The sequence below is a fragment of the Vigna umbellata genome, chromosome 1, assembly GCF_029865625.1.
Source record: "Vigna umbellata cultivar VRB3 chromosome 1, Vumbellata_1.0, whole genome shotgun sequence".
Taxonomy (NCBI): domain Eukaryota; kingdom Viridiplantae; phylum Streptophyta; class Magnoliopsida; order Fabales; family Fabaceae; genus Vigna; species Vigna umbellata.
The window spans coordinates 9,413,021-9,477,853 of NC_142165.1; the positions used below are offsets into that span (position 1 = coordinate 9,413,021).

The following is a 64,833-nucleotide window of genomic DNA, read 5'->3' on the forward strand; positions in this document are numbered from 1 at the left end:
AAACCTGAATTCAATCAGAAAAAAAGATTAACAATATTCTTAATCCAAGACTTTAAGACAATGAATTAATGAGTTTTCATTTTTATAGTTCCCAACAAATTGGAGAAGCAAGGGAAGTGAAGAAAAGTGAAAATTAAAGACGAAGGAAAATTTACTTTCCCTGAAATCTAATTCTAGAAACCATGTTTCCCGTGTTTAATTTATATTTAAAAATTAAATGATAGACAGTTTGACACATTTGAAGAGAACGAAAGAGTTGCAAATATCTTGATTCGCCTAATGAACTGAATTGAAATTAACTGATACACAAAAAACTGCTTCTCAGTGCAATTCCATAAACTACAATAAAAAGCTGCACCGAAAGAAAATCACTGCACATTTTTGGTCTCCCATAAGTCATTTGCGACCATGTTCTACAACATAAAAATAGATTCTTTTTAACAACTCTTTATGGAAAAAGGATCACAACGTTAAAAGCCTTTGGAACTTAACTACAATCTGCTTCACTGGTTTCAACGCACTTCTGTAGAAGCAATCTCAAGCTCTGCCCACCAAAGTGGAGAAAGTTTTGGAACTGCTGATTCGGGTGTTATCTTTGTTATCTCTCTTAGCTTCTCACTGACATCTTTCATTATTGGTCTCTGCTTTGGATCTGGATGCACACAAGATTTGATCAATGCAGCAACTTGTTCAAGCTGATCCTCTTGGTAAGATTCAAGAATTGGATCCACCATATCCTTGAGAGGTTGGTCTCCTTGTAAATAGTGTGATGCCCAGTTTTCAAGGGAGTCCCTTTGTTCCACTGAATAAGGGAGACGACCAGTAACCATCTCAAATAACAAAGCACCAAAGCTATAAACGTTAGTTTCTAGACTTGCTTTTGGCATGTCAATGGCTTTTGTCTCAGCTGAGGTTATTTCATAGGAGAAACTAAAATCTGAGAGTTTGGCAGCATAATCATCAGTCAAGTAAACAGTTTGAGAATTCAGGTTGATAAGCGCCATAGGAGGGTCCAATTGGTGCATATGCTGCAAGCAATAAGCCATACCCGTTGCAACTCTAAGCCTTGTTACCCAATCCAAGTGCTCAGCCTCTTTTACTGGCACTCAAAAGAACAAATTTACCAACTCAAACACAACAATAACTAGTTTTATGGTTTTCAACAAGTTTAACCAATAATTTAGAACGTGTTAAAGAATGCATGTTGCTATACTTGGTGTGCTAATTACTCTAAAAATGGTAAAACACTTACTGTGTAAATGCTCAAATAGTGTTCCATTTGGGGCATATTCAAAAACCAACATTCTGGTGAAAGGCTCCTCCTCTTCACAGTATCCAATAAGATTTACAAAATTCTTGTGGTTCACTTTCGATAATGTATCTATCTGAAACCATAACGGTTAAAAAGTTAGTTATAATTACAATGGTTAGATTGCAATTCTAGTGTTAAGTTTGTTTGGTCTTCTTCTGTTATGATAATTGATACCTTGTTTCTAAATTGAACTTCTAAAGTCTTTGACCAATTCTTGGATGATGTCACCGGAACAGAAGTTACAGCAATTTCAACGCCACTAGACAAAGTTCCTTTGTACACTGTGCCAATAGGTGAAGTACCGATTACATTACTAAAATCTTCACATGCTACTTCAAGATTCAATCTCCTTAGCTTTTGAGCACCTGAAAATGTAGAACTCTGTCATTCAAAGCAAGATCATTAAATGACCGAAGAACCCTGAAAATAAGTTAAGTTCCTGTTCTTTGTCGCGTTTCAGAAATCCTGAGTTGCTATGCATTATGGGATTTAGACCTTCTATTTTTTTATTAAAAAGACACGATCCTTCTTGGAAACAGAAAAACATTTTTTTTTATTATAAGCAGTAGATCTTGTGCCTAATAATGTAGGTCCTAGCATGATAGACAAAATTTAAAGGCAATTCCTCGGGGACTTTTGTGATATTCTATTTTTAGATTTGAAGTCAAATTCACTTGAGATCATGTAATATCAAGTAAAACTTCAAATTTGATTTGAGAAGAACATTAAAACACTTAAAAATTGTATATAAGCTTTATCATGATAAAAATTGTGTGCTGCTTAGATTTACCAGTTACAAATGCCTTCTCCAGCTGTCCACTTAGTCCCGTGGCCCAAGGTCTGACATTAACCACCTTTGTTTTACAAATATATAAGCCAATGGTTGAAAAAAGAAGAAACACTGCACCACCTATAACTCCAACCAAAATATGAACCTTTGGTGAAGTGCTTTTTTCAGTTTTAGGTAGTGCTCCAGAACCTGGTGTAGAATGTGGAGTAGAAGAATTAGAAGCACTTTTCTCAGGGGGAGATAGCTTTGGCACTGGTGAAGGAGGAGAAGGAAGTGAAGGCTTCTCTTGTGGTGGATTAGCCGCACGATTACGAGGATCTTCATGAGTACGATGAAATGGTTTTTGAAGTTGCAGTAGGCCACGAGTAATACCTTTACCTTGACCAATATGCCTTTAAAAAGAAAATTGTGTGAACTTGGTTTTTTAGAAAAAAGAAATAGGATGACCCTATCGTATAATAAAATATATATACATTGGACACGACTAAGAATACAAAATACAAGTACATAATTCCAGAGATGGACCACATTTCAATTAATTAGTAACATACCATGTGGTGGCTCTTTCTATACACGCTGGCATTTTAGCAGCATTAGTTAGCTGATTTTCACCCACTTGGCACTCAGAAAGCAGCCTCAGTTCATTAATTTCCGGTGAGAAACCAACAAGAAATTCATTGTTATCCAACAAGCTACAATTAGAAGAAACCGAGTGAGCATATGTGCAAAAAGTTTCTTAAAAGAAAAAGTGAAATTGAACTATTCAAAGAGGGTCATCACCCTACAGGATTGCTAGTGAGATATTGCTCCCAAGATCAGCAGGTAGATGTCCACTGAAGTTGTTGTATCCCAAATCCAAAACCTCCAATTCTTTTAACTCCACAAATCCTTCGGGGATGGTCCCAGAGAAAGAGTTGTTCCGTAAAATACTGCAGCATATTCACCCTCCAATTATTCGATCAAAGGCCAAAATAGAATTAATGAAGGAAAGGAACCGAGATAGGAAATGAAACCAGGTAAGAAAAATTACATGGAATTTATGTGGATAAGTTTCGCAAGCTCAGGTGCCAGAGTTCCTTCAAGGCAGAGATCCTTCAAATTCCTGAGCACAAAATCACTCAAGTCAATTTCAAAACAGAGGAAACTATAGTTCAAAACCTGTTGTGATAACAGCCTGTTTCTGTGGACTTTTCAAATTCCTGACCAAACAAATCTTTCATGCTTAACACTATGAACACTGGGGAATACTTTTAACATGAGAGACTAATGAAGAAAAATTGTTAAAAAAAACATAAATATTCCTCTCTTTTTCTTGTGTGGCCATGAATTATACCACAGCATTGGCTACAAATAAGCAGTTTCTGAGAAAAAGGGTTAAAAAAATAAGCACTTACAAGGCGACAACTCTTCCATCTGAGCACTCAACTCCAAACCAATTACAAGGGTCAAAAGATGAATCATCATCCACCCAATTTGACAAAGCACCAAAAGGGTCACTCACTATTCTCTGCCTGAACTTCAAAAGAGCATTACCTGCACACAGAAACCACGTTTCAGCATCATCCAAGCAGCCACCAGATTCCTCAAACCCAAAAATCCCACCACTAGTGAGGTACCTTCTTCATTCAAAGAACAACACAAACCCAAACTCTGAAACAAGAAAAAAACCGCCACAAGGCGCGAAGCTATACAAAGATCCTGCAAGCGGCTGAGTTTCCTGTTCTTTTCCATTCTTGCTGCAAGAAAAGCGTGTTTCTTGCAAGAATTTAAGGTTAATATCCAAAGGAAGCAAATTTGGAAAGAGCAAACGTATTAAGAAAATAAAAAAAATGTAGTTGAAGAAGATGTAGAAGGAAGAAGCAAAAGGGTGAAAGTAAAGTAAAGCATGGACTGACTGGTTCCAAAGTTCTAATAAATTCTAAGGTAACATGTAATGACAGCTTCAGTTGGGATTGGTGTGTGTCTGTGTTTTTATCAGTGAATGGACCCAAGAGACTTGAAAGCGCGTTCGCTGTCACTGAGCTAACAAGTCATAATAGTAGTAACGGTGCAAGGAGTGAGCGAAGGACAGAACATGTTCATATAACCTTTTGTAATACGTTATTATTAATTTCACGGAAATATATAAAGAAAATCTTGTGATGCTATTAACTCTTTCAACATTTTAATAATTCAATTCTTTTTTAAATATTTTTATTGTCTGATTGTATATTTTAAAATTCTTACTTTAGGACGAAACTCCACATTTCCACCACAAAATATAAAATATCAGGCTGTTTTTTCCACACTCTATAAATATGATTCTGTTTGATTTTAGTTTTTATTAATAATTTAATATAAATATAGTCATTACAAAAATGTTAATTTTAATGGAATTATATTTAATATTTCTGTTGGTTTTTGATATTGTTAAATGTGTTATCCGCGGTTTATTATTTTTATTATAGAGTCGGTCCACGCTAACATATTAACGGAATATTTGATAATTTCTGAAAAAGCGAAACTCACCGCAGTTTGTAAAAGCTTGAGTAATTCAGAGGGTTTGTAAAACTCTTATTATGTCAACATTCAACTTTCAGTATTTTCCGTGGAGTTTACTTTGTTGTGTTTTTTTTAAATGTAAACCAATGTTTCCTTTTCCTCTAGTACGATCAGTGGGAGAACAAAGAAAATGAATAATGAAAAAAATAACATTACGATAAAAATAAATAAGGTGTGAAATGTTAAACAACCGAATTTTACTGACTTTTTTAAAAAAAAATTGATAATCCGGATGAAAAAATTTTGAAATTTTAATATAGTCTAATTTTGAATTTGGTTCACTTACAAACAGGTACATTCATGTTGAACTCGCAGTCGGATTGACTCACAATTCACCTAATTTTTTAATAAGTATTTTTTGTTAAATTAATCATTTTATAAAATATTGAGATAGAAGCTAGAATGAAATTATTTATATAAAAATAATTATCCACAAATATTGTATAAACAAATTTGAATATTTATGAAGTTATTCAAAATATTTGTTGAGAAAATTTGTTAATACATGAATCAAATATTATCATAAATCTAATTTAAACTTCACTTTGGTTAAATTTAAATTAAAATATATATTATTTTTTAATAGTAAAAAAATTGTAATTAAGTAAGCAAGTAAATTAACTGATTTAACTCACGGATTAGATTCAAATATTTTTTAATTTAAATAAGTTGGATTGAGTTGATTGAATAATGCTATATATGTCTGCTTTAAATCTTAACATTTATCAACAATTTTAAAAATCTTCAGTAGTTTTGTTTTATAATAGAATAAATCCCTTAAAATTAAACATATTTGAATATGGGTATTCCCTTTTTTATCTTTATGCTATTAAAAAATAATATAAAAAGTAATTATGTTTATGGTATATTCTTTTACTAATATTTTTTTTTACGTGGAAAGTTATAAACACATATTATGTAATATAAAATAAGAAGTATACGTAACTACCTTCTTTAAATTATATTTATTAAGAAATAATGATTATATAATACAAGTAATATAAAAGAACAAAATTCATATAATATCTCTTACTAAAATGTATTAAAAAAATGCGTGTAAGTATATTATTTATAAAAAAAACAATAAATATATTATTTAATGGAATTATATACATAAAAATAATATAACTATTTTAATTTGAAATATTTTTTATCATCTTAATTATTGTACCTAAAATTTCTATTTTAATGTTAAACCAATTAATGGTAGAAACTTCTAAAAAGGTCAAGATATAAAAACATTTCTTAAAAAAAACAAAGTTAGATAAAATTATATTTACATAGAAATAAAAGTTGTTTAAATCTAGGTTTAATGACTCATGCATATATTTGTTTACATGTATATAGTCAAACACAAGTCTTAGTCAAGTCTTAAGAGCCAACGAAAGAGAAAAATAAATAATTAAATGGACATAATAAAATAATAAATGAATGGCCGTGTTTTTGATAAGGATGATATGATTTGAGAAAGATGTTTTGGTGCCATTTATGTTTATGCTTCCATGACTTGACTTAGCTATATCTATATAGGTGGTGATCATAGAAAGACATGCCTTTCTCTAAGTCTTTTTCATTAACAAATTATACAAATATTACTTTAGTAACCAATTTATCGATTCATCATATATAAATTAAGTTTTAAGTATGATTTAATCCAATAAATATAGTAAGTTTAATTTTAAATCTTTAATAAAAAATATTAATGATGATTGTCATAAACTTGTTTTTAAATTATTACTATTATAATTTCGTAATGAAATGATATTTATATAAATATTATTTATTTTAAAATCATTAGTGTAGGTTTAACGTTTTAACTAGCGCAATATATTATAGTTTTAAAATTAAAGTATATAATGATCCAACGGTATTTTTGAAAAATTTATAGGTTTCAGTTGCAAAAGAATTTTTTCATATACTCCTTTTAACATGTTAATAAAGAACCAAGACTGAAAGGCATCAAACTTTTCAAAAATTTTCAAAAATCACATTTCTCTTTTGTTTATTTATATTAACGGTACAAATGGTCTCAATTGCAAAAGAAGTGAAGTCATATAACCCTTCTTGGTATCGGCTAATAGAAAACTAAAATCGAAAGATGCGCCAAAATTTAGAAATCTTTTTCAAAATCCTGTTATTTTTTATTTATTTTTTCTAAAGAGGTATATATGGTCTCAGGTTTCATGTAATCGAAATCATATGTTTTTTTTTGTTCTATGAAACGTTGAGGCTCAAAAGTAATTAAAATTTCAAAATTAGCACTATGATATATCTAGGTAAGGATGAGTTTGATGTAGCTCGGCTAAAATCAGATACAGCTCAACTAAGATTAAATACAACTTGATCAAAGTCAGATACAACTTAGCCAATGTTAGATACAACTTGACCAAGGTTGGATACAACTCTTTTTTTTATTTGTGTTTTTATGAACAATACATATGGCATAGGTTATTTCAAATACTAATTTCATGCACTTTTGTCATCATACATTTTGTTCTTTACCGTGTTGCTCAGTGCGTGTTTCACCTTGTTGCTTTCATCATTTGTTGTCTTTGTCGTAATGGTAGCGTGATTCTCTTTGTTTCTTCTTTCTAATTTTATGTTTGCATTTTTATGCTTTGCTCGTGTCTTGCTCTTTTCTTTTTGCTTTCCTCTGTTTGTTGTTGCTCTGCTGAGTTCATTGTTGCTTTGCTTTTTTGTTTTGTTTTGCATTATTGATGGTTTAGGAACAAAGATTAATATGATGTCTGAGATGAGTATGACATTTAGGAGCAAAGATAAATATGATGTCTGGGATGAATATGTTGTTAACTTTTGTTAAGATGTAAAGATAAAAAAAATAATTGTATGTGGTGGCCTATCTCACTTGGAATGTTGTATTGATGTTGAAAGAATTGTCTAAACCATCTGAATAACTTTTAATTGATTGTCTTGTAAAAGTAGCTCTCCGAAACGTGGGTTCTATTGCATCATTCTCTATTGTTTCTTGTCTTTCACGCTCTAAGGTTCCTATTATTATCTTAAAATATTATTTTTAATATGAGTCTATTATTTTAAAGTATGCTGTTTATTTTTTTTTCTATGTTGGATATGTGATTAATTAGATGCTTAAATATATTGTTGTATTGAGTTAGCCTTAGTTTCTCGTTTGAGATTTAATACACAAATTATTTACTATCTCCAACTTCTTTTTGAAGTAATATATTTTTTTAAAATTAATATAAGAAGAAACAATACTAATAATTTATGAGTATTGAATCATGAATAAACAAGACGTAAGAGAACCTGCGTCAGGGATAAAATAATTAAATATTATCCTTATTCACTTATAAATGATGTAAGTTTTTTAACTTTTTTTTTATATAAAATAACTAGTTACTTATTTCAAATAAATATTTTATTTTCTGGTATATGTTTAGTGTAAGTAACCATAAATGATTGAATGATGTATACGAATTATTACACGAGGGTAGAAAGTTGAAAGTTTTTCATACTTTTTTAAGAAATTATTATATGTTTTTCATATGTTTTTAAGAAATTATTATATGTTAAGTTAGTTAATTAAACTTTTATTGATGAAGAATAATATAAGTACTTTATTTTTTATGTATTTATTTAGATTTTTTTTTTCTAATAAATATAGTTGTTTATATTTAATAAAATATTTTTATTATAAGTTTGGTGTGGCCTCCATACTTTATACAATTTATTTTATTTTAATAAACTTTTATGTAACAAAAATTATTGATAAATTTAAAGTGTGTTTGTTTGAGAGTAACATGAAAAAAATGCAAAGACTGATTTGCGTTTACAATTGTATTCGTTTTGAGGAATTTAAAAGCGACGCAAGACTATTAGAGAAATTTGTAATTTTTTTTATTCTGTATATGAGTGATATTTAAGGGTATATGAAAGAAAAAACCCTTTATGTAGAAGAAATATAAGTAAGGTATATGGTTTAAAAACTAGTTTTATCAAATTCCATGTGTTTTGTTTTGGTGAACTTCAATTAACGGTGAAAGTAATTATTAAAATAAATAAGTTATAATAATAATTATTATATTAAATAATATTAGTAATATTAACGTTACAAAGAATATACCATATTATGAATACATTACTAAAAAATTATTTTATTTCTATTATTTTCAAAAAATACATTATTTAAAAATATTATTTTATATTACTAATATGATAATTTAATAATCTTTATTTTCTATCGATTGTCAATATTTAAAATAGTGAATGTCATTAAAACAATTGATAAAATATTACGTCACGACTTTATTTTTCAATAATGATTAATACAACAACTATTTTCATTTATATTTCAAATTTAACTTATTAAGTTTAACATTTTAAGATTTTTTGTAAGTTTTTTTGTTTTACTTCATGAACCTTATATTCACACGAAGATCAATATCATAAGGCCTTTTCAAAATGGAAATTGATGAAAAAGTTAAGTTATTGATAATTTTTAAATAATCATTGTGATAAACGGAATGGTGGAAAATTTAGACTGCTTCCAGAGGTAATTAAGCAATGAAATGCATAAATTTGTAGGATAAATGCTTTTTTTTATCACCCAGTAATATACGAACATTTAAAAGAGTTTAATACGAAATTTCATTTTTACCCTCTAGTAATTTGATAATTTCCAATTTTATATATATGAAAACATAACCTTCTGAAATCCATTCTAAATAGAGATATTCGATTCCAAAAAGCAGTGTTTGATGAATTTTAAGAATCCAATGAACAAAAATGAAAAGAACAACTCCCTTTCTACGCAACAAAAATACATTCACTAAATTATATTATTAAAAAATTAAAGTTTAAACAAAATAATTTGATCTTACTTAAATAAAATATTATTTTAATATTTTTTAAATTTCTATTTTTTTTCTATTAATTAAAATATTTATTAAATATATTATTAATAAATATCATTTTATATTATTTTTACAATTAAAAGATAATCTTCAATTTTACTAATTAAATATTTTTCTTATATTATTAAATCTTATATTAATTTCCTCTAATTTTACTTCAAATTCACTCAAACTCACTTTCAACTTTTTTAAAACAAAAACGAAAATCAATACTTGCTTTCAACTCTTTTAAAACAAAAACGAAAATCAACTTACTTTTAAATTCCTCAAATTCATTTACACATTCTTTCTCAAATTCATCTTCCAATAAGAACACTCTTAAGGAAAAAAAAAGTAATATATTGAAAATGGGATGTACACCACCAAATTAAAATCAATATTAATTACAATAGAATATCAACTAAATATTTATCATATTTTAATATTTTGGTCCATTAAAAAAAGACACTTAAGATATTTAATTCTATGTATATGGTACATAGATTAGTAAAATCATTTTTTAATAGGCATTTTGCTGTCCAAGTTTCCTTATTTTCATAGGTGATTTGTGCTGAAAAATTTCCTTTATTGTTATATTTAATAATCCAGTAAATTTTTTATATTGATTTGCTGCATTTAATTCCTTTGAATATTCAAAGACTCTCCATTGATATTGGCAATATTTGAGGTGTGTCATCGTATTCTTTGCACATACATTGAGTTTCCTTATTCGCTCTATAATAAGCAGATTAGGGGGAAATATCACATAACGATAATCCAATTCACCGTGGTTATTGCGGAGGAAAAACTAGACTAATGCACATGGACAATGACATTGAGGAAGAGATAAATGAAACACAAAGATCTTCAAATTGCAATTTCATCTGTGTTGCGTTAATTAAGAACATATATTTAAGTTTGGCACTGGAGCAACCCACAAATGGCCTCCGCTTGCAATTAACACTTAGCTAAGGATAGGAATGTCTAGTTGTGACTTGGGACAGATGAAAGTCATAAGTTACTGAGAGTATTTCAGTTCCCAAGAACTAGTGAAGAGACTAAGTTGGCAAATTCAGACTTAGGTATTGAATGAATTAAAAAACTTGAGAGGTCATGAATCATGTGACAAGAATGTATCGACTACAGAAAGGATATGCATATTAAGGTGCAAAGAACAAGTTTGAACTTTAAGATCTAGACACCCACCAATTTTAACATTTTATCTGAAAACATATTTAAAGATCCAGGCATGCCTGTTAAGGGTGCAAGAAGCAAGTTTCCAAGCGTTATTTTTAAGTAATGTGAAAAATTGGCATGAGGTGTGGAGATTTTTTGGGCTTTCCAATTCCACGTTGTGATAGAGTGTATACAGATTTGGAAAGAGAATAATTCAATTGCGTTAAATACTCTCGTAAGCTTCATATCCACCGCTAAGCTGACAAGGCACATTACAAAAGTTTAGGATTTCAAAAAAGTTAACCCAAAATATAGCGTTGAGATCAAGCTAAAGTTTAGGATTTCAAAAAAGTTAACCCAAAATATAGCGTTGAGATCGTGTTAGTTAGAGAAGCAGTAAGAGTTAAATTTTCAATGTAACGGTAGATATCTTGTGGTTCCTGACTTCATTGTGAAAAACAAAATCTAAAAGTTCTTCATCGAATGTAAGTCAATTGCTCGATCCAACTTTGTATTTTCATGGGTAGCATGTTGGAGAGAATATAGAACACTGAATAAAATAAACATATGACAATTTCCGGAGAACGGCCATGGCACCAAACGTACTTTTCTTCTAAGGAGGGTTTTGAATTAACATAGTCAATGGTCATCCTAGTTCCTAACTTCCCACCCACTTTCATTCTGATGTAAGGTCACAATGTATCCCACAAGTCACGAATACGCTTCAAAATATAATTTCAGTTCTTAAAAAAAACGTTTTTTTGCTCATAGTTCGTCCTTACATTATAAAGACAAAAAAATATAGATCATGAGATAAGCTGGGGTCATGTTAACGTGATAAAAGATGAGAATTGAGCATTTTGCACTATAAAAGAAGTGGGCCAAGCAATCAAAATCAGTACTCAAAAAAACAGGGAAATGGAGAATGGGCCAGACCCTAAACGAGTTCCAACACACGCGGTTCCCACCTCCCAAGACAATTGTCCACGACCTACCTAATGATAATTGTGTATGAACAAGAACAAAAACTGAATCGAAAACTTCGTTAACAGTTTCGACCCTTTGAAGCAAATTTGGCATCATCCACCACCAGACACAAACAATTTCAAACAAACAATTTCAGATTATTTGGTGTCATGCTAAACGAAACTTCTCATAGATACTATTGTGTGCTGTCACTCAGTACATGACTCGGCATGTCAAGCACCATGTGGACAATTAGTGTTTCATTAGTGTTGAAGTGTGGCATTACAACAAATCAAACCCATATCATAAGCTTTAAAACCATATAATAATATCAAAATATTATTAATAATTAATTAACAGTTAATAATGCCGTAACCCTATTCAGATTTGTAGATCCTCAGAGTACACGATTTCCATTAATATATGTAATGTAGTCGCATTGATGAAATGCAAGTGAGAAAGTCATTATTTATAAACATAAATTATTAATTTAATTTCTTCCGTGAGTTGTCTGTGAACTGTGAGCAGTGACTAACCGATAAAGTAAGTTATTTGGTGTGGCGCGGGTGCACGAAGAAGCAAGCAGGGCACCGAATCAAGCCGTTGAGATTGCAAGACGGACAGCTTCGAAATCCGTTTTTTTCGGTGAAGATTTTGTGGCTTCCGTTGCACTCATCGCACACTATGAATCTGAAACCTCCGCAGCAGTCGCAAGCGTTCTGATTCGAGCGCGGGAGCCGTTCAATGAGGCGGTGGAGCTCGCCGCTCTCGTGAAGTTGACGAACGTCGTCGGCGCCGCCGATGTATACACCGCCGACGAAGACGCGTGGCAGAGCGAGGCTGCGGCGGCCGAGAACGGCGTGAAGTTCGTCGCGGAAGCGGTCATCGATGGAGACGTCGCGCTCGTCGACGGCGACGCGGAGGCCACGGAGGATGGATCGGACAGCTCGGCAGTCGTCGAAAGTGCGGCGGACGACGCGGAGACTGGTGAAGTATACTACGACGCCTTGGTCAAGGCCGGGCGGAAGAGCAGCGGGGACGGTAGCGCGCGAGGCACCCCAGGCGCGAAGTACAGCGGTGGAGATCCGGACGCGGCGGAAGAGCGACGGAGATTTGGGAGCGGCGGGGCCGGATTCCGGCTTTTCTTGGAGGAGGCTCTGAATGTCTTTGAAAGATGAACAGGAGAAGCTTAATGAGCGAGATCGAGAATGCGAGGGCGATGACGAGGGTGACGGAGACGGCGGTGGAGCGTTGCGGAACCGGTTGGGCGAATTAAGCCACGGTGGCCACATGAGAAGTTATTAGGGAAAGGGAAAAGGGTTTTGGAGGTAGTGAAGAGGAGTGAGAGGGTAATGCGCAAAGGAGAAGAAACGTTGAGAGTGTGGGGGTTATAAATGGAAAAAGGCTTATTAATGGTTGCTGTTATCCATGATGCATCATCATTGTTCCCCATAATCATAACCCTACCTACAGCTGCATGTGCCTTCTTTCTTTTTTATTATGCCTTTCTACAAATATTTTATTCTCAAGCTTTTTAAATCTTCAGTTTTCACAATGCTTTCACACGTGACGTGAAACCTCAAATATTAGGAAAATTTAAAAAATCTTCAAACACTACCGTAGGTTATAGTATAAGTTGAAAAGAGAAGCAAAAAAATAATTGTGGCGTATATGTTTTTAAAATCTCTATCATGCGTATTGCTGTCAAAAAGTATTATACTCATTGATATATATTTCTTTTATATAATTTATGATTCAGATTATGGTTTTATTTGAATTTATATTTAGAAAATTCGTTATAAATACTTTGAATGATTTTATTCTTTTTTAAAATATGGTAAATCTTATATATATTTTGTAAATATCTGCCATCCGACTAGTTTCACCCATAGATTCTTCAGAAGTGACTTAGTCTAACCCAACTCATTTTTTCCCAACTTCTAATGGAAATACAGAAGCGACTCCATTAAAATAATTTAACATTTAATGTAAAGTTTTTAACTAATAACGTAACGTTTTTTGTAATTGTGAAGAGTGATTGCAGAATCATTAAGGATGAAATATATGGTGTGACATATTTAAAATCTATATATTTTGTAAATAAATCAAATTCGCCTTACCAATTATAACACAATAAAATAGAATATTGTACATTTTGATAATTTTATTTCTAATATAACATACGTTTTAAATTATTTAATTTTTCAAATATTTAAAAGAAATTATTAACTCAAGTCAATACAATCTGATGAATCTGATAAAGATATTAGGTAACCGCTCCGGTACATCCTCCTATAAATAACAAGTATATAAAAATTGTCTCAATCTATCAATATCCTGTTTCATCAAAAAAACGTATTTTGTGTATTTTGTTTAAACAATATTCTAACTGATAAAATAATTATCAAATAACTTGGAAGTGATGATAACCGCACTCGCAATCATGAGAAAATTTAGAAAAAAGTGAGAATAGGAATGAAGAACCTGTTTGTAATCCTAGCAAAAGAACAGCAATGTCGTAACTAATGATTGTAAACTAAATTAAACTTCAATACAGCTTGCTGATAAAGAGCACAAACTGCAATAGTAATAAGACATCAAAGGAGAAGAAGCAAATTACAAGAACATAGATAACTGAGGGGAACCAAAACTTCATCACATTTTTAATCCTCTAGAGAAGAGAATCTCTCCATAGGGCACCTTTTGCTCCACTTTCAGGGCATCGCGGGAAGCAAGAACTATGCATGAAAGAATTAATTAGGCACTATAACTTGAATGTCTATTCTAGGAAAAAAGAGTTTAAACCTCTAGTCTTTTTAATAAATAGAAACCTTAACATTAATTTTATCTTAACTTATACTTAAACTTTGTTTTATTAAGAAATAAATGTATTGAAAATTAATTTTATTATAACGTATTCTTTTAAACTTTACTATTTTTAAATAGACAAATGAAGTTTGAATATTATCATAGTTAATCTTTAAACCTTTTCAACTTTTTTATAAATAATTTTTTCTAAGATGTTGAAGTTAATTCTTTTAAGATTAAAATAAACTATTTAATTTTTTTAAGAAAAAATATCCATAACATAATAAGTTTTTAATAAAATTAAAAATTTAGGTGTCTATTTATTAAAACAATAAACTGTAAGGATAATTTAGAAAAACTTAAATTCAATATGCCTTGTAAAAGATAATTTTTTTTATAACAAATTAAAAAAAATTAAAGTTCAGAATATTTATTTGAAAAAAAAGAAAATAAAGTTTAGGAGTTATAATGTTTTCCGTTGTTTAAAGAGGAAAAGAAAAATGTGTATTAACATTTTAAATATATCTATACTATTATCCAATCATAAATAGTTATATTATATTTTTTTAAAGTTTACGATTATTATTTTAAATGACCTACTTTATTATTGAATGATGGTGTTAAGTAGTGAATATAACATTAAACTATTAATTTGAAGATTTAAATTAATATATGACCATTTTTTATTTCAAACATTTCATTAATTTTTTCTTCATATGATAATCTAAAAAATTATAAGATTTTGATGAAATCTATAAATTATATTTATTTTGTATTTTTGCCCCAACTCAATTATTAACTTTTATAATTAATTATTAAAATATTTTTAAATTTCCCTTATAATCCCTTTAATCATGACAGTCAAAGATTATCCTTATACATTATTAATAAACATAAAAGTCGCAATGTATATTATATCTCTACAGTATAAAGATCACATTTCTCTATTTTAATTCAAGATAATAATCCTTTCAAACATTTTAACACTTTATCTGTAGTGTTTATGATTATTATTATTATTATTATTGATTATAGAGTAATTTTGGACCATAACAAAATGACACATAAATAATGTTAAAATATTATCAATTATTAAAATATCATTGTCCTTTAATTTAATTTAAAAGGACATACAAACATATGTGAAACAGAATTAACGGAGATAATATCGACTACACAAATCAACTTTTATTTATTTATTAGATAAATAATTTTAAAAAAGGATTAAATGCTTAAAATAAAAACTGAGAATTTGAATGTATTTAAACCTATTTTAAATTTAGGATAGATAAAGGAACTAAAGAATAATACCACAAATTTGATAGAAAAGTTGTGCTGCTGATGTCCGTGTCATTCCAGCAGCTAGATTATGGAGGGATTCGACGGGAGGAGCTCCAGGAGTGTCAAAGTGTGCCTTCATATGTCTGTTCAAATACAAGGAATATGCATTATTATTATTATTATTATCCAAAATTACATCTGTAATTATGGTTAATAATTAATTAAAGAGATTCATACGCTTGGATGGAATCGGTTATCTTGTCACTGGGTTGATTGATGTTTACTTGAGTTTGAGTGGGTCCTGTTTCCACGAGGAGTTCTGAAAAGGAACTTGTGAGACTGATGTGTGTGATAAGTGAATAAAGAATATACCATTGCAAGTGGTCCTCTTCCAATGTTAGAAAAAGCCTTAACAAGTAATATACCTTGATCAGGTGTGGGACCATCTTCATACAGCCTAGCTAACTTGAAATTTACGTCTTCCACTAGTGGTTCAAGGCCTCCACTGCTGTTTGCTGATGAAGAATACCTTTTATTTTTGAATCTGTTAATATTTCTGAAGCATCAGACTACAACAAATTTTACTCAACATGTGCAAAACTATAATATTTTTTTGTCCTTTAGATATCAAGGTGAAATGGACATTTGAAACTATAATGAGTTATCGAACAATATTCGGTAGGTTATAAATTGAACCAACTACCTCCCCGAATCAAAGTCTGAATGTGAGGCAGGACCATGTTCAGACGCTGGTCTTGGAAAGGAATGCGCACTGTCTCCTAGAAAAACATATCCAAGAACAATTATGTCGTATTTCCTTACACAGGGACGTCCATTAGAGAATTGAAAGATCCAATAAACAGATCAATAAAAATTACCGGCTTTCACAGATGAGACATGAGGAGTAGATTCATGCCCTCTCAAAAGGCTAGCCGTCAGTTCATCCATGAGGACATTTTTCCTCTGCTTCTCTACTGGAGGTGCCTGGTAGTCTGGTCTACTGTCAAAATCTTCAGAAGGCTTCACATTTGGACATTTTATCAGAGATAAGCTACATATCCTCCTAAAATGAAGAAAAGCAAACCAAAGGATGGAGTTTAAGACTAACAAATTGCATGAAATCTCCACTACTGTGTACTCCTGGAGGGGATGAAAATGATGGTTCCGGAGGCTGGTGGGCTGAAATCCTTTCTGCATAAAATTGAGTTTGTTACTTTCAGCTAAAATCCATATAAAGGTTGGTTAGTTTCTTAAGATCAACTAATATACCATTTTAAATCGCCCCCTCCCCGGACACATCCCAGAGAGGGACTCTATGCTAACCTGAAGGTGAATCGTGGGGTGGTTGAATGCTCTTAATCCATAAGTCAAGAATAGGTGCTGGATAATATATATCGTTATTTTCAGCTGTAAATAAATCACCACTGAGCGCAACAGGTGGCAGCTTCATGAGGTTGGCTATCTTTGTTGAAGACAAAACATTAGTTTGCTGCAACAGAGAGAAGGTAGTGTTTATAGTGGAAGTATTTTGTTGAACATATTATTGGATTTCCAATTTTATCTGCTTCACATTTATTATTTTTCTTCCTTTTATGATATTGGACTCCCCATTCATCTTTCCTTAAAAAATTGTCTGGTTCCTAAAATATCAAATATGGAAAACAATAAATGAAAAAAAAAAAACCTGTTTCTTTCTTCCCCTTCGCGAGACAATATCAGAAGCGTTCTGAAGCCAGTGTTGATATATGTGAACAGGAATAATGGTTTGCTCATAATCCATTTCGATATCCAATTGATGTCCTCTTTTCCTTTTATTTGGTCCCCGCCTTCTAGGTTCCTGTTGCATTGCACTTCTAAGTTTAGTCATTTCTTTTCTCATCAGTCGTAACGGTCATTGTAGTTTTAAATAGTAGTCGTACCTGTCTGGGTGTCATGGCTTCCTTAGGTTGCTGAATGTCCTGTTGTTCAGGATGAAGGTCTTCAAACATATCAGCTGCAGAAGTTATATGTCAGCAAACAAATTTCATTCTTTCTTTTTTAATTTTTATATTGACAGTGTTTAGTCATTTCCACTTTTAATATTTGCCTGACTCATAAGGGAAAAACTATATCTTGAATTATCATAACAATAAATGGTAATGTAGCTGAAATGTAATCCCATGATCACTAAATTTTCATGATAATACTTCGGTTTCTATGCGAAAGATGTCCTTTTACAAGTCAACTTATAATACCAAAATAAATTTTTACCTACACGCCACCAACTAAAAGTGGCAATTGCTTATCTTTCATAGTCATTTGTCAAAGACTAAACCTCCTCTCCCTTAGGAAAGGTAAAACAGGACGTTGAGAGATACACAAGTTGTATATACAATTCAGTACAGAAACTCCATTATTCCCCTACAATTCTTAAGTTGTATGTACAACACTAGTAATCCGACACTCATTACTCCTTTACAAACCTTAAGCTATAGTACACTTCAAGTTGTAGCCTAGCTCAATACGGAATACTCAACTATGCAAGCTTCTAAAAGATCAGGTGATGCAATTTGGTCTAGATGTTACATTATTCTTCCATCAAAAACCCAGTGCCATAAGCTACATGAGTAGGGTACCGACTAAGGAAATGCTGAGAAACTAAAATAAAAAACGCAGTTAAGGTGTAGGGAAAGTCTACCAATAATTTAAAAGCAAAATGTTAAAAATTAAAATAACATTAGAGTAACAGCCAAAACTACTATTATCGGTAGCTAGTCGTCAAGATACAAGTTTCTATAACATTATTTACAATTTTCACGTTTACAGACAAACAAATGATTGTTATCCTAATCACCTCTGGTGGGCTCATCTTGATGAGGTGGGGAGGGTATAAGCGTAGTTGGAATTTGATCTCCTGAAGTTACATTTACCTGTGTTTCGTCATCTCCTTCAATATCAAACCTGCCACAGTTATCCAAAAAAATAAATGGATTGTTGCTAGAAACTAAAGACTACTATACAAAATAAGGATGATCGAAACTACAAACCTCTCAAAGCGATTGTATGGATCCGCATTAGCGTGGAATGTTTCAAAGCGTTCAAATAAGGTAATATTCTCTACGTCAGCTGAGAATGATGAGAGTGAGCAAATTGATACTCGCATGAACTACTTATATATGTTTAGCAAATCCAAGGAAGACAACCTTGATGGAGAAATTCAGATGGATCTTGTTCCTCTCTTGCTCCACTACTAATGAAGGGTTCATCCACGCTATCAAGTCGCTGCAATAAACAAGGGTTTGGATTAGCTCAACCTAATTGGCGATCAATTTTATTGATTAGTTCTTTTCCCTTTCTAATTCCATGCAGTGAGACCAGATACGTATACCATAGTGAAATAGGCGTTATGTTGGAATCCAGTTGTGGTGCCTGTGTTGGAAAACTGAAGGGACTGTTCAATATCAGCCACGTTCGTCTCACGGATCCCTGGCAGAGTAACAGCCTCTTTACTGTCAAAGAGAAAAAGAGTTACTTTAGAGCATAGGAGAGTTAAATATTAACTAATGATGTACAGACAACCCATTTAAGTATATATTTTCCTTAAATCTTTGAAAAAAATAATAAAATTACTGAGTCACATATTTATCTGAAAGGAAGTATATTACTGGTAACTTGAATAACAGAGCATACAAATGTGACTAACTTGGCCTTGGATTTTGCCTTGGGGAGCAATGTAGGATCAGGGACAGTCTTAACCTTCCATGCTTCGTTTATCTCAACCTTGTACCCATAGGGAAAAAATATAAAAAAGGAAAAAAATAAAACTGAATTCTCAGGAAATGCCTTGAGCTTCGTACCAGAAAACGGGTCACGTCATCTACGAGAAAAAAATAAGATAAAATTATAAACTAAAAGTAGAGAATTCTGATAAAATCGTTGTGCAATGAAAAGGGACTTTCAATATTCTAATGTTACATTAATCATGAAAACACGGATTCAAAGTTTACCATAAAGGAGCTTCACTTTTCTCTCATACACAATCACCACTCCTCCTGATAAAAACGCAACAACAATTAAGCAGAGGCGCGGAGATATGCTAAATTTCTACCCATTAACTGAAATAGAAATTGAAACTGAAGATAGCAACGAGAGAGCACCCATGAGAATTCCAGAAAGTCTAAGAGCCATTGGAACAGATGGGTTCAGAATCTCTTCGCTATAAAACAAGTACAAGAAACAAGAACACAATATATCAGCTCCTTTAGTTGGCAACGTATATAACTGTAGGCTACACCAAAATAAGCGTGCAAGTAACCATTACCAGATCTTAATGATGTTAAGCTTGTCCAGCTTTCTTCGGTTTATCTTTGCGTGCATAGTGGCAGCCATCCTTCATGAAGAACCAGTGAGAAAAAGCGACTAATATTTTTATTTTTCATTTTAGAAACAAAACGCGGATGTTAAACAAAATTGAAATCCATAATCACTGATAACGTTATATGAATAGAAAAGAAAAAAAAAAACTCAGCAACAAAAACATTCGTAAATCAACAACGACGTAACTGGTTTTGCATGATCACATTTTTATAGAGAATAGATATATAAACGTCGCACTAGTAGACGCTTCACACAAACAAAGAAATGGACAAGCATGACGACAAAAATTGATGTAACAGAAAACAGAGAACCGTTGCGATCAGAGTTATAACAAATACAGAGCAGAAACATGAAGCCGAAGAATGAAATATATGGAAACGGAGTTACCATATTTGGCCAAGAGGAGCCTTCCGAGCAAGAAGCTGATGAGAGTAGAACATCTTCGATACAAGAGAAATTCAACTATCTGTATGTACATACATAACTGTATTCACCAAAGTAGCAAAAACTCGGTTTATCTCAAATTAAGAAACGCAAAGAAAGAAGAATTTGAAAGCAAACCTCGCAAGAGACACTCACTCCTATGCACTCGCTTCGCCGTGCTACACTTTCTACCCGCCAAAAATGCAATGTATAGTGTTGTAACGCATCAAGCAAGTAACAAACACGCCTATGCTAACCACGAATGTAGCAAACAAAGACTACCCGAGGGTGCTCCGTGCTACAAAGCGTGACTATGACACGTGTCAATGGAGAGACACTGTAGCACGTTGTTTAGCGCACTCTTGCTGTTAGAGTGGGCTCCACATGATCAACTATTTTTCTCATTTTTTATCCATCGAAGGTGAATTCGTTAGAAAAAGATGAAAAACCATGTAAAATGGAAATTGGACACGCGCCTGGAGGGACGTTAGGTTTACAACACAGTGTCACGTGACTCTCATTTTCAGTGCTCATCTACACTTCACGTTCACCCACCTAGCCCAATCCCAATCCCGCACAGAGAATCGAGCTTTGGTAGATGGAGGAGGCACTGGTGGAAGTGTGCGAACCCGCAGAAGTGCGCATACAGTTCGCACTCGACTGCAAATGCCGAGCCACGGTGCGGCTTCGCTCTCTAAACCCAACCGCACCAGTGGCCTTCAAGATCCAAACCTCATCGCCAAAAAAGTTTCTGGTTAACCCACCGAGTGGACTCATTCCCCCTTTATCCTTCGCCACCTTCAAAGTCATCCTTAAGCCGCAGTCCCATCTCCCTCGCTCCTTCCCTCGCTCCCCCTCAGACCGCTTCCTCGTGAAAACCGCCGAGTTCCCCGCGAACTCGTCCGTGTCCACTCACCCCGAGTCCATCAACTCGTGGTTCGCCTCTCGCCCCTACGGATTCAAAACTCGGGACATCAAACTCAAGGTTGCTTTCGTGGGGCCCCTCCTCCTTAACGATGCCGTCACGCGTGGAGACCTTGACGCCGTTAGAAACTTGATCAAACGACAGCGTTCCATGCTCGCGGATTTGTCACCCGCCGAAGCAGAATCGCTCCTCGGCGCCGCCACAAAGCTGCTGAAGCCGGACGACATGGTTCACCTCCTCCTGGAAGCCGGCTTGAGAATAGTCCCCAGCCCCAACGCCTCCGATGAAGTACACGTGGCAGAAGATGCCAACACAAATGTAAGTAAAGCCGAAGCCAAAGCCCAACCCAAATTACTTGGCCCATCACATAAAACGCTTATATTCATTTTTTTTTTTGTTCAGAAAGAAGTGGTGGAACTGGGAGAAGCAATATTCGAGGCTTCGAGGAACGGAGAGGCGAATGAAGTGAAGGCACTGCTGCGAAAAGGTGGTGGGAGTGTGAAGTATCGCGATCAGTACGGTTTGACGGCGCTTCATGCTGCGGCTTTTAAAGGGCACAAGGATGTGATGACGGTGCTTGTTGAATTAGAAGGTTTGGACTTGGAATGTGAAGACGAGGAAGGTCACGTGCCCTTGCATATGGCGGTGGAGAGCGGCGATGTAGGGACGGTGCAAGTATTGGTTGAGAAGGGTGTGAACCTTAATGTTGTGAATAAGAGGGGTGCTACCCCTTTGTACATGGCCAAAATTTGGGGACACCATGATATCTGCGAATTGCTTCTTAACAGGGGAGCCTTTTATTCTCTGACTTCCACTTAGATTTGTATTTCTCACTAAATATTGTTTGCCAAATTCAGTGACATGTAAAATGGAAAATAATAATTGTGTTATGATGTTTTTTTAGTAACAATCATGTTAACCTTTGAAAAATTGACACTGCAGAAATAACCCAAAACTAGTAACATACTCCTTTGAAAATGAACAAATAGAAATAAGCTTTTGTTGACACTGCTCTGATATCTAAGAAATTTGATTTTTGGTGTGATTTTTTTGTTAAGGTGGAATTTGTGTTAGAAAAAAAATATATAAGGGGTTTTATTATAAAGGTCGTTAATATGATGGTTGACCAGTAGTTTGACCTAGGAATTGAATTTTGAACTATCTTGTGGTTTAAAATATATGTAAACGTTTCATAACTATAACTATATAACTATATAACTATATAACTATATAACTATATATATATATATATATATATATATATATATATATATATATATATATATATATATATTGTGTGTATAATAAGTAATGTATGACTCAATATAAGTATTCTTTCTATTTTTAAGTTGATTTTGCCCATCTATTCTTTGCAAGTGTTATTTTTTATTCAAAAGAGTATTCTTTAAATATCAAGTGTGTTTTATTTAATAATTAAAATTATTAGATTGTATGAAGAGTTATTTTTCCATTATATTTTAAGATGATTTCTACTTAAATATTGATACGATTTTGTCTATGAAAGAGTACTATTTTTTCTGAAATAAATCAGAGAAAAACGCATAATAAGACAGAGATGGAGACGTCACAATCTAGCAGCAGATTGATAAGTCAAGGAATATTCGCCACAAAGATGTTAATCTTTAATAAGAATCAGAGTTCTATACCAAGAAAAGATAATTTTCTCTCAAAAATACAAATGCATATATTATGACTCAAAAATGTCTGCAATGTATTTGGTGCCCTTATATATAGGTACAAATGTTTAAGGTACCTAAGAAATTCTAAAAGAAAGCCTAATGACATTTGGTCCAAAAATAACTTGAAAAATAGAAACAAATTGTTTGCCATTAAAATAAAAATACAATTTATTTAACTTCCTAATTTATTCTTCAATTGTGCTGATGATCTTCATGTTCTTTAAATTTCATTCTTTATGAAAGATTATAAGAATCAAGATTCAAAGAGACGTGTTTTGATCTTTGACTTTGTCATATATCATTTGAATTGTAAATGTTCTTCTTCTAGTTCTTTTCATATATGTTTTAGGAGATAGTCCTCTATCATACTATCCTTCTTGAAAAGGATTTGTCCTCAAATTCGTACTTGAAGATTCTTTATCATTCTCCCCAGACGGAATTTTGGCCGAATTCTAGAAGATCCTATGCACAAACAAAAACATAAATGTAAAATAATCCAAAATAGAAATCTATTAAAATGGGATTTGGATCCTTTAAGAGGTCAATATCTTATTATCAAAGATTTGGAGGTCTGCCTCCAGGGTTAAATACCTACCTGCAAATATCATCAAATGATTTTAAATTAAAGATACAATGTTCAAAAAAGATCAAATGAATATTTCTCAAGTAAACAATCAAACTATAAGTATGACTTTGATTATCCTTAAACTTTTTAGAGATGGTCAAACAAGCTAACCCATGTGCATATATTTCTAAGTTTGTTTCCATACTAAGAGAATGACTTTGAATATCCAAATGAATTGACAAACAAGCTAATAGATTATCAAACACAAGTTCTTTGAGTTTTAGGCTTGTGTCTTCCTTTTCTGTCATCATGTCTTCCTTCCTTTGTTGATGTCATGGTTCCTTGATAAGCAAATCTTTCCTAGGGACAAAACAAAAATAGGTCAGTTAGTATTTTCTTTTAATAACAAATTATGATGTTCTCTTCTTTTTCTTTCTTTTTCTTCTTTCTCTTCTTTCTCTTCTCTCTCTTACTTTTTTTCTTTCTTTGCTTTCTCTCTATTTTCTTTCTCCTCTCTCCTCTCTTGTCTTTCTCTTCTTTTTCTCTCTTTTCTTTTTCTTCACATTTTCAGAAAAGATCGTACTCTTTCCTGGACAGGATCGTATCAAATATAGATATCTTATTCATTTTCATTTAAAATTACATTCACTAATACAATGTATAAAAATAGACATTTATGATAAAAGGTTGCTTCAATTTTTTTAACTTGTTTAAAAATATATATTTTTTTTTGTGCATATAATTTGAGTGGTTGAATATAGATGGGTGGATGAAAGTGTGTATGCATGTGTGCATTCCACTTATGCAATAACTTAAAAGAAGATTATTTAAACTCTATCAGATATCTCAATTCACATAAAATAAGATATCTAATAGTTGATGAAGATTTTTATGACAAGAATTGATTACGAATGATATTTTTCTAGCTAACATATGTGAACTAACATTGTCATTAAGAATGTTAGTAGAATCATGGTTTGGTAAGTTAAAATGTTATTGGCATCCAAATGATGTGGCAAATTTTGTTGGATCCAATTCTATACAGGAAATCTTCTAGAGATAACAGCTATAGTTTGATCATATGATGTATTTGATTGAATGAATTCTTTTTGCATTACCTGTTTTATCTTAAATACTGAACAAATTAAACATGAATTTAGTTCTAGACTTGCAATGATAACTAGCGTTCAGCGGTGTCTTATTTTCACTTAATATTAGATAATTCGCATTTTGGTCTGTCTAATGAATCTTAGCGAATTAAATATGAATTTAGCTCTAGACTTGCAATGGTAACTAGTGGTTAACGGTGTTCTGCTTCCGCTCAACACCAAACAATTCATATTTTGGTCTACTCATTAGTGAAGTTAGCGCTATACAAGATAGTCTACACCTGAAATTTGTGATCTAATTGTACTAGGAACCTACACAATTGATGAAAATGATATTCCTAACTTATTGATTGGTTCAAAATATGCTTAAAATGTTAAATTGAATACTAATTTGGCCAAAGACTCATAAACTCAATACACTAACTCCAATTTTAACCAATTTAAACAACCCAATAGCTTAGTACATACATAGAATGCCACATCTGCTTTAACATCGTTTTAGAGAGAAATTTATTTAGATTTGAATTAAAAAAATTATAATTTTTTTATTTAAAAAAAACTTATAATTAAGTGAGTCAATCCGTTTAATCTACCAACCCGTCTTGAACCGAATCGGATTCAAATTTTTTCCACTCACTGCTAAGTGAATCGGATTGGATTAACTCATTAAGTGACTAATCCATGGTGGATCAGACCGAATTATCATTTACCAGTTCTAATTTTATAAAATTAGATTTAAAATTCACTCTTTAATCTAATTTGAAACAAGTTTATAAGAGAATTGGAAAATTTTATTTTGTGTATAAAACTACTAAAAACAGTTTTCCTCCTCTCTCTATATATTTACATTTAATGCATCATTATGAAATAATCAATAATAATTTATTACCATTTAATATATTTTTTATATTAATAGTTTAATTAAGTTTTATATCATTGAGTACTTTTTATTGATTATTTATTAATTATTTACATATTAAGTACTAAAAATGTTTATATTTTCAATTGAATACTTATTGATCAACTTTTTGTTAATTGAGTGACATAATTATTATTCTGTCACATCATTTTGCTTACATATGTCCATGTCCAAAAAGGTAGGTTTATATTATTAAATCAATATTGTTATTAATGTAAAGTGAAAAATGATTTTTGTTATTTTAATTGAAACGGGTTCAATAACGAGATAGTCATATTTTCTAATCTCATGTCATCATTACCTTTAACAACCAATAACAATTAGGAACTATAAAGATCATCACCATTTATGTAGGTAACAAGTACAATTAAAATGTATGTTAATATAATTGAGAAGTTTATAAAACAAAATGAATTCTCTTTGGTATGATCGGTTGGGTCATGATGAAAAAAATACTTGATGGACACTCACTTTAACATATTTATTTATTATCAATTGACATTTGTAAAGTTATTAACATAGTTAATCAAGTTAAGAATTCAGTTCTTAGATTATCAAATTATGAAAATTTGTTCTAATAATGTTGGTGAATCTACATGTTTTTTTATGAGTGTTGTATGTTAATTAGAATTTAATTTGAAAATCTAGAAGTGTTGATACTCAAAATGAAGTTACAAAATTATTAATAAAACGTCTAAAACTTATTGTAAAACCATTGCTTATAAGAGTTAATATTCCAGTGATTACTTGGGGATATGCAATTTCGCTGGATGACAAAAATACTTGTGTATGTGGATATCCACCTATAAAATCTACCGTGGATACTTGATATTCGTGGATATTTATTACATTACCTACGAGTATTTTAATATCTGTTTATAAAAGGATTAAGTGTGAGTATCATATTATTTATACGTATCCATTACTTATAAAAAATTAAAATTTAATTTATATTTTATTAAGCTAATTTAATAAAAAAATAATTTATATTTTATTAGTTTAAATTTAATTTAATTTATATTATATTTTATATTTTCTTGTAATTTTATTTTAAAAATTTATAAAATATCTCTTTTTAAATATCCGCGGGTGTCCACGAATATCTGCGAGTTTTAAAATATCCACTGATATTAGAACGACATCCAATAAGTAACAGGTGAATTTTTTTTTTGCTGCAGGTTAGGTAGCGATTGACATTATCCGTATCTGATTCAACATCCGTGTCCGATCCAACCCATTGTCATCTCTAACTATGATGGGTCCTCACAAATGATTGAAAAATGTATCATACATGATTCTCCATCAGTAATATGTCTTAAACCATCATTATGAGACTTATTTATAGTTCAATTTGTTTATCGTCATTTTGATGAACAAGTTTTTTTCAACATTAGAGCAATAAATAAAACAATATTATTTGGAATGAATTATTATTATTATCTTGATCCTCGTACAAAATATGTGAACTAGAAATTCAAAAGATAATTCAATCATAAAAATTAGTTAATTAATTATAAGATTAAATTACATATGTCAATTATTAATGCTCCAAATATAATTGATATAATTCATAACATACTTGAAGCATGATAAGTTTATTGGTTTTAAAAATAAAAACTCGAAAAAGACCTCGCAAACAAGATGACTTAATAAAAAAGTGAAATTTAATTAATGATTTATTTGATATAATTAATGATTTAGTTTCAAACTAACTCATATATCTGAAATTATTGAAAATGACAAGATCTCAATAAATTAATTTAATTAACTTTTGTTAACTACGACTAATCATATAATTAATTTTTGTTAACATTACTTATACGATTGATTATTTTTTATAACATTTAAATATTTATATATATTTGAATTACATGTTGCATCCTTCTTATTAATAATAATATATGTAAAAAATTAGTTTTTATTCTTCTTTTATGTTTTATTTTTTCAAATTATAAGCTTAATTTTATACCATACAAAATATAGATATCACATTATCATATATCTGGATAATCTTAACGTCCTGCTACAGTTTAAATGATGAAAAAAAGAGCATTTATTTTTATGGTTAAAGATATAACATGAACTGGGTCGGTGTACCTTGGTAAAAGAAAGCACAACGCTACCATTGTCAGTGTCAAACGCGTCGGTTACAGAGCGCAAGAACCTGGGTTGAGTTGGAAGTCGTGCGCTTTGAGTTCTGAATTCTGAATCTGACCACCAAAGTACACAGTCTTTAGGATCTGAAGGACAACCACAAGATTCCCACTTTTTTATCCTTTGATCTTGTTCAGACAGCAACATGTCCCATTCTTCTTCGTAAGCTCTTGCATCATCTTCATGTCTATTCTATGTCTCCCAGCAGAGTGAGAAACCAAAATGGCAATTTTAGCTGAAGACTTCTTCAAAGAGAGGAAATACCCTTTCATTTTCACCCTCTTAATCTTGCTCATCTGTGTCGCGTTCTTCCTCTTCAGCTTCTCCAGCACCACCTCAAACCCTGTTGCTTTCTATTCTGTTATCCAACACCAAGCACCTCCTCATCATGCTTCAAAACCGAAAGAGCAAGAGCTTCCTCCAAAGGTGACCAATGTCATTGCTGAAGAAGACCAAGGTTTGCCCCCAGAGGAGGATGCTGTGACCATTGATTGGAAGCTGTGTAAGGACCCGCAGAATGTTGATTTTATACCATGTTTGGATAATTTTTTGGCAATTAAGGCTCTTAAGTCAAGGAGGCACATGGAGCACAGGGAAAGACATTGCCCTGAGACTAGTCTTCACTGCTTGTTGCCTCTTCCAAAAGGGTATAAAGCCCCAGTTCCGTGGCCTAAGAGCAGGGATAAGGTGAGATTCATAAAAGTTGAATAAATTGTTATTGTGGTACTATTTAATCATTTACCTATTGTTCTGCAGGTTATTGAAGAAATTGTTGTACTCTTAGCTTTACTTGTATTCTGAACGGGTTTTGCTTTATGATTTGTCACATACCAATTTATTCTAATAAAGTAATGAAAATAGTGTTCAGTTGTTATTTGTTAAGTCTCATTTGAGTCTTTTAACTAGTCTTGAAGACAATGGAGGAGGAATTTTATATTTTCTTTATTTTCAGATTTGGTATGATAACGTTCCTCATCCGAAGCTGGTGGAGTACAAGAAAGACCAGCACTGGGTAGTAAAGTCTGGAGAATATCTAGTTTTTCCTGGTGGTGGTACTCAATTCAAAGATGGAGTAGATCATTACATTGAGTTCATACAGAAGGTATTTTGCCATGTGGATTCACATATTAACCATGATTATGATATATATAAGTGTGACTGTTATAGATACTGATGAACTTTAATCAATTATTGAAAAATAAGAACCAAAAAATTGGGAGGACAAGGGGAGTGACTGAGAAGAGCCTTACTACTTTTGGATCTTGCTTGGCCTGAATATTGATTTCAAATGAACACATAAAAAAGGCTCAGAGCTTATGATTAGGAATGTTAGGCAGGAGCGGTAGTTGAAATTGTTTTTCTTAGTGCTGTTGATGCAATGTTTTATTGCTTCTCTCTAGCAGGATTGATGGAAATGTCTAAGATCTGATATTAAGAGTTGGCATTTTTTTTTAATTTACAGTAGTTGGCATTGATATATTATTTTATCCAATAAAATCGATGACACTTTGTTGTAATGAGGGCGTAGCAATGTTTCGTTTTGATTTATGAATGATTTAAACCAGTACATTTATGGTGGTAGTACTGGTCTGCTGATTATTTTGGTTATACCATAGACATTACCAGCAATTAAATGGGGAAAGCATACCAGGGTTGTTCTAGATGTTGGCTGTGGTGTTGCTAGCTTTGGTGCCTATTTGCTGGACAAAAATGTTATTACTATGTCATTTGCCCCAAAGGATGAACATGAAGCTCAGATACAGTTTGCCTTGGAACGAGGAATACCTGCAACTCTTTCTGTCATTGGAACACAGAAGTTGACTTTTCCTGATAATGGCTTTGATTTGATCCATTGTGCACGATGTAGGGTTCACTGGGATGCAGATGGTACTTATCTTTTTTTTCTTGCTTCCACTTTCCATATCAGGATTTCCTTCCATGTTCCATTTAGACCAATCTCTGATAGAGATGATTATTCTCAAATACTGTCACAACTTTAGGTGGGAAGCCCTTATTTGAGCTCAATAGGATTCTTAGACCTGGTGGTTTCTTTGCATGGTCTGCAACACCAGTCTACCGAGATGATGAAAGAGATCAGAAAGTATGGAATGGTTTGTCTTTCTCTCTTTCTCTCACCTTCATCTTGTGTCTCTTTGTGTCATTGTCTTTCCTTCCTCTTTAGTTATAATTTTTTCATCTGTGCTGAGAATGTATCTTATTTAATACACAGAGAAGTTGAATTTTTGTATGAGCTGACCTTGATGCCCTAAAGCAAATTTGTTCTGCCTTCTTAGCTTTTATGTTGAAGAATTTCTTTGTCAATCTGCAGCCATGGTGGATATAACAAAAGCCATGTGCTGGAAGGTTGTGGCTAAGGCTCATGATTCATCTGGAATTGGACTTGTTATATACCAGAAGCCCACCTCATCTTCTTGCTATGAGAAACGTAAAGAGAACAATCCACCTTTGTGTGAAAATGAAGATGGGAAGAACAGCTCATGGTAGATTCTCTCTTCTTGGGATCTTATTTCTATTATGCTTATGTTTCTATCAATTTATACTTTCTCCATTCTTCCAACACAAAATAAATGAATATTATCTCTAAGAAAAAGGCCAAAGAGACTATTGCGAGCAATGCTAGATCTAAGTACTCTGTTCTCGTTTGAGTAAAGATCACCCTTTATTTTCTTGAATATAAGCAAATTTGCCAACTTTTGTTTTATTTAATGTGTAACCTTATATTAAGATACTAATAAAAGTTAATGCAGTTTACTGATTTTCTTAATTTGTGTCAAATTAGTTTTTGTTTTTCTTATAAATGAGAATGAAGGTCGTGCCATACTTAGTTTAGTTTCTATCTTTGCTAATTTCCTCTTCATGCTTGTGATTATGTTTAGGTATGCCAGGCTCAATAGTTGCCTGACTCCTCTTCCGGTTGATGATAAGGGTAACCTGCTGAGCTGGCCTAAGTCTTGGCCCCAGAGGCTTACCAGTAAGCCACCTAGCTTACCTACTGATTCAGTTTCCAAGGATAAGTTCTTCAAGGACAGCAAACGCTGGTCTGAATTAGTTTCAGATGTTTATGTGAATGGTCTCCCTATAAATTGGTCAAGTGTCAGAAATGTAATGGACATGAATGCTGGTTATGCAGGGTAAAGTAATATTTTCTTTTCTTAAATTCTAGCTCTTTTCCCCATACATTCTTGAGGGCATTGGTAGTAATAACCCATATCCTTGATTTTCTATCAGAACTACTCATGATGTAACAATGGCATGTTATTGACAGTTTCCTCCAAGTTTCGTTGTGACTGATACCACGTCCGTCATATTTTGCAGATTTGCTGCTGCTCTTGTTGATCTTCCAGTGTGGGTGATGAATGTAGTACCTATTGATGTGCCTGATACTCTTAGTATTATAATGGACAGAGGGTTTATAGGAATGTATCATGATTGGTGCGAGTCCTTTAGTACCTATCCTCGCACATACGATCTTCTTCACTCTAGCTTTCTGTTCAAATATCTTGAGCCAAGGTATGATTCTTGAAGAAACTAATATCTATAAGATCATGTTATTTCTCTTTTAATTACTATTATTATAGGACTCTGTCACTTCTACACAACACAACACAACACTGGTATACGTATATGATTCTGATAGTGAACAATTTTTGTCAGATGTGACATTTTAGACGTGGCTGTGGAGATTGATCGCATATTGAGACCAAATGGATATCTCGTGGTTCACGATTCTATGGAGATACTAAACAAGCTCACTCCAATTTTGCGTTCACTTCACTGGTCTGTCACGTTGCATCAGGATCAGTTTCTTGTAGCTAGGAAGGGTTTCTGGCGACCTACGAGCTCTTCAGACTGAATGTACATTGGGTTAAGAACATGAATAAATCTTCAATCACCCATGGATTATGTATCGGTATATTCTGGATAAAAGGTAGGTGCAAAAAGAATGAATTTCAAGAAAGGAATATTGTATCCGACAAGTAATCTTGTCCGAGTGTGAAATTTGTCAGCCATACATTTATTTATAGTAATAGTAATACGGAGGATTTTGTTTCTCTTATATATTTTCTTTTCCGGATACTCATGCTGTGATGAGTTACCTTTACCATAAGTTTTGGCACGCAGTTGTTATGTGCAAGCTCTACTCTGTCAGGAACCATATACTTATGCTATGATCCTTGCTTACGGAGAAGCTTTTTAGATTTTCATTAGCCTGTGTTTTCTTCTGTGTCTAGATCCAGGCACAGTGGCTGAATGGAAGCAATACATACATACATACATGCAGATTCAAAAGATACTACACTACTACACATTCCTGTTCCTAGAAAAAATAAAACTAAAACCCTATGCAGGAAACTACATAAAAACATGTACGCTACAAGAAACTACAAAGAATCTTCACTCTTCACAAACAAAAGTTGAATTGTCCAAGACAATCCTTCCATTAGCCGCTGCAACATTCCGGGAGTAGCACATGAACCCATCAACATAACTATAATTCTGCGTGGTGCTTGCCTGACCCGACACAACAGAGTGACCCTTCACCTCGATCCAGCCCTTGGAATTCTGGGCATTGGTAATGGATTTCGAGAAGCACCCACTTACATGCTTCTCATTGAGAGTATGAGAAAGCTCTGTGACAAGCTGGTATGTACCATCGGGAAACTCCTTAGTGGTGGTGACAACCCTTAAAGGGTACCTTCGTCTAACCTTCAACCTGGTGATAGATTCACCATTTCCATCGATCACCTTCACTTTTTTCTTTGCCTTGAACTTCTGCTTAACGGTCTTGATACTCCCATTGTGTTGGAACTTTATGAAGTTCTTGAACGAGAATCCCTGAGAAACTGTGGTGGTGATGTTGCCAGCACTAGTCATGACCCACCCTGTGATGTGCATTTCCTGCTCCGCGTCCACATCAAACGACCCATCAAGCCCTCGAAACCCCTCTTGCCGTTCGATGGAAGTTTCAGGACTGTGATGAACCACGGGATTAGCATGAACCACCATCGATTCATGGTCCAACCAAATATGTAAGTTTGCGTTTATCAGCCAGTAAGATATACCCTTCACCACCCCTATTCCGAACACGTGCTCCTTCCCATCCAGAACTTTCCCCAAAAACGGCGTCAAATCGATGTCGTATGAGGGAAGGTTAAAAGCCCCGATCGCCACCATGGGCTCCCAGAACAAAGGGTTGATCCCGCCGGTGAATATCACCGGAAATGGAACCTCCGACCCGACAACCTGGCCGTCGATCGTTACGTAAACTTCCCTGTACGCGCCGTTCCCACGCTTCGTCGCCAAACCGTTTGCCGTGATGTACGAAGTCGGCGGGTTCGAGTACCAAAACTCGTCGTTTCCGTGAAAAGAAACGTACAGTTCAAGCACCGCGCGATAGGTGTTTCTCGGAATTCGAATTTTCCGGGAGCAGGAACTTTTCTCCTTCTCCACCTTGAACCAAAACCCTCGCCGTCCATCATCAGATATCGGAATAATCAAATCCGCCGGTGACTCATATACGCCTCTGGAGCCAGGATCCTGGATAAGAGATCGAGATTTGGGCAGAGAAATTGGATTGAAAGTGAGCTCCTCAGGGCAGGGGACAAACGGAACTCGGACGGGGGCCTTAAGGGTGTACTCGTTGTAGTAGAGGAGAGTGACGGTGACGTGGTAGACGCCAGTGAACTCGTTGTTGACGATGTTTTCGAGCATCATGGTGAGATCGAGGTTGGGTTTGGCGAGGAGGGAGGAATATCTCGTGACGTCCTTGCGGACGTTCCAGAAGATGCCGTCAGCGGTGGGCTCGGCGGTGCTGGTGCGGAGGATCTCGGCGCCGGCGATCCAGATGGCGGCGATGCGGTCGTACTGCTCGCCCTTGCAGCGGGCGTGGAAATGGAGCACGACGCGGGACCACGGGCCGGGGCACCGCGGGGGAGGGCTGTAGGAGGTGGTGTACGGAGGAGAGTCGATGGTGTTTGCGAAGGAGTGGTGGAGGACACGGTGGCTACAGGACGGAGGGGGTTCGTGTGACGGCGGAGGGTAACCCACCTCGAAGTATTCTAGGGTACTCCCACGAAGGGGTCTCATAAAACGGTCTGGTTGGGAGTTTGACAACGTTGTCATGAAGAGAAGCAGAAAGAAACAGAGGAACGTGACAAACCTCTCGCTCGCAGTATTCATGGCTAGGAAGTAGAAATCATACGTGAAACGAAGATGATTCAGGTTAAAAATTAAAACCTTGAAGAACTTTGGATACCTGTGAATTGCCTTTGCTTCATTTTCAATCCACAAAAATGGCAATATATATATATATATATATATATGATAGCGTTGGGTACTACTGTCTCAGGAAATTTCTTCCTGCTATTTTTCTTATCACCATCCTACACAACACTAAACTCCGCGTTCATTCATTCAGTACTTTTTTTTTATCATTCCATTGCAAACTGTTGCCATGTCCGAAACAAGAAACTAAACTTCAATTATGAACTTTTTTATTGTATTGATCCTGTTTAGTTTCCTTTTGTTAGTAATAGTTAGTGAAAAATGAGGGACTACCACTGTTTATCAAAAATTAGTTAACTTTAAGAGTGATGTTTGTTTGTGTTTTTATACTGAGTTGCATTTTGCCTTCTACAAAAATAAGGTATAATCTGTGATCTTTCTCAGTTTTGTACTTTTCCTTGTCATCTTTTCTTACCTTTTCCTTGCTTCATCACCATGCATGTCATGAGACAACTTAGTGGAATCATTGCAAGTAAGCATTTGAGCCACACAATCAACGTTGTGAAAGAGTAATTCATAACTACACCTGAAAAACTAATAATGCAGGACTACAGTGCCTACCACAGTAGATGTGATACAAGTGCAAAATACAAATACTTATTATTGATCATTTTTTAAAATAGGCTAAAACTAGCAATAGTTTCACATTCAAAAATTGGCTTCAATTATACAAAAATTAAGGATTATAGACTTTAAATTAGACCAACTTTAGATTTTAGGGTAAAAAGATGGTAGAAATGTCTATTATCACTCATTTAAACAATTTTGTCTAAAACACTGCCTCATCTTTGTCAATCAAATTAACACTAATGATATTTTAAACGAAGATGTTATAAAATTTTAAATTATTTTATGGAGGAAAATGACAAAATTTGTGCACGTGCAACACAGCAAAACACTACACAAGAGAACGAAGTAAAAATCATTTAGGAGAAAAAACACAAAAAAATCGCCCACCGTGGGGCTCGAACCCACGACCACAAGGTTAAGAGCCTTGCGCTCTACCAACTGAGCTAGACGGGCTTGATGCTCTTCTAAAGTATATTCAATATTACTACTCTGCGTAATAAATTCTCTTTAGTAATACAAAAGATTGGGAAAAAGAATGTGTAGCTGGTCATAACAAAAGGCGGAAATTTTGGGAGAAATGAAGCTATTTGATTTAATAAACTTTACCCAAATTAAAAATAAAATATTTTTTATCTTTTACATTTAGGACTAATTCGTCAAACGTCAAATTGGAGTTATTCAAATTCTTTTTCAAAATATGGATTGTTAATAATATATCATGCGGTGTTCGCGTTATGTCTAATAAAATAGTATTTTAAATTCCATTACCTAAAAATAAATAATAATGAACACGTACTATTTATTTTGAATTATCTTATTTTACATTTGTTTATTTTATTATTATTATTATTATCATTATTATTATTATTTATCTAAACAAAATATTCATGAGACATATATCTCCCATTCAATGGGTCGGACAAAACATGTTTCAAATAATAATAACAAAGATAAAAATTAAGTATTTTGTATATTTTTTTACACCTTTTTGGTTTCCTTGTCACAAAATTAAAACCTGTTAAATAAAATAAAAGTGTATAGTATAACGCGCTTTAAACCGTCACAGTATATTTTAATCATGATTGAAGTATGAAAAAAAACATGTTCACGAATCATAGTTTATTTATTTTGAGATACTTATAATCTACTTATTTTTCCTCTTATTTTTGTTTTTTACTCTAATTAGAGTGTGCATATAAAACATATTGTTTTTATTAGATTAATTGACCAAATATTTTTATCCTCCGTTACAAACTCATCTTTTTGTCACGTCTCCTCTAGTTAGACACCTTTTTCTACCATCCGCAACCTTCCTTCTTATTGTAAAAAATAAAATAAAATTGTAAGACAATTATTTATGATGAAAAGAATTACCACAAAATAAAAAGAAAAACTATTTAAGTGTTCTTATAAGATTGAGTGTGTGTTAGTTTTTGTTTTGGTTGAATTGGTCCAAGATCGGTCGTCCTTCGTGCACCAGTGGAGGTCTGAACCTTCCTGCACATAATATTTCATAGGTTTAATAGCCAATTTAGTCCCCACTTTGGTTGAAAAATCTCAATTTAGTCCCTCGTTATAAAAGTGTTTTACATTAGTCCTAACTTTTAAAATAGTGGATCAGATTGGTCCCTTTCGTTAAATATAAGTTAACGAGATTAATGGATGATGATGTGACACAACTTAAAGCTGATGTGTTAGATTGGTCCCTCGTTAGCTTTAAGTTGTGTCACATCATCATCCATTAATTTTGTTAACTTATATTTAACAGAAAGGACTAATCTGACCCACTATTTTAAAAGTTAGGACTAATTCAAAGCTTAACGAGGGACTAAATTGAGATTTTTCAACCAAAGTGAGGACTAAATTGGCTATTAAACCTATTTCATAATATTTTATAATTTAAAATTAAGAGTTGGTAGAATCTGACCAAGTTGAAGTCTGAACCTTTTATAATTTTAAAACTAAGAGTGGGTAGAACCAAGGTTGAACGCATTTTTGAACCATCTGTGCATAATATTTTATAATTTAAAATAAAATTAAGAGTCGGTAGAACGTGACAAGGTTGAACGCATTTCTGCATTGTGCATAATATTTTTTAAAATTAAGAGTAGGTAGAACCTGTATAGTTTAAAATTAAGAGTTTCTGCATCATCCTATGCATAATATTTATAATTTATAATTTAAAATTTAGAGTTGGTAGAACCTTGAACGCATTTCTACACCATTTTGTGCATAATATTTTATAATTTATAATTTAAAATTAAGAGTCGGTAGAACCTGACAAGGTTGAACGCATTTCTGTATCATCCTGTGCATAATATTTTATAATTTATAATTTAAATTTAAGAGTCAGTAAAACCTGACAATGTTGAAAGCAGCTCTCAACCATCTTACTCACAAAAATATGAGTTGAACAAATATATTATAATGAAAAGTGGAACCTGGTTGAACGCAGGACTCAAGGTTGAAAGTAGGGCTCAAACTTCCTGAAAGTTCTCAAAACAAAAGACATGCCTTTAGGAATTATTACAGAATTTTTTACTATTGTTGCAAAACCTGGTGTTGATCCGAAGTAGCGATGTCGAGACCGAGCGCACATCTGGTTCTTCGTGGCTTCATGGGGATGTCACTCGGCCCTACGGTGGGTGCCAAAATGTTTCGGTTGAATTGGTCCGAGGGTCGGTCGTCCTTCCTTGCTCTCTTTTGACCTGCAGAAGACACTCCGAGAACGCTCTATTTTATTATAATAGATTAAGACGTACCTATTATAGAGTTTGTGGCAGTCGAGTCCATTGATTAGTTATCAGTATATTTTTAGGGAATCAAACCCAATAATCAATAATTAATACTGTATATTTGTAAAGAAGGGTAAGGTAATCTGACCTATTAATACCTGATAATTGCACCATTAACTTCAATTGGTATATTTGATATAGTACAGTTTTTAAAGATTTTTCAAATATTTTTAGCCTATAATTTCAAAAATATTTATTTTTCTTGTTAGTGTTCATTCTTTCTAAAAGAAGTAGAGTATAGAAGATACACTTACACTCAACTTAGGGTAGCATAGCAGTCAACAAACAATAAATGTAATAATTAATATAACTTAATTAACATATCATGTATAACATGTTATTTATATTTATTGTTTAAAAATAAACATGAGTTCATTGATCCAATATTTGTTAGTTTTTGAACTATCGTAAATAATAATGGAACATGATAATTAAGTGTCTTGAGATTATATTAAACAAATAAAAATGAGTTGAGTGCATGTCAATTTAACAACCTAACATATATTTAGTTAAAAAGAAGTTCTGTACTAAAATAATCGAGTTCTATATAAATTTCTAAATACATCTTGCTTATTCTTTCAATTTCAAAGATATGATAAAAAAAATTTGTACTAAAATAATTTTCATCGAAAATCTTTCACGGTTAAAAAAATTAAGCGTACCAAAATATATAACATTCATATTAACACCTGCACTTTATCATAAAATTTCTTATATCTTAATAAAAATTCAAACAAGAAAAACATTTTATTTTAAAATATAAAAATTTGAAAAAAATTATACCAAAGTCCCGCTAAATAACTTGTTGTTTTATGATAATATATCATAATAAAAAAATGATATTATTATATTATTCTTTGTGGTTAAAATAATAAAATTTACTCACTTATAAACTTTAATTCATATTTTCCTCTTTAAATCTATGATGATGAATTAATCCTAATATCTAATTTATGAAATCTCTCTCACGCAAATCCTTGTTTTTCAAATCTTCCATATTTGAATTCGTTCCAACCTAACACTTTTGGTCCTTTACTGCAGAAAGAAGTAGCCTCTTCAGTTGTCATCCATTCTCAAGTCTTTGTTTCACAACTTGTTCTTCTTTCGACATATCAGGTGTTAATTTAATAAATAAATAAATAAATAAATATTATTATTTGAATATTATGCAAAGATATTAAAATATAATATTATTAATACGATAGTTTAGGTAACTTTGTGTGGGACTCTTCTAAAACGATCCCCTCCAAGGGACTAGTACGCTCCATTTTCGTGTAACAGTCCAAGCTTGAACGAACGGGTCGCTTTCACACACTTCAGAATCCCATAGGCTAAAGCAGAATCCAAGAAAATAAAAGTTTAGATCCAACACATTGTTTCCCTCTATTCTCCACTGTGTACAAACAGAAACAAGAACAGCAAACACAGAATTCAAGATGGAGGACCTAGCGCAGGTTCTAGGGTTGAGCGCAACGAGGGTGGCGAGCGCGGTTATATCGGCGGCGCATAATGCCAGTGCGCACCGCCGGAACTGCGAGCGCTTGGTGGAGCAGGTGAGGATGATAGGGAACCTGCTGGCGACGCTGGAGTCGACTGAGGTGGCACGGCTGCCGGCGACAAAGGAACCGTTGGACGGTCTCCAAGAGGCTCTGCGGGAAGCGTTGGAATTGGTGGAAAGTTGCAAAGACAAGAGTTACCTTTACATGCTTGCCATGGGTTGGAGCGTAGTGAATCAGTTCCGCCACGTTCAGACGCAGATCGATCGTCACCTTCAACTCGTGCCCCTCATCTCCGCTGTTCACGATTTTCGTATGCAGGTTCTTCACTGGTTAACAGTTTTTCTATTATTATTTCTATATTTTTTACCTTTACTATAATTAATCACGTCACATTATTAATCCTTGCTTCCACTTACACTTCCTTCGTTAGGAAAAGTTCATTAGACCTACTTGTTAACTGAATAAATTATCCTTGGCATTTGATTTACATTTTCATCGCCTAATTTATTTTTTAAGATAATATTATTCGCGCTTAACATGCTTATTAATTCAGTTTAAATCTTCAATAAAATTTATTAGAAAAAATCATTTCTCGATTCTCTTTTTTAATTCATTCATTTTTGTTTCAATCTTAGCTTCAACACTTTAAAAAATCAGCTTGAACAATATTACTGTGTTATCCTCACATTTGGTGAAAAGATTGTCGGTGCAGATAAAGTATAATATCAATACCAGTGTTTCTACTTTTTATTGATAAAATGAATAAACGTACATTAACATCCGTTGTTTTGTTTTCCCATATCATTATTTATTATCATTTATTATTTTCCTTTCTCACTCCTAGTTATATAAACTATTTTATTATTATTAACCCCCGATTAAATTTGGTCAAAATTTCAAAAGTTGTAGAATGTCAGACATCACTCTTTACTTTTGAAAAGAGTGGACGAAAACGAAGACTCTAGAATCTCGAGTAAGGAGTTGTGATGTAAATTGCCCTGTACTCTGTGCTCTGGGCTACCTCTGGAATAACATGGATCTCCTCCTGACAACGGTGGCAACTTCGAGCTATTATTGGGTATATCAGTTATTTAATTCTTAAATCTATACAAATATTGTTTTATGATAATTTAATAATTTAAAAAAACATACTGAACTTTGCTGTTAAAAAAATACCTTGTCCTTAATTTTAAATATATGTAATGTATTAGTGAGCGTTATCAACTAGCAAGTGCCTTTGAGACATGGGTGGAGATAATAGGATAATGTGTATAAGGACCATTCTTTTAATAGTAAATCTTTCCTGTTTTTAGAGGAAATTTTCCTTTGTTAAAAGCATTTTAAATTAAAAAAAAGAGAAGCAAGTTCGATGAAACAACTCTCTTTTGACTCTTGCGAGTTAAGATGCTTCCAAAATTCGAAACATAACCTGCCGAACTCCACACACATTGTGTTGTTCATAATACTTTTTCAGCGCATAATTATCAATCTTTAAGCTAAGCGGTAAAGTTTAATACACATTTAACATACGTATGTAGTTTAAGAGTGATGGCTTTCAGAACTCAAAGGGCAGTTAGTGACGGAAATTTCATATTTGTTACAATTTAATATGCTAATCGCGTTATATATTATGTGCAAAGTTTTTAGTCACGGTAAGTAAAATGATAAGAAAAAAAGAAAAGAAAGCAAACACTCACTCTTTCGTATGAAACTTTATCTGATTTCTTGGTTTTCAAAGATTTTCTTGAGTTACATGTATAGCACGACCCTTAGAAACTATAAGATATTTATTAAGTGTTAAACTTCCAAATTCATGAATGAGTAATTAATCATGTTTAATTATTTGTTTCAATTTCAATCAATAGATTTTTCTCATCTATCTTTCCCATTCCATTGATATGATTCGGTATTTGAAATGCAGCACCTCAGCGAAGAGGATCAAACGGAATACACTCTGGATGAAGAAGAAATGGAGACCCAAAATGTGATACTAAAGACTAATCGATCTAAGAAGGATGCAGGTATATTGGAGAAGTCCTTATCTCGTAGGTACCCTGATCTGGGCTTCCACGAGGCCCTCAAAGAGGAGAAAGAAAAACTGCATATTGAACTACATAGATCAAGAACCAATAATGACCCAGAGCAATGCAGGGTAATTGAACATCTTATTGAAGTCACAGAAAATGTTGTCAGCGTGTCACCTAACGAAAACGTTGCAAAAGTCATTTTCAATGAACCAACTGATTTGATATCAAGGTAGTTTTATGATACCATTGAATGATTTTATCAGGTAACCATCTCATTACTAAATTGTTAATTATTTATACATATATCTTGGTCTAGGCATATAACTAACAGTGCAATAGCATTTGAGGACCTCGAGTTGGATTCTGGAGATAAAAGTCAATCAGAATGGGAGACTGATCTCTTTGCTTGCTGCAGTGAGCCTTGCTTATGTAAATATCTGAACCCCTCCTATACATTCTACATACATTTTTCAAAAAAGATAAATGGTAAACTTGTTCAGTGGTGGCTTGCAAATTGCAATTCAACAATCATTATTACCCTTTTATTTTTCTTGTCTAGTAAAACCTTTTCATGCAAATTATAGCTGCATATAATGCAACACATGCAAGACCTCGATAAATAAAGGTGCTTGGTTCGTCCAAAAATGTATGGAGCGAGAAGCAACAAGTGTTAGAGCGTCGAAGAGCTTGAATTTTTCTTGAAGTTTATGAGGAATTTTTTACAAGACACTTGGGATTGGGGTACTCCTTAGTTCTCTTTAAACTAAATAGCAAGAGGATATAGATTCGCTTTGGGAAACATTATATTATTATGTCTTTCGTAAAACAGAGTAAGATGAGGATTGAATCATCCTTATTGAAGTACATTACTTTTAGATATTTTCCCGTGATTTCCCCCACATTCTTAAAAAGAGTTTTGCGTAATTTTTGGTGTTGTCTCGCGACTTATTTATTAGTGTAAATACTGACGTAGATCAAGTACTCTTCACAAGCTAAGGGTGGTACTAGTTTTTTTTTTCATACTTTATTTGTGTAAGATGCAAGGGTGTTTCTTGTTTACGATTTCCTTTAAAAAAATAATAGTATTGTTCATGACAGGCTTGAAGACCTGCTTCTTCCCATGTGGAACATTTTCTTGGATAGTTAATGTGGTTACCAGGGGAGAAACTTGTAAGTAAATTGTGAGTAATGCGATTTTAATGAATATGATTTACCTAAACAGTTGACGATAAAATGCATCATGAAGTTCTGAAATCAACTCTAACTGGTACACAACAGTCCAAACTCTCTAACTTGAAATTGTTACAGCTCGAAAACGTGCAACGACTAATCTTATGGCTTACTCCATATTCTGTGTTTGCTGCTGTTATTCTTGTTGCATACGAGGGAAATTGCGTAGCAAATTTAACATTGAGGTTGGTTTCCATTTCACCCTCTCCACTTACTTTTCATTTCGTTATTAACCGTTTTCGTTTTTTCGTAGGGAGGTCTGTGCGATGACTACTTGACACATCTAATGTGTTGCTGTTGTGCACTGGTTCAAGAGTGGCGTGAGCTTCAGCTCAGGGGTTTGGGAGGTAGGTTCAACAAAATTTACCCAACAAAACTCAATTTAATTTTAAATCTTTTTACTTATTCCAAATAGATACAAAGCTGTTTGGTTAAAAACATTAAATTTTTCTTGAAAATGATTAATGAAACTGATTCTAAACAAGTATGTCTGCCAGAATGACTGATAAGACAATCAACAACTTCTGCAGATTGCAGAGAAAGAAGGATGTTTCCTCCTCGGAACCAGCACATGGAGTCATGAACTTTCCAAATTTCTCTTTTTCCTAAACAATATAGTAAGTTTGTGCAGTCAAGAAATCCAACGATTTACTCAGTCGCTTGAAGTCATTACATGAAAATTAGAAGACTCGGTTTTCTTCCTAACAAATCAAGCTAAAATACTTATTTATCTTATTTGACTTATATTTTTTAAATTACTTTTGTCTCAATTTACTTATCACTTTATAGTATTTAGATCCTTTTTTTTCTGATAATATTCTTAATATCGTAACTTCTAATACAGTTTATTACTCTTTTCATTATCATCTTAACTACGTATTTGTCCTAGTAATTTTTCTTAATACTCATTCTGTTTGAGATGCAAGAGAAATAAAGAAGAAAAAATACACACAATTCATATTTATTTGTGTGTTACAGTTATGTAATATTATTTCTAACAACTTTATTTTCATATGTTATTTAAAAAGATATATCTTGACATGACATTTTTGTAATCAACAGTTCACCGCAGCTGTTAGAACAATGCCATCAGCACCTGATACACAAAAGTAAATTATTAAAAAGATGCAAAAATAAAAAAAAAATGTAATCTTAAATAATACATATAAAAGATTAAAATAAAGAATAATATTGTAAGAAAGTGAATACCTGTATTAGATTTGGTCACACTGCAACTATTAACGCATTCATTGTCAACATTGAGATGAGAATGATCACATTCAGTCATGCATCGATTATAACAGTCGTCACCTTTTGTTATACATTTAAAGAAACAAAATACACTACAATTTCTGTCAATAGTAACCTCCTTAGCTCCTGTACAACCCAACATAAGAAAATAGCAGATTGAATAAAATAAAATGAAATCTAAATTAATAATTAAAAAATTACATTAAATAAACTCCTTATAAAAGAGAAGTTATTAAACCTAAATTAAATATTTATAATAAATAAAAGAAATTAATGTGATAAGAAATTGAATACCTGTATTAGTAGAAGGAAATTTGGCCGCAATACAAGTATTAAAACAATTATCGTAGACAGGAACATATTTTCCAGCACATGATTTTTGTTCCGGTGTAATGCGAATGGCCTGTGTGCAACCCAAGATAACCATCATCATAACTACAATTATCTTCATCCTTTTCTCTTTATCTCTAAAACCACCTTAGAGTTTTCTATAGATTTTTAAAATCTGGTTATATGTTTTGAGGAAAATATATACCAATTTATAGAAGAAAAATACAATATAATGAATTTAATATTCTCTAGTCCATGATCTTAGTCATTCTTTTTTAGTAAATTTGTTCAAGATATTTTAAAATTCCAATAGACTTAATTGTTTATTTTTCCTTTTATGTCTCTATTATATAATTAATTCTTTCTTAAGATTCCACCTAAGAAAGAAACTATTTAATATTAGACTTAGTTTGCCAAATGCAATGCATAAATGTACCATGTCTTACCCGTGAAAAATAGTTGCAACACCAAATTTACATTGCATTTATACCCAAGTCTGTCAACTGCACGTCACCTTTCTTCGTGACAATCTGCCAAAACATGTATTAAATTCAAAGTAAGGGACTTCCATTTTAACAAATCAATATCAACATATACAAGAACAATTAAAAATAAGACAGCAAAACCAGAACCAATGTATTAATTTGAGAGAATATATTTAAGGCAGTAACTAAATGAAATTGGATTAATTTAAATCGCTGAATTTTAGTTATTTTTTTAAGGAATTTAAAAATAAAATAAATGAAATTAAGAATAAAATTTGTGGTGATTAATAAATTAAAATATAAAGTTACTATTCTACAATTGTAATTACAATAATAATATTATTATTGATATTATTATTATTATTATTATATTTACGGAATTGGTTTTTCCTCCGTTACCAATCACGAATTTCTTTCGGTTTTTCTTCCATTACCAATCACGAATTTCTTTCTACCAATAACTAGTTTAACTATCACTTAGTTTCATCAGTAACAGAGATATGATGATATGATGGTAAAATAATTATTTATTTTTGTACATCTTTGCAGTTTTTGAAAGATAAGATTTTGATTGATATCTTGGAAATCCGTATTCGAACACAAATGAAATTTAATATCCGTCGTTCCAAATCTGTATTGGAACACAAATGAATTAAATATTTTAAATCGTAGAAAAACACATCTGTTTCTTCTTATTTTTATTGATTTAAATCTTTTGGATGATACTTATATTTGTTGAAAATTTTAAAGTTTGATCTTTTTGTTCAAAACAATGTTAATTGGTAGAGTTTTCTGGATTGACTTGAGTTTCTAGGATATATTATACGAGTTAGGATTTTTAAACATGATGGAGATTGTAGTTTATGGTTCCTGGGTTTTGTTACAGGTTCGATTAGGTCGTGAAAATGGTGGAAGACAAGAGAGCAGCTTGTGGTGTGATGGGATTTCGCGTTGTTAGTGCATGGAGATCGTGAGATTGACATTTGGGGTTTTGTCACGGTTAATGGCATGATGATGAGTTTAATGTGCTGGAGGGGTAAGAGGAACATGCGATAAGGCTTCGCGATGGTTTTCATGGTGGCGTAGGGTTGGACGAAGATGAAGATGGCGAGGGTGCGACAAGGAGCTTGAACGTCGCTAACGATGGCAGATTTCACGATTTTGAAGGCTGGTGTGGTTTAGGGTTCTCTCGTGTAAGTGATTTATGGTTTAGTGATGATTCTCCGTGCAATGTTGTTGGGCAGCCTTTGAAATTTTCATATTCTCTCGTGTTCGTCTTTTCTCCGATTCGCATATTGTTCGTCTCATGTTCGAATTCAAAATCCCTAATCTCAACTAAATAAAATCCATCTTTTGAAATTCCTATTTTTTTAAACCCTATTCAGTTCACAGGTCTATAATCTCAACTTAACAAAATCTCTAATTTATTTTTTAATTACATTGACCAATTACATAACACCACGTCAAAAACTAATAAATCATCTTAATTTAAATATGAATTTCAATTAATAAAAACATTCCTATTAGTATATTTATTGTACAACACGTTAGCATGACCCTGTTTTTTATAGGTCTTAATTATTATGATTTTACAAAATTTAGGACTTAGAAACTGTTTTAAACACATGCTAACAAAAAAAACATATAGGTTTGTATCTTTCTCCTTAAATTTCTAAATGATGAATCAAACATTGTTTTCAAAAATAATATTAAATAAAAAGTATAAAAATAAATTTTTCTTAAAAAAAAAAAATAATAATCATATATTTATTTGTTTCCTTTAGTCTTATTACTTATTTTTACTTCTTATACCTGCATTTCACTGTACACCTTGCACATATATTGATTTTATTTGACTTTAATTTTCTATTTTGGATCTTTATTTTATTTTTAAATACTTGTTCTTAAACTTTCACTCAACTTGCTTTTTAACACCCAATTTTCCAGCACTTATTTTTTTCCCTAAATAACAAAAAATATAAAATATAAAAGAAATGAAAAATATTTTGCGCTTTCTTTTCAAAGGCATGAATCTTAGTGTGTACGTTGTTGTATTACTTAATAACTTTCTTTTCTAAATAATTAAAATATATTTTTAAATACATGAGTACTCGTGTTTTTTATAATACATTACATTTTTTTTTTCAGGAAACGCGTGCATGTGTTTTCTTTAATCTATATATTTACACCTACATGATATTCTTTTGTTGTTGGTGTTACTATTTCTTTTTCAAATTTATCTTTTAAATAAAAGCCTTTTGAATTATAATAACTATTTTTTTTTTGTTTTAGTGACAATTTCTTTAAATTTAACCGATTTCTTTTTAATTTGATCATTTTTTAAACTTAATTAATTTTTAAGTATTCATTTACCTACTAAAATAAATAATTCTATTTCCAATAAGGTTATCAAATTATTTATATTTATTTTTATAATAATAATAATAAATTAATAATTTTATTATAAAAAGATGAACACATGTTTTCACTCGTCTATATCTATTTAGTAGTTATTTTAAACACAAACAAATAAATTTAATTATTTTTCAATTTAAAGCATTTAATTACATTTTATCTTTATAAATTACTAATTTTTTAAATTCATTTATTTTTCTAAAATTAAATTAAATATCTAGAATATAAAAGAGACTAATATGACATCCTTACTTTTTAAATAGTTATATTATTATTGTATAGTATGATTAAAGATATTTATTGGATAAAATATCTGATTAAAGATATTTTAAGCGGTTAAGATATTTATGAGTGACTAACCAAATTTACACGTAAGGTTATTTGACTTATGAAACACTTATAAATATGACAGGGCCAAAGGCCACTAGGTTCCACTTAGTTATACAGACACTAGATAATATTCTATAGTGATAATAAAATCACTTTCTTAGCTGAGGCTTCATAACTCATGCCTGACTTGAACGACTTCTAGAAAGATGAGCGAACGACAACAATTGAGGAGAAGCGAGCATCCCAGACATCTAGAAGCAACAAAGATACATCAGCAAGGTACGTATCTCAGTCCCACAAAATATCTATCGAAACAATTATAGAAACAAGAGTTAAAGAACATTGTGTTTTTATTCTTATGATTAAATACATATAAAAATACATGTTTCATATTTCATATAGATGTACATATATAAAACATGTTTCATATTTCATCTAGATGTAGTTGAACAATGAAAAATAAATCATAACTAAGTAAAAGGAAAAAAAATAAGATAAGAAATAATAATAATTAGACAATATATTATACATACAAATGTATAAATTAAATATATTTGTAGTATTTGGACTTTGATACGATATTGAAATTTGTCTTTCTCTAAAACTTTAATACATTTTGGAACCAAAATTTGAAAAATAAATAAATATAATTACTTTAATTTTTTTATGTGTTAAATGCGTTTCATGGAGTCTTCTACAATGTTTGACACGTTTTCACTTTAAAGTCAACTTAACAAGCATTTATTAAAGCAATATTTTTTTAAAAGGAAACTTCTACTGAGAGAAGAAGATAATGAGACGACGGAAAAAGAAAGAAGATTTGAAAATAAGAAAGAGAAAAAGACCAATATCATCCATGGGATCGTTTACGGCCCTCCTCACCTTCAACCTCCTTTTTAAGGATATTTCATGGATGTTTATTAATTTTCCTTTTCGAAAGTCTTTCACGATGTTGAAGTTGCCCTCTTATGGCAAAATATAGTAGAAGAAGACAGTTTGAGCGAGAGGCTTGTTGAAGTGGTCCTTACATTGAGTGAGGAACGCTTCTTTGACCCCATCCACTTCGAACACTCGTCTCCTTTACCAACCCAACCTTTTGCTGGATGAATTTAGTATTATGTGTCATGTGCTCTTCCATCACCTTTTTCATCTTTTGACAATCTAGAGTTAGTTTGTCATTTTTTCTTTTAAGCTTGCGGTCGCATGGTTTCACGTTTCTTAGTCGCATGGGTCTTTGGTAGTCGGGTGGTCTCATCCTCTTATTTCTTTTGCATAGTCGAATTGAGCAGTGATCATCTCCTGTAGCTTTGTGTTCAACTTAGAATTAACTTTTAAGGTTGTGTCCAAGTCAGACTGGTTGATGGAGTGTTCACAATTGGACCGTAATTAGACCGACTTTAATTAAAAATTGATTCTAAAACATATAAATATATGTTTGAGGTAAGAGGTAGGTGATTTGTATTTACCATTCTATTAATATCTAAACTCTCAATGTTCGACTGACTTTGACATCATAATATCTTTTGTAAGTATCTTTCAATAAGTTTGGAAGCAGTTTGGGCGAGCGGTTGTGATAAGACTCAAACTTCAATACAACTTTAGAAACCTACACAACTCATCAGATTTTGGACCGCTTGGAAATTGCATTTTGTATCGTAGGATATTTATTGGATAATATTTATTAGATAAAATATCTTAGATATTTTGAGCAGTTAAGATATTTATGAGTAACTAACCAGATTTTTAGGTAAGGTTATTTTTATTGGCCTATAAATACAATGACAGGGCAAAAATCCAAGGACGTTCCCTCTACGTTCTAGAGACTTTAGATAATATTCTACAGTGATAAAAAAAATCACTTTCTTGAGAGCTGAGACTCTATAACTCACGCCTGACTTGAGCGTCGGAGTGTCTTCGCAGGTACCTCCCCCTCTGCTGGTGAAAGTGGACGAGCGGTATGAACGGAAGAAAAGACAAGCAAGCAACACATCAAAGGACCAGTGAGCGACATAGACATCCGGAAGCAAGGAAGACACGTTGGCAAGGTATGTTCATCGGTCCCACAAAATATAGACTGAAACATTTTGGCGCCCACCGTGGGGCCGAGCGGCATCCCGCTGAAACCGCAAGGAACCAAGACGAACGTTCGATCTCGACATTGCTACTTCAAATCAACACTAGGAACTTTCAGCAAAGCAAAAGCAACACTTTGGATCATCATCTCTACTTAAAATATCATCAAGATAAGTATTTTTGAAATATGAATATTTTATATGAAAATAAAATACATAAAAATATGTATTCCTTATAGTATTAGTTCTACAACAGAACGATGGAAAAATTTAAATATCTAATTGACAGTTGCAACAATTATTTTATATATATATACCGATACGGTATGTAACATAGTAAATATTATATATTGTTACAATTTTTATTTGAGAGTGGCCTGAAAGAATGTAAATTTTCTCTTTCAATAACGACTTTTATTTATCATGTATTATATGTTATATATAATATAATATGTAACTAATATCGGTGCAAATCAAAATATATTGTAACTGAAGCATTTATGTTATTTAATAGTTATATAATATAATATATAACTATCGGTGCAATTCACAAGGGGCGGGAGCCCTGCCTCAATTCAATAACAATGCGAAGCAGATTTTCATCAGCTTAGTTTGTAGGTCCTTCATCAAAGAAAGGCTGGAAAAGGGTCTTCAAAATATTGTTTTACATGGCGAGATATTGTCATCCAAGTCATTATTAAGTCTATGGAAGCAACCATCTCTAAATCAGGATGCTTTTTCCTTTAGCATAAACTGAAACAGCGTCTTTGATCTCTCCGATGCCATTAAAGCTGCCATGGAGAAAGGCAAAGCCCACACTGCTATTAATAATAACATAAGCCATCGTCTCTCAATCAGAGATCGGTAAAACAGATCCGCAAGCCTCACTTTAGAAGAGGATCACAAAAACGAAATCGCTTGGAGACAGCAAAAGTTTCAGGGTTGGTCCAAGTTCCATCTTTCGATGCTAATATTTTTTATCAATTTTTGATTCTTTTGATTCCAGGGTTGGCCCAAGAAGAGGCGTTAACAAAGCAGAATAGGCGGAACTTTATCAGTGGACTTGTCTCAAGGAGAAAATCAGTTCCTTTCGAAAGAATTCTATTTCGTGCTATTAGGGGAAACATGTTTCTCGAACAACCTTCATAAGGTTCTGGACTCCAAGTGTTACCAAAGACCTAGTATGGTATCATCCAGATCCATCTCTAAGGCGAAAAACTCGTTGACAGTAAAAAGCTCCTTTGCGACTCGCTCCAACCGGACACCCTCCAGGGGAACCTTTATGTGACGCAAGCGCCATCTTCCTCGTCGATGCTGTTAACCACGCCCTCCAACCACACTAACCCGAACAGTCAAGGAAGAAGAAAGACAACCCCTCTGGCACATCATGATGCCCAATTCGGTATTATTCTAAGAAAAAGAAAAAGGGTCCTGGTACCTTAACGGTTTCGAGGGCAATTCCAAACTCCGATCACCACTGCTCAGTTACCAGCATCATCAACAACTCAGCATCAGCAAGTGGAGGACTCTCTGGACAGACGATAACTCATTTGTTACGAAGACTTTTATGTCCTCCTCCGACCTCTCCTCCATAGTTGCCTCCGAGTCAAGCCTCGCGGTGGCCGTGCGGCTCTCTGCTGCGATCCCGACGAGGTCCCCCGCTGCGGTGCATGCGACCTCTCCTTTCCTTCCGCCACCGTCACCAGCATCCTGACCTTCGATGGCTCGTCCGTGTCTTCTTGTACAGCTAGGAGAATACGCTCATCAAAACCTCCTTCAATCTAATCTCACCCACCGATGACCCCTTAGCCATCACAATGCCTCAAAGATACAACACAACGATCTACCTCCACGGGACCACCGATCTGGTAATTGTGTGCCCTCCTCCATGGGCACCTCGTACATGCTTCATCCGTTGCGACGGTCCGCGCCCTCGAGAAAAGCGTCGACAAGCGCCATCGCGAGCCTAGAACCTCACCACTCACAACCAGCGCCTCGCTGGCATCCGCTTGGCCCTAAAACAGACCTCGTTGCCACTCAGGACGAGCTCTGCAACGACCGCCGAATGCGACAACGAAGTACCCGGATCCTTGCCGCACGCATCCTTCACTTCGCCAAAGAGCTCGTTGGAGAGGAAACTTTTGTGAATTATGGATTGGACATCTAATTGATATTTCTGGGTCATCTACTCTTGTTAGGAAAGAAGCTTAACAACTCTCTTACTAATAGAGACCACATCAGGCTCCCCTTTGGACAGATAATTTCGTCAAAAGCCTCATCAAAATTTGGGAAATAACAATTCTCAAAATTTGCCACTGTTATCCACATTGGACACCTCAACTCTTGTTTAGCTAGCGTCTTCCCCAAGTGCTGATAATTCATATGGTCGTCATTAACATCTTCTATTGTTCTTTTATGCAGGTCACATGATTCATTATCGGAAAACATGAGAAATATAATTGCAAAAGTTCTGTTGTTACACCCGTTCAATAATCACATCTTGCATACAAATACGGATTCCAAAGAATCGATCGTGCTGAAGCACTCAAAACCGGATAAACACTCCCAGACCTGGTAGATGTTCGCCCTAGAACACCCAGCTTATTGCGTATAGGAATACACTTCCTTTGGTAGATGTTCGCCCTAGAACACCCAGCTTATTGCGTATAGGAATACCCTTCCTTTGGTAGATGTTCGCCCTAGAACACCCAGGCGCATCGAATAAAGATATACACTTCCTCTGGTAGATGTTTGCCCTAGAACACCCAGAACATTAAACCTAGGGGGCCATCCCTTAGTCTAGGTTACGTTCGCCCAAGAACACCTAGCGCACGCAAACATAAAGTTAGTCTACCTATTATGGAACCTGGCAGGTACTCGGTCCTTCGGCCTCACGCTTGGCCATCTATGACCTCAAGCGTTCCATCATTTGGCCGTTTGGCCTCACATGCTTTCAGTCCTTCGACCTCAACAGTTCGGTCATCCATGGCTTCCAGTGTTCAAGCATTTGGTCGTTCGGCCTCGCAGGTTTTCGGTCCTTCGACCTCAACCGCTCGGCTATCCATGGCCTCAAGTGTTCAAGAATTCGACTGTTCGGCCTCAAAGGTATTCGCCCTTTGACTTCAACCGCTCGACCATCCATGGCCTCAAGTGTTCAAGCATTCGGCCGTTCGGCCTCAAAGGTATTCGCCCTTTGGCTTCAACCGCTCGACCATTCATGGCCACGAGCGCTCGGCCATTCGACCCCACTGATGCTCGGCCATTCGGCCTTAACCGTTCGGCCATTCGATCTCACTGACGTTCGGTCGCTTGGCCTCAACCTTTCACCCTCAAAGGTATTCGCCCGTTGGTTTCAACCGCTCGACCATCCATTCGGCTGTTCGACCCCACTGATGTTCGGCCATCCGGCCTCAATGACGTTCGTCCTCTTGGCTTCAATCGTTCGGCCATTAGGTCTCACGGACGTTCGGTCACTTGTCCTCAACCCTTCGGCCTCAATTGTTCAGCTTTCCGTGGCCTCGAGCGTCCAACATTCTGCCTCATTGACGCTCGGCCATCCGTGGCCTCAAGCGTTCCAGCATTCTGACTCATTGATGTTCGGCCTCTAACGCTCGGTTATACATGGCCTCATGTGTTCAAACGTTCAACCGTTCGGCCTTTTGCGGCCTCAAGCTTTACAACTTTTAGCCATTCGGCCTCACATTTTGGTCCTTTGACCTCCACCGCTCAGTCATCCTTGGCCTCATGTGTTAAAACGCTCAGCATAGGGCAAAAAGAAAACCCATAAAACCCGCCGTTCAGTCCACAGATGAGCAACGACCGGAAACACGCTCCCTAACACAGCGAATACAGCTTCCCTCAAACTCATAAGTCCTATAGTTACCACGTCCATAAAACAGAATGGTTAACTCGGACTTGGGGGGCATGTATCGTAGGATATTTATTGGATAATATTTATTAGATAAAATATCTTAGATATTTTGAGCAGTTAAGATATTTATGAGTAACTAACCAGATTTTTAGGTAAGGTTATTTTTATTGGCCTATAAATACAATGACAGGGCAAAAATCCAAGGACGTTCCCTCTACGTTCTAGAGACTCTAGATAATATTCTAGAGTGATAAAAAAATCACTTTCTTGAGAGCTGAGACTCTATAACTCACGCCTGACTTGAGCGTCGGAGTGTCTTCGCAGGTACCTACCCCTCTGCTGGTGAAAGTGGACGAGCGGTATGAACGGAAGAAAAGACAAGCAAGCAACACATCAAAGGACCAACGAGCGACATAGACATCCGGAAGCAAGAAAGACACGTTGGCAAGGTATGTTCATCGGTCCCACAAAATATAGACTGAAACACATTTGATTGGAATGATGTAGGGTGCCTGAATTGTAGAAAGCAACCACCCTTTACTCTGACTTCTCTTCACACAGATGTTGGGAGCATCAAAATTTAAAAAAGAAGAGCAACTAAGAAAGGAAGGAGGGTTGGAGTGTCGTTGAGACTGACGAAGCTTCTGGCAGCAGCAAGTGTCACCATGACGGTACTTACAGACCGAGAAACACGTGACGTCGAGACCATGGAGCTTGAGGGAGTGGCTCGTGTGTTTGTGGAAGATGAGAACGGAGAATGAGATATTAGGTTATCTGGTTTCAATAAGAAGACTGGGTTGACCATCCTATTTTACCTCATATACTCTTATTTTAATATTTAATCTTGCACCTCTTCGTTTTCATTCATTTATTATTTTCATGGACCTGTTTTATTTTCATTTCCTCGTATATTTTTTAATCTAGCACTCCCATATGTTTTCTTTTGTTTTCACACCTTATTCCACATAGTCCACACTACAAATCTATTTATTTGTTTCGTTTGGGCTTATTACTTATTTTTACTTCTTACACCTACATATTTCACTTCACACCTTGCACATATATTGATTTTATTTGACTTTTATTTTCTATTTTGGATCTTTATTTTATTTTTAAAAACTTGTTCTCAAACTTTTACTCAACTTTCTTTTTAGCATCCAATTTTCCAACACCTACCTTTTTCCTTAAATAATAATGAAAGAATAAATATTATTTGATTTCTTTTAGAGATATAAGTACTAGTGTAATAATTTGCATCGTTGTAGTACTTAATAACTTTTTTTTCTAAATAATTAAAATATGTTTTTAAAGATATGAGTACTCGTATTTCTACTCACATCATTCTAGGATTTAATACATTTCATTTTTCTTGATTAAAATATGTTTCAAAAAGTAAAATTATTTATGTAATCGTCTACATTGTCTTAGTATTTAACACCTTTATTTTTTTCAACCATGCCAAAAATTAAAAAAAAATTCAAAAACTAAAAACATTAACATTTTCCATTAGAGCTACATTGAAGTTATGTCAGTCGTTATCAGGTTTACTTCTAAAAAAATCAAATCATTTTTTAAATAGTTTGAAGAGATACATAATCCTGATTTCTCATTTTGAATGAGAATAAGTATGAGTAAGGTTAATTCTTGTCAGACCCAAAAACAATTATTTCTTTAGATTTTCATGAAAAATTAAACATTTTTTAAAATCATATGATCTCTGTAAATTTTGTTTGGATAAACTTAAATTTTAAGGTTTTATTAATAATTTTGTTTAAATCTTATTTTATTAGTTTTGGGTCTAGTAATATTTAGTTTGATTTGATAGAGATAAAATAGGGATGGGTAGTTATGATTTTCTGTTTATCTAGGTAAAATATTATTTTATGATAGAATAAGCAGATTTTATTTTGAAGACAATTGATATTTTATTTTCAGATTTTATTTTTATTTTCGTAATATTTTAAGTATCACGACTATTTAAAGCCCTTCAATTATCAATGAATAACAAGACTCAATTTTAGAAAAATATCTGAGTGTGTATCATGAGATTTTCCCAACAAATTTAATTAAAGGTACTGCCTTCAGACAAGCGTAATAGGGTGTTGATTCCTTCCTTATGCGCAACTGAATCTTGAACCCAAAATTCGGATTACATAGACAATGTCTTCTTTCATAGTTTTTCCAGAATAAGCTATGATGATGACTCCAAAACCTCTTTATAAACTCATTACTTTATGATTCAGCGTCTCATTGCAAGTTAGGTTGTGACAATCACATATCGCCCGAGACAGAGGGACAAAGTTTCCAATCAAATCAAGATTCAATCATGAGGATTAAGTGTTGAGTTGTAACTTAAAGAAGAGGAGAAATCCACCATGTTTTAATGACTTAAACAAGTAAGATGTTTCTTATAGATATTGTAGAGGTATAATTTGGTGTATTGTCACAGTTTAATCATTATCTTCTTCCTCGTGGTGATTGGGGTTGTTAATTGTATTAATCATGACAATGAGTTTGTGTTGTGAATGAGATTAAGATTGAGTTTTATCTAGTCCACAGTGAACATTAATTTGTTTCGGTATAAGATTAAGAGCTTTAATCCATAAACAAAATATATTGAGATCTCTCTTATCTCAAAGTAAATAATACTAAAACAAAAATATACCGTGCGAGTTAATACTTTTTATAGATAAAATAGTAACAAATCCGTTTTATTTTCTAAAAATAATAGAGTATTTGAGTTATATATTAACAAAATATAAAAATGACAAAGATAATAACAAATTGGTAAAGAGATAATAGCTACTTATCTAGTCTTTTGTATCACTACATATAATATTTTCTTATTTTTAATAAAATTTAAACAAAATATATAACGAATTTAGACCTAATTTTTGAATTCCGACTTTTGAATATCTTATTCCATCTTTAAGATAAAAAAGTAAAATGACAAATTATTATTCTATTGTAAAAAAACGTTAATATTTCATTAAATGGAATATTTATATTTTAAATGATCGATGTGTTTTTTATTTTATATTTAACATTTTATAAAAATGCAAGGAAAATAAGAGAGCAAATATTTATGGAGAAATAAAGAAGAAAAAATAAGCACAATTCATATTTATTTGTGTATTATACTTATGTAATATTATTTCTAACAACCTTATTTTTCTATATTATTTCAAAAGTTATATCTTGACATGACATTTTTGGTAATCAGCAGTTCACCGCAGCTGTTAGAACAATACGATCAGCACCTGATACACAAAAGTAAATTATTAAAAAGATGGAAAAATATAACAAAATGTAATCTTAAATAATACATATAAATGATTAAAATAAAGAATAATATTGTAAGAAAGTGAATACCTGTATTAGATTTGGTCACACTGCAACTATTAACGCATTCATTGTGAACATTGCGATGAGAATTATCACAGTCAGGCTTGCATCGATTATAACAGTCGTCACCTTTTAGTATACATTTAAAGAAACAAAATACACTACAATTTTTGTCAATAGTAACCTCCTTAGCTCCTGTACAACCCAACATAAGAAAATAGCAGATTGAATAAAATAAAATGAAATCTAAATTAATAATTAAAAAAATACATTAAATAAACTCCTTATAGAAAAGAAGTTATTAAACCTAAATTAAATATTTATAATAAATAAAATAAATTAATGTGATAAGAAATTGAATACCTGTATTAGTAGAAGGAATTTTGGCCGCAATACAAGTATTAAAACAATTATCGTAGACAGGAACATATTTTCCAGCACATGATTTTTGTTCAGGTGTAATGTGAATGGCCTGTGTGCAACCCAAGATAACCATCATCATAACTACAATTATCTTCATCCTTTTCTCTTTATCTCTAAAACCACCTTAGAATTTTCTATAGATTTTTAAAATCTGGTTATATGTTTCAAGGAAAATATGTACCAATTTATAGAAAAAAAATACAATATAATGAATTTAAATATTCTCTAGTCCATGATCTTAGTCACTCTTTTTTAGTAAATTTGTTCAAGATATTTTAAAATTCCAATAGATTTAATTTTTTTTTCCTTTTATTATACAATTATTTGTGTTATTATTAAAAATAGAAAGAATTTAATTAAAAATTAATAATTAATGAATTATTCTAGTGATTGGACTCTTTATCTTGTCAGTGTATTGGTAGAACTCATAAGTTATTTCCTTTTAATTGTCATATTTTTAAAAATCACGTGGTGTATTACAATTAATTAATTAGAAAAGTATCTATTAACAAGAGCCAAAATATTATATTAGTAAAAACAAAACTGATAAGTTAATTAAATTTATTGGTATGTGTAATTAAAAAAATGTTTTAATAGTGATGGCGGTCAACAGAACTTTTAGTAACATTAAATTAAAAGTTTCTACATAAACTAGTTAATAATTATTTTTTTATCATGAAATAATTTTTCATTTTTTATTTAATGAGTACAATTTTTAGTAAACATTAAAAGTATCAATATAAATTAATTAAGAATTATTTATTATCACTTGTTAATTTTATATTGTTTATTTAATGAGTTATTAAAATTTTACAACACAAGAAATGCATATTTAAATGTCTTAAAATAGGCTATTTAAAAATCTAATGAAACATCAACAATACAATAATATTAAGGCATCCTAATTTTATGTCGTGTATAAAATAATTCTAAATAACAGTTACGGAATGAAATTAAATAATAAAAATTTTAAATAATTTTAAAGAAAGAATACAGAAACAATCATATAAAATTATAGTGCTTTTTGTATTGATATAATAAAACATAATCAATCTCCTTTACAAATTTATACTATTTTTCATTTTTCATTTTGGGTTGCACATTTATTTTGCTGTAGAGCTATATCATATTCTATTGAACTAGAGGCATTTTGTCGCCGTTACGAAAGATTGCAGTATCAAAATATCTGCATTTGTTGATGGAGAAGGATAGGTGTCATGTTGTGCTCACACAAAAAATCATTAATTTATTTCAAAGAATATGAAATACTGATAGAACAAAATTAAGAGTACACAAGAGAAACTTAGTACAATCATAACTTACATGTATCTAATGTATATAGTCTTTTCCGCTCCAATGGATGATAAAGACCACTTTTATTTTCTTGTAAATTTATTTTGTTGCATTTATTTGTATATTCGTTAATCTAAATGAATTGTTAATCATGCAATTAATTAGTGTTACACGAGTCTCTTGAAAAATAATACTTGGTCTTACCATTTTATATTATTTGAACAATTCAGTATATTTGTCGAGGTCCTGACATGGAGCACTAGTTTCATACACGTTGATATTTGGGGACATTCCCCACTCCTGCATGGGCATATTTAACTTTTTAACTATTATCTCATGTAAAATAAATTTGAAACTACATGTTATTTGCTTCATTGGTTGAAAATCAATTTGAGCCCAAAGTCAAAAGTGATTCAAAGTGACAATTGTATGAGTTTAACAAATCTAATTTTTAATCTAAGGGTATAATTCATCAAACAACCTCTGTTGAAACCCAAAACAAAATGGGATAGTAGGAGGAGATATCAACACATTTTGAGTGTTATTAAGTCTTTGTTATTTCAATTCAAACCATCTAATCAATTATGGTCATATGATTTGTACATGTTATTTTTCTAATCAATAATATCCTACACCTTTTCTTAATAACTCCATTGTATAAAAACTATACAATAAACTGTGATTTTCAATCTATCAGAATATTTGGTTGCTTATGCTTTGCTCATACTAAAAGGACAAAGTTCGATTCTCGTACTAGGGCAAGAATATGTTATTTTTTATCTATAAAGCCATGATATCAAAGTTTCCCTCAGTGTGAGTTTTACGAAGATGTTTTTCCTAGCTGTCACAATATTGACAACATGTTAATGATCAAATATGTTTGTGTGCAAGATATAGAATATGAAAATTTTGATCCACAAAATATTGATATTATTAATTATTACTCCGGATGAATTATGCACTAATAATATATATATATATATATATATATATATATATATATATATATATATATATATATAAACACTTCTTTTTTGGATAATACAATGTCTTCTGATCATAATCAATTAACTCAATCTTCTCCACATGTTCGGCTTGACTCTTCAGAGGTACTTTTGATCATATCTCTGATAATACTAATGTAGATGAAATTAATCATGAACCTCTTTTTCTTGATCCTACCCTTGATAATACTAATGAAACTGATCATAACATTGATTCTTGTTTGCGTGAGACTACCAACACATCAAACACTGAGTCTACTACTATTCAATATAATATTCCACCCTGTTCTAACCGTGGTCAACCTCCAGCTAAATATGGACTAGACCACCAAGCCAAAGTTAAATATCCTATTAGTAAATATGTGTCATCTCACAGATTATCCCAATCATATGCATCATTTGTATCTCAATTATCTTCAATTTCTATTCCTAGTAATATACAGGAAGCTTTGGCATATCCTAGATAGACCAAAGCAATGATTGATGAGATGACAACTTTAGAAAGAAACAACACTTGGGATCTTGTGTGCTTACCAAGAGGGAAGAAAACTGTGGGTAACAAATGAGTATTTACAATTAAGCATAAAGCTGATGGAACTATTGAGAGGTATAAAGCATGACTTGTGGCTAAAGGTTACACTCAATCTTATGGTGCAGATTACCAAGAAACGTTCGCACTAGTAGTCAAGCTCAACACTGTGAGAATATTTTTGTTGCCAACAGCAAACCAAGATTGGCCTCTTCTACAATTCAATGTGAAAAATGCTTTCCTACATGGAGAAATTTTAGAAGAAATTTATATAGATTCTCCATCAGGTATGACAGATTCAATTGGAATAAAGGTTTGCAAATTAAAGAATGCTCTATATGGATTAAAACAATCCCCAAGAGCATGGTTTGGAAGGTTTATCAAGTCTATGAAGGCTTTTGGCTATAGAGTACGTAAATCTTATCACACCTCATTTTTTAATAGAGGAAAAGAAAAAATTACAACTTTGATTATATATGTAGATGACATGATTGTTACAGGAAATGACCAAAATGAGATTTCTAGTTTACAACAATACCTTTAGTTTACAACAATACCTTGCATTTGAATTTGAGATGAAACAACTTGGAAACCTCAAATATTTTTTCGGTATTGAAGTAACTAGATCAAAACATGATATTTTTCTATGCCAAAGAAAATATACTATTGACTTATTATCGGAAACTGGGTTGCTTGGGAGTAAACTAGTTGATAAGCCAATTGAACAAAATCATAAACTCTTTCAATGCTCAAATTCAGCAAGCATAGACTGAGGGAGATGCCAAAAACTAGTAGGAAAATTAATTTATTTATCCCATACAGATATTACCTATGCAGTGAATGTTGTTAGTCAATTTATGCATGACCCACGAAAGCTTCATATGGATGTGTTGAGAGGATTTTGTGATATTTGAAGTCCACTCCTAGAAAAGGAATTTTGTTCTCAAATCATGGAAACTTAAAGGTAAAAGGGTATACTGATGGAGATGGGCCAAGTTCAAAAGATTATAAAAGATCTACCTCTGGATACTTTACTTTTGTAGGAGGGAATCTTGTAACTTGAAGGAATAAAAAACAACCTATAGTAGCAAGTGCTGAAGCAAAATTCAGAGGCATGACATTAGTTGCACGTGAACTTTTGTGCATTAAAAATGTGCTATCAGATTTGGACTTTAAACCAAATGAAACTATGAGTTTGTATTGTGACAATACTTCGACTATAGCAATTGCTCACAATCATGTGCAACATGATAGATTAAAGCATGTGGAGATTGATAGATATTTCATCAAATAGAAAATTAAAGCTGAAATAATTTCCTTTTTCTTTGTAAGATCAGAATTGCAGTTGACTAATGTTCTCACCAAAGGAGTGTCAAACAAAGTGTTTAATGAGTCTCTCTTAAAGTTGGGAATGCATGATATTCCTGCATCAATTTGAGTGGAATGTTAAGATATGTCAAATATTTTGTTAACTATAATTTAGACATTTATTATAATTTGTGCAGATATCAGAAATGATAAAACCCTTATATATAAAGAAATATATATATATATATATATATATATATATATATATATATATATATATTACACAAATATCTAAAATAATACATCAAAATTATTTTTTAAATCTTTTTATAAATAGCACTTATATCTCACATTCTACTCAAAATAAATAGGAAAGCTCGTATATCTTACTAACACCCGACATTACTTACACGGTCAGCCACCTCAGCCAGTATGTTGCTGCTTAGCTAGTACGTTGTTGCTCCCACTAAGGATCATCTTCAAGTTGCTTTTCGAGGTACGTTATCTTAAAAAAGACTATCGTACAAGGCATTTTTCTTCTGCCAACAATGAGATTCATCTACAAGGATATAGTAATTCTGACTGGGCCGGTTGCATCGATATTCATTACCGGTTACATTATCTATCGATTCACCAGTTGAAAATCTAAGAAACAGACAACCGTTTTAAAAAGCTCATCGGAAGCCGATCGTACACACCTCATGTGAGATACAATGGCTAACTCATCTCTTGCAACACCTTCAGTTAGCAAGTTCTAATTTTTCTGTGTGACAATGCATCAACTATTAGGATCGCCACCAACCTTGTTTTTCGAACAAAACATGTAGAAATAGATCGTAACACTGTAAGAGAGAAAATTCAACATGGATTGATCAAGTTTCTCCCTCTTGAGCAACACACATTTGCATGAGTCTATGTCTTATGCACGTGCTTTAGTTTCTCTTTTCCTATATATATATATATATATATATATATATATATATATATATATATATATATATATATATATATATATATATATATATATATATATATATATATATATATATATGTATGTATATTTCTTGTGTCTTTAGTATTTTACTGATTCACTTGTAAAAACTTTTTCATCTAACACGTTCACAAAGGCATGAATATGGGTTTGATAATTTTTATTACCTTATGCTCTCAATTAGGTTTTTCATCTTTCTTACCCTTAGTGTCCCTATAAAATTTTCTTATTTTCTTCCCTTATATATCATTGATATTATTTTATTTTGGTTTTCTCATTTACCTTCAACTTTTATTCTGCTACCATTTTGTACCGTTATTTAGGCATTCGCTGTTTGTATGACTTTTCTTTGTTATACCCTTTAATATAAGGTTATTAAACTAAAAGTTACAATTTAAATGTACAAAATATAATTATACAAAATTTAATCCTACAAAATTTCATGATACATAATTTGATTGTACAACTATTTAAAATTACAAAATTTTAATAGTATAACCTTTCTTTTCAACATTATCCATAATTTTATCCTTTTACAATTAACATATTGTCAATTAATATTATAAGTAATTTCCATTAGTTATTAAATCATATTGAAATATCTTCTTAATTTATGTGTGATTTAATATTTAGGAGTTCTATCTAATAAACATTTACTCTTATGGGTGATGGATAATAATAACCAAATGTAAATGTATGTGAAACAAAAAATAACTTAAAAAACTTAGATATGACAAAAATACTTATGTTTCTGGGTATTTGTAAATAAAATTTGCAGTAGATAGTTGATATTCACAAATATTTATTATCTGTGAATAACGAGTATCAGGTATTTTAATATCCGCTTATAAATGTGTCAAATGCGAGTATTATATATTATTCATATTCGCGAGTTTGTTGGTTGAGTGATCAAGTGATTGGCGCTTGATGGGGGAATCTAGCCTCTTTCACCTAAGATATTAGTGTTTTAGTGGGTTGACATCGGTGTTTGAAGGAGGAAAGATGATTTTGGGAGTGCAAGAGAGTGAAGCTGGTGAATTCTACCTTAGCATGTCATTCCATACCATTTTTGACCTTTTCCCACTCCTAAGTGTCTCCAACAACCAAAGTTCACCCTTTATTCTTTGTAAATTTATCTTCTTGCACATAGTGTAGATTTATGTACTATTCTTTAGTCTAAATTAATTTTTAATCGTATAATTATTTAGTATTACATGATTCTCTTGGGAAACTTGAACTTACCATTTTATATTATTTGAACGATTCAATGAACTTACCGAAGAACGAACATATTCGTACAGGTAACGAACGGTTAACGGATAAATTTTTTTGTAACGAGTCAAATAGCTAATAAACATTATCCATATCTAATCCGACTCGACCTGTTGTCATCCCTAATTCAACTCGCTCTGTTGTCATCCCTAATTCAACTCGAACTGTTATCATCCCCAGTTCAACTTCTACCCTCAATTCAAGAAATTCATTTGAGATATTTGGAATTGCTTTAAAAGAAAAAAAAATGAAAAATATAAAGTTACATGCAATCATTATGGCAAAAAGTCTTAGTTTAAATTAATTATTATTATTTTTTACTTTTTTATAATTTTTTGTATCCAAACAAATACTCTGTATGTACATATTTTTTTATGATTTTAATATTTATTTGAAATCGATTACTTTCCTCTAAATTATAATCTCGAGAAAACCTCTAAATTATAACATTCTCTAATTTATAACATCAAGAAAAAAAGAAAAGCTGACTATTGTGGAAAGAGATGTTATTGACATGGCTGAAAATTTTATTTCAAAAAATACAGATCATTAAAAAAAATAACAATATACTCTACCAGAATTTAGGGTTTTATGAACAATTCTCTCCATAAGTGTTGCAACTAAGTGTTTAGTTTTTTAAAATAACTTTGAGTGAGTTAGTGGATAGATATACTATTTATATTCGGCTTGCTATTTTTAAGCTTAAATACTTCAATAGTTTGAAGGAGAAGAAAAAATAAAGACGAATATAGATATAATAACGTGAATGGCCTTGGGACTGTCATTTATGTAAATGTTCGTATCCACGTTTAATTTAAAAAATCATATATTTCTTATATTTGTATTCATATACTGTAAATGTGAAAACTCGTAAAAATAAAAAATATAGAAAAGTTCAAATAATATAAATAAAAACAAGTTTATTTATATTTTAAGATGAATTAAATGACAAATAAAAAAATTTTGACATCCTAAAATTATTTTAGTTACTAAAAAATTGTTTCCATATACATAAATTTTACATTAACAGTCTTTATAATTTAAATATATAAACAAAAAGTAGTATGATAAAATATTAATTAGCTTTTTATTTACATAATGTTTTATAATAGTTTAGTTGAGTTCTTTTGTCTGCTGGCTTAGTTGAGCAGTGACAAAAAGGAATTTTCTTTTGACGAATCAATTTTAGATAATTCATTATAGTTACCCGTTATAACTATATTTAGTAACTATTTCTTTTTTAATTTAAATCATACTTATTATAAAATAATTATTTATTCTTTTATATTTTATCATTAGTTACTTTTAAAAAACAATTAAATAATTACTATAATAAAAAAATTATCTACACAGTATTACTTATATTATTTTTTATTATAATGTTAACCTTTATTTTATCTATGTTAGAATATTTATCCTATTTATCATTATTGAAATTGAACGGTATATAGAGTTATCCTATTTATCATCATTATCTAAGATTATTCTATTTATGTATAAAAACTTTCTTATATATAGAAGAAGGGTGAGAGGAATTTTTCAAGCCCTCAAGAATTATTTTTACAGTTTCAATTTTAAGTTGGTATCAGAG

The 64,833-nt window shown here is 32.4% G+C and overlaps 9 protein-coding genes and 1 non-coding gene across 11 annotated transcripts; 3 read left to right on the forward strand and 7 right to left on the reverse strand.

Annotated features, from left to right (window-relative positions):
• Nucleotides 1-244: 244 nt before the first annotated feature.
• Nucleotides 245-4,142, reverse strand: LOC124825656 (putative inactive receptor-like protein kinase At3g56050). The gene is made up of 9 exons (XM_047298324.2): nt 3,719-4,142; nt 3,497-3,635; nt 3,133-3,204; nt 2,888-3,031; nt 2,654-2,794; nt 2,103-2,494; nt 1,487-1,677; nt 1,253-1,385; nt 245-1,099 (listed from the first exon to the last, which is right to left on the reverse strand). The coding sequence occupies exons 1-9, from the start codon at nt 3,831-3,833 to the stop codon at nt 513-515; spliced, it is 1,914 nt and encodes a 637-aa protein (XP_047154280.1). The 5' UTR covers nt 3,834-4,142; the 3' UTR covers nt 245-512.
• Nucleotides 4,143-11,962: 7,820 nt separating this feature from the next.
• Nucleotides 11,963-13,102, reverse strand: LOC124825657 (uncharacterized protein At3g28850-like). The gene has a single exon (XM_047298325.2). The coding sequence runs from the start codon at nt 12,946-12,948 to the stop codon at nt 12,205-12,207; it is 744 nt and encodes a 247-aa protein (XP_047154281.1). The 5' UTR covers nt 12,949-13,102; the 3' UTR covers nt 11,963-12,204.
• A 974-nt stretch (nt 13,103-14,076) lies between these two features.
• On the reverse strand, nt 14,077-20,818 carry SYN1 (Rad21/Rec8-like family protein). Of its 2 annotated transcripts, none has more exons than XM_088093626.1 (21): nt 20,681-20,818; nt 20,489-20,567; nt 20,046-20,114; nt 19,882-19,940; nt 19,732-19,776; nt 19,582-19,601; nt 19,428-19,504; nt 19,113-19,233; nt 18,928-19,006; nt 18,772-18,850; nt 18,579-18,685; nt 17,665-17,738; nt 17,430-17,582; nt 17,069-17,234; nt 16,854-16,936; nt 16,624-16,765; nt 16,449-16,524; nt 16,171-16,289; nt 15,983-16,064; nt 15,776-15,888; nt 14,077-14,394 (listed from the first exon to the last, which is right to left on the reverse strand). In XM_088093626.1, the coding sequence occupies exons 2-21, from the start codon at nt 20,539-20,541 to the stop codon at nt 14,312-14,314; spliced, it is 1,800 nt and encodes a 599-aa protein (XP_087949752.1). In that variant the 5' UTR covers nt 20,542-20,567; nt 20,681-20,818; the 3' UTR covers nt 14,077-14,311. The 2 variants fall into 2 exon arrangements, with proteins under 2 accessions (XP_087949752.1, XP_047154282.1); XM_047298326.2 differs by having other exon boundaries at nt 20,663-20,785.
• Nucleotides 20,819-21,122: 304 nt separating this feature from the next.
• Nucleotides 21,123-22,359, forward strand: LOC124825661 (protein VAPYRIN-like). The gene is made up of 2 exons (XM_047298328.2): nt 21,123-21,767; nt 21,852-22,359. The coding sequence occupies exons 1-2, from the start codon at nt 21,123-21,125 to the stop codon at nt 22,266-22,268; spliced, it is 1,062 nt and encodes a 353-aa protein (XP_047154284.1). The 3' UTR covers nt 22,269-22,359.
• Nucleotides 22,360-27,813: 5,454 nt separating this feature from the next.
• On the forward strand, nt 27,814-31,974 carry LOC124825662 (putative methyltransferase PMT23). Its single transcript, XM_047298329.2, has 8 exons — nt 27,814-28,583; nt 28,849-28,998; nt 29,513-29,783; nt 29,897-30,007; nt 30,226-30,397; nt 30,794-31,048; nt 31,233-31,427; nt 31,572-31,974. The coding sequence occupies exons 1-8, from the start codon at nt 28,119-28,121 to the stop codon at nt 31,768-31,770; spliced, it is 1,818 nt and encodes a 605-aa protein (XP_047154285.1). The 5' UTR covers nt 27,814-28,118; the 3' UTR covers nt 31,771-31,974.
• A 191-nt stretch (nt 31,975-32,165) lies between these two features.
• LOC124825663 (Peptide-N4-(N-acetyl-beta-glucosaminyl)asparagine amidase A protein) lies at nt 32,166-34,489 on the reverse strand. The gene has a single exon (XM_047298330.2). It carries the CDS (start codon nt 34,095-34,097, stop codon nt 32,313-32,315), a length of 1,785 nt encoding a protein of 594 aa, XP_047154286.2. The 5' UTR covers nt 34,098-34,489; the 3' UTR covers nt 32,166-32,312.
• A 663-nt stretch (nt 34,490-35,152) lies between these two features.
• On the reverse strand, nt 35,153-35,225 carry TRNAK-CUU (transfer RNA lysine (anticodon CUU)). Its single transcript has one exon. It is a non-coding gene; the product is annotated as a tRNA-Lys (tRNA).
• A 3,579-nt stretch (nt 35,226-38,804) lies between these two features.
• On the forward strand, nt 38,805-43,114 carry LOC124825664 (protein MID1-COMPLEMENTING ACTIVITY 1-like). Its single transcript, XM_047298332.2, has 7 exons — nt 38,805-39,384; nt 40,988-41,322; nt 41,410-41,522; nt 42,192-42,263; nt 42,402-42,508; nt 42,577-42,670; nt 42,854-43,114. The coding sequence occupies exons 1-7, from the start codon at nt 39,004-39,006 to the stop codon at nt 42,904-42,906; spliced, it is 1,155 nt and encodes a 384-aa protein (XP_047154288.1). The 5' UTR covers nt 38,805-39,003; the 3' UTR covers nt 42,907-43,114.
• A 140-nt stretch (nt 43,115-43,254) lies between these two features.
• Nucleotides 43,255-44,087, reverse strand: LOC148204542 (uncharacterized). The gene is made up of 3 exons (XM_088093646.1): nt 43,869-44,087; nt 43,533-43,700; nt 43,255-43,419 (listed from the first exon to the last, which is right to left on the reverse strand). Exons 1-3 carry the CDS (start codon nt 44,023-44,025, stop codon nt 43,379-43,381), a joined length of 366 nt encoding a protein of 121 aa, XP_087949772.1. The 5' UTR covers nt 44,026-44,087; the 3' UTR covers nt 43,255-43,378.
• Nucleotides 44,088-56,194: 12,107 nt separating this feature from the next.
• LOC148204543 (uncharacterized) lies at nt 56,195-56,985 on the reverse strand. The gene is made up of 3 exons (XM_088113835.1): nt 56,786-56,985; nt 56,450-56,617; nt 56,195-56,337 (listed from the first exon to the last, which is right to left on the reverse strand). The coding sequence occupies exons 1-3, from the start codon at nt 56,940-56,942 to the stop codon at nt 56,297-56,299; spliced, it is 366 nt and encodes a 121-aa protein (XP_087969961.1). The 5' UTR covers nt 56,943-56,985; the 3' UTR covers nt 56,195-56,296.
• Between the last annotated feature and the right edge of the window lie 7,848 nt (nt 56,986-64,833).

Coding starts and splice junctions, on each gene's coding strand:
- LOC148204543 (XM_088113835.1), bottom strand. CDS start 56,942: ATGAAGATAATTGTAGTTATGATGATGGTTATCTTGGGTTGCACACAG. Junction 56,618..56,785: donor AATTCCTTCTACTAATACAG/GTATTCAATTTC, acceptor TGGGTTGTACAG/GAGCTAAGGAGGTTACTATT. Junction 56,338..56,449: donor TGTGACCAAATCTAATACAG/GTATTCACTTTC, acceptor TTTGTGTATCAG/GTGCTGATCGTATTGTTCTA.
- LOC124825663 (XM_047298330.2), bottom strand. CDS start 34,097: ATGAATACTGCGAGCGAGAGGTTTGTCACGTTCCTCTGTTTCTTTCTG.
- LOC124825656 (XM_047298324.2), bottom strand. CDS start 3,833: ATGGAAAAGAACAGGAAACTCAGCCGCTTGCAGGATCTTTGTATAGCT. Junction 3,205..3,496: donor GATGGAAGAGTTGTCGCCTT/GTAAGTGCTTAT, acceptor TTTTGTGCTCAG/GAATTTGAAGGATCTCTGCC. Junction 2,795..2,887: donor AATATCTCACTAGCAATCCT/GTAGGGTGATGA, acceptor TTCTAATTGTAG/CTTGTTGGATAACAATGAAT.
- LOC124825664 (XM_047298332.2), top strand. CDS start 39,004: ATGGAGGACCTAGCGCAGGTTCTAGGGTTGAGCGCAACGAGGGTGGCG. Junction 41,323..41,409: donor CCAACTGATTTGATATCAAG/GTAGTTTTATGA, acceptor ATCTTGGTCTAG/GCATATAACTAACAGTGCAA. Junction 42,671..42,853: donor TCAGCTCAGGGGTTTGGGAG/GTAGGTTCAACA, acceptor CAACTTCTGCAG/ATTGCAGAGAAAGAAGGATG.
- LOC124825657 (XM_047298325.2), bottom strand. CDS start 12,948: ATGTGGCCACCGTGGCTTAATTCGCCCAACCGGTTCCGCAACGCTCCA.
- LOC148204542 (XM_088093646.1), bottom strand. CDS start 44,025: ATGAAGATAATTGTAGTTATGATGATGGTTATCTTGGGTTGCACACAG. Junction 43,701..43,868: donor ATTTCCTTCTACTAATACAG/GTATTCAATTTC, acceptor TGGGTTGTACAG/GAGCTAAGGAGGTTACTATT. Junction 43,420..43,532: donor TGTGACCAAATCTAATACAG/GTATTCACTTTC, acceptor TTTGTGTATCAG/GTGCTGATGGCATTGTTCTA.
- LOC124825661 (XM_047298328.2), top strand. CDS start 21,123: ATGGAGGAGGCACTGGTGGAAGTGTGCGAACCCGCAGAAGTGCGCATA. Junction 21,768..21,851: donor CAGAAGATGCCAACACAAAT/GTAAGTAAAGCC, acceptor TTTTTTGTTCAG/AAAGAAGTGGTGGAACTGGG.
- LOC124825662 (XM_047298329.2), top strand. CDS start 28,119: ATGGCAATTTTAGCTGAAGACTTCTTCAAAGAGAGGAAATACCCTTTC. Junction 28,999..29,512: donor ACATTGAGTTCATACAGAAG/GTATTTTGCCAT, acceptor GTTATACCATAG/ACATTACCAGCAATTAAATG. Junction 31,049..31,232: donor ATGAATGCTGGTTATGCAGG/GTAAAGTAATAT, acceptor CATATTTTGCAG/ATTTGCTGCTGCTCTTGTTG.
- SYN1 (XM_088093626.1), bottom strand. CDS start 20,541: ATGTTCTACTCTCATCAGCTTCTTGCTCGGAAGGCTCCTCTTGGCCAA. Junction 16,525..16,623: donor TGTCTCATCTGTGAAAGCCG/GTAATTTTTATT, acceptor ATGTTTTTCTAG/GAGACAGTGCGCATTCCTTT. Junction 16,065..16,170: donor TGGTCCCACACCTGATCAAG/GTATATTACTTG, acceptor GTTCCTTTTCAG/AACTCCTCGTGGAAACAGGA.